Source organism: Notolepis coatsorum (assembly GCF_963971535.1).
Source record: "Notolepis coatsorum genome assembly, chromosome: 19".
NCBI lineage: Eukaryota > Metazoa > Chordata > Actinopteri > Aulopiformes > Paralepididae > Notolepis > Notolepis coatsorum.
The window spans coordinates 5,140,204-5,212,292 of record NC_140183.1 but is presented as its reverse complement, the minus strand read 5'-3'; the positions used below and the strand labels follow the sequence as shown (position 1 = coordinate 5,212,292).

Here is a 72,089-nt window from a genome sequence, read left to right as displayed (position 1 = left end):
CAAAGCCGGGAAGTTGCTGGCCATGTATATTAAACACAAGGAGTCATCATCCACTATTTCAGCTATCCAGGTACAGGGGGGAGCCCTCGTGACTAAGGCTAGTGATATTAACAATGCTTTTAAAGAATTCTACATGGGTCTTTACACTTCCTCTTCCAAGGCGACACAGCAGGAAATTCCTTTATTTTTTTGCGGGCTGGATCTCCCTACATTAGATGCGGGTCAACATGAGTATCTAGACGCCCCAATAACAGAGGATGAAATAGCAGAGGTTATTAGGAAATCGCCGTCCGGTAAAGCGGACGGCAAGATCATAGTTGCAACCTATTGTAGCACCCTGAATATGTTGCTATTATTCAGAAGTGCTGACTTGCCTTTTATCTCCCCTTGGTGCACCAAGATATATTAACTAGTTTCCATTGATATTCCCTCGAACAATGACGCAGGTTTCTCCTTCTCCTACCGGCTGGAATATGGATTATAAACAGTAAACTGGATCATATTCTTCCACCCAGTGCTTCCTGTGGGGCTAGTTGGCGGTACCAGCAGGGGGCGGCGGTGGCAGGCAGAGCGTACGAGAGAGACGGAGAAGGAAGCAAGTCAACTGAGACGGAAGTGGGAGGAACCAGCCTCTTCGGCGTTGAACGTGAACCCAGAAGGACGTGTGTCGTTGAGCCCCGTTGTGGATCACGCGGGTGAACGTATTGAACTTGAGTATATTACGGGTTATACTAGAAATGTGAACGTAGTAGCGTGTTGCATGTTTCCCCACTGAATAACCCTAGTGATACAACGAGTTATCCTAGAAGAAGAGCGGTATAACCAAGTGTTGGTTTATGTTAACGATATTCCCTCTAGTGAGGTGCCCCAGCCAGCGTGGCTTGAAGAGGACCGGTGTTTAGAGGCACCTTGCGTCATTATATGTTGCGGCTAGCAGGAGGGCTGTTTGGGACCCAAAGAGTAGCTTCAGTTAAGGTAGGGCTAGATTATTGCCGCGCGTCTACCCAGCACCGGCCATCAACAACCAGTCTTCGCCGGCGTTCGACGTCTGCTCTGCACCGGCTGTCTTCAGCCCAGCACGGGAGTTCTTCCCGTCCAGCAGAGGTCGCCATCACCCAGCACGCGCTCTCAGCCCGCTACTGCTCCCTCTGCTCCAGCCCCGCTTGCTAGCGCCCGTGACGAGAGCATTCGACGCCATCTTGCTACCCGGACAGTGGTGGCGCGGCGAGGCCGCCATCTTGGTTGAGTACATTAGAGCGTCAGTGCTCAGGATCTTATTGCACAGTACACAGTGTGATGCGGCCTGCGGGTGAAGCTAACGTTGCTAAATACAGTTCATAGGGGTACCCCATAAATATTATATGCCGGCATTAGTATAGGACTTTTGTTTTGGTAAAGTGGGCCCACCTTTTTGATTTCCTTTGAGTGTAATAACGTGTTGGTTCTTTAATAATAATTTCCAATCTAATTAACCCTTCCCCTGCGGGAAGGTTACTGACCAGTGGTGTCATAAGTAAAGCCTTAGAGAGGTATTATCCTTACCATATAATTAAAGCCTGAGAGGTATTATACATGGTACTAACCGAGACGTGGGTGATGAGTTAAGCACATTGGTGTGTCATATAGGTGCCTAACAGGTATTGAGTTACAGCTTGAGTAATAGTAAGATTCCATGCTAATTAAACATGCCATTAAATCATTGTAACTGAACCGTACAATTAACATAAAGAATTAGATGGGGTTCTGTGTGCGTGTCCATTCCTGTGCCCAGTATTAACTCTTTTGGTGTGGGTAACGTTAATACAATTAACCCATTCCTATTCAACCCTTTCCTTTCTACTGTAAGGTTTATAATGTCACTGAGGGAGGGTACTGCTTGCGGGGGGAACTAAGTTATTTATTTACAATTCAGTCACTAGGTGTGGGAGGGTTAAAGGAGTAATTGGGGGAAGTGAGAGCGAGTTGGGGAGTACTGCTGACCGCCCTGCTGCAGGGGAGGAAGACCAGAGTACCAGACCAGGTTGGTAAATCCCGGGCCCCATCCACTCCCACTGCCAGCCTCCAGTTGATGCTCCAGACCCAAAGATGGAGGTGCAGTCAGACGGAGCTCTACTGTGTCTCGCTACCCAGTGGCTGTGCACACCCGTTACCACGAAGCAGGGATAATCCACCCTGCTATCATGCGATCTGAAAACTCTGTTGTGATGTCAGCTGACTTCAAGTTGGTGGAGACTAGGCTTTACAGAAGAGGACAACTGATATGTCAGTAGCATGATATGGGAATACCAGGAGCCTGCTCTTTGTTAAAGTTACTGTCTATATGTTTGTTACATGCGCTCTCACGTAACTCAGTAGCCATTTATACACTTGATGATTATAATAGTTGTGTGTATGTATTTCTGTAGATACTACTGTAGCCTATCATGTCCCACAGCTGTAGAGGAATGTGAATCACTACTGTAACTGAGGGGTACAATTCCCTGACTGTATTGATAAGTATGGTATCATTAAACCACTACCGCTTTATGTACTTTAACTACTGGCCATACAGTACACGATATCTAAATATGATGAACACTTTCCCACAATGAAATCGGGTCCACACAAAGGTAATAATCAAATATTTAATATATAGCAAAAGGTACATATAATAGTTACTATTACATTTATGATTTGAATGCACTTGTAAGGCAAATGAGTACTCGTAGGCAAATCAACACTGAATGTCCAATCTCTGGTTACGCAGGAAGCAAGTATACAACCTGGCTCTTAGGGAATTATAACGATGGCACACTTAATGATTATAGCTGGATATACTGTAGGGGTCCTCCCGGTTGTAAGCCGGTAGGGGGGGTAGGAGAGCCGTCGGCGGTATCCCGTCTGGTCAACGATGTCTAGGGAGACCTCAAGTACAGAAGACAGTGCAGTAGAATCTTGATCCACAGATGAATACACCTTGGCTCTCTTGTAGGCTGTAGCTGTAGCTCCACAATGAAGAAGAAGCGAGGCGACCTCAGTCTGGTCTGAGCGCCGTCTCACCTTGACTCCTTTCGGGGTGGATCCAACACTCACCGGTGTTGGCGATTATCCGCTCCATAAATCAAAGTACCAAAGCAAATATATATTTCATGCCGCATAGGGCTCAGCAGTCGTCGGGTAGGTAATCCAATGTACAGGTCCACTCGGTCCTCGCCTAGAACTCCTCGGATGAAAGCACCACGTGTGGTCTGCCCAACCTGGCTAAGACTCTAGATAACACGAGGAAGCGACGGGGATGCTGCTCACTTTAGAACTCTAACCGCACGATGCACCATACATAATAGACTATTATTACTTAATAGAAATACGGTGCCAAACTCTGACAATTCAGCTATCAATTCGCACGAGGTCTCGATGCTATTCTAAGGCCAAACAGGCCATACTACACCGCACGCGGTATCGTGGGGTGAGGCTTCACGTTCTGTTACTTAGTTGGGTAGAAGGGTAAAGGACTAAGGGATAAGAGGACTTCTACATTTACTTGCGCCATATTTATATGCACGGTGAACAAATAGTGCCACTCTCCTTTCGGTAGCCGTATTCCTGCGCAGAGCCGGGGCTAGTAGGGACATGTTTCGTCGGTACCATTGAACTTGGCTCCAAGGGGCTTGTCTCCTGGCGCCAGGTCCTTGTCCAATAAGAGAATGAACTATTATGGGCTATAGTAGACTAAAGGGATATTCCGTGTATATGTACAAGGAATATACAAGGGATATCAAACGATATACAAATACTATTCAATATATATCCATAAATAAATATATATATTCGGTTTAATCTGATCCTTCACAACAACTACCCACTTTCAAAACCAGTCTCAAAGAGCACCTACGGGAGACTGTAATTCGAAACTGGCCCCTGTAAATGTCCTAACCCAACCCCCTCCAATGTACAGTAAATGTCCTAACCCAGTAATACACAAGACCCTCTTCTTGGGACCAAGTAATATATAAGGTTTCGTCGATAATTCAATATACACCACCCACTCTTTTTTAGACTCTTTTTGTAAATCTGGTATGTCATAAATGTATAGATGTAGCAGTACTGTCTATCTGTATGTCATGTATGTCATATATGTTATGATGAATTGAAAATAGGGGACCCTGATGTAAACAAGACGAAAGTCTTGTGTGTATTGAGCCGTACTGTATTGTACCCATTCTGCAATCTGTTCATTAATAAAATGTTCAATCAATTCAATCAAAATTTATATTCACCACTAGATGCATCCATATACATTGATAGACACCCTCTGAGCAATTTTACGTTGAATAGACGTTTAAAAGACGTCTAAATGGCCCATAGACGTCTAGGCTAAAGTCGGTCTAGAATGGGGTGAAAAGTGAAAGTTTGGTAGACGTCTATTCCAGACGTGTTTTCAACGTCTAAGCTTAGACGTGTTTTGAACGTCTATGTTTAGACGTTGTTTCAACGTCATGACATAGACGTCTAAAATCAGTCTAGAATGGGGTGAAAAGTGAAAGTTTGGTAGACGTCTATTCCAGACGTGTTTTTAACGTCTAAGCTTAGACGTGTTTTGAACGTCTATGTTTAGACGTTGTTTCAACGTCATGACAGACGTCTAAAATCAGTCTAGAATGGGGTGAAAAGTGAAAGTTTGGTAGACGTCTATTCCAGACGTGTTGTTAACGTCTAAGCTTAGACGTTTTTTGAACGTCTATGTTTAGACGTTGTTTCAACGTCATGACATAGACGTCTAAAATCAGTCTAGAATGGGGTGAAAAGTGAAAGTTTGGTAGAAGTCTATTCCAGACGTGTTTTTAACGTCTAAGCTTAGACGTTTTTTGAACGTCTATGTTTAGACGTTGTTTCAACGTCATGACATAGACGTCTAAAATCAGTCTAGAATGGGGTGAAAAGTGAAAGTTTGGTAGACGTCTATTCCAGACGTGTTTTTAACGTCTAAGCTTAGACGTTTTTTGAACGTCTATGTTTAGACGTTGTTTCAACGTCATGACATGGACGTCTACCAAACTTTACATTAAAGCATGAGCGTTGAAAATGCATTGTTTAAACATTAACACATCAATAACATGGAATAGTCAAAAGTTAGCCGTTTTTATAATTTCTTTTTATTTTAAAATACTAAAGGCTGGCCCAACACACATACATAGCAACTGAACATTTTGAAGATTAAAGATAGAGCTGATAGCGGATCTATTTGAGCTAAGGGGCGGCGCAGAGAGGGTTGCATCCTCCCAGTCTTCGGCACTTCGAGACAGCCGGAGAGGCGCAGAGGGGGTCGCATCCTCCCGGTCTTCAGCACGGGACGTCCAACACTCCTGGACAGCCACTGACAGGGAGACAGGACAGGCGTTAATACAACTCACGTGATTGTGATGGGCGGACATAGCAATAGATACAAGTGGTAAGCATTAGTAGGTTACAGCAGTAGGGATGACCCCCGGAAATATTGTGTCTATTACTAGGCTTGCTTAAATTGTGAAGAAATGAGAATATGAATTAAGATTTCTCTTTGCATCTTTGACAGTGAATAACACCATGCTAATAATGACCAAACATTAAAAACTGCCACTGATCTCGTTCAGTACCTTCTTGAGATCATGTGTACAAAAAAGTCTAAGGAAATTAATAAAGGGAATATGATTAAACCGAAGGTTCTGTAGATACAGTACTGAATTCTCCCATCCGGACCAATGCCATTAGAAATATTATAGAATAGGAGGCGTATAAATTACCTTATTATAGCCAATTCGCACATTTATATATATATATATATATATATATATATATATATATATATATATATATATATATATATATATATATATATATATATATATATATATATATATATATATATTACATATATTAGATACATAAATATACTGTAACAGGTTAAGCCTTTGAACATTAAGGCAACTAGGTAAATAAAATATTGCTCCACTTCTACAAGGACATTTGCATATTCTTGGTATCTAGGGACATCTATGGACCTCAGGGAACGTAATCACAGTGTCAGAAATATTGTGTCTATTACTAGGCTTGCTTAAATTGTGAAGAAAGGAGAATATTTTTCTTTGCATCTTTGACAGTGAATAACACCATGCTAATAATGACCAAACATTAAAAACTGCCACTGATCTCGTTCAGTACCTTCTTGAGATCATGTGTACAAAAAAAATCTAAGGAAATTAATAAAGGGAAGATGATTAAACCGAAGGTTCTGTAGATACAGTACTGAATTCTCCCATCCGGACCAATGCCATTCGAAATATTATTATAGAATAGGAGGCGTATAAATTACCTTATTATAGCCAATTCGCACATTTATATATATATTTACATAAATATACTGTAACAGGTTAAGCCTTTGAACATTAAGGCAACTTAAAGGAACACTCCCAACATTTTGGGAAATTAGCTTATTAAACATCTTCCCTGGAGTTAGACATGCATGCATTGCATTAGGCTTAGGGAACACCTGGACCGTTAGCCTAGCTTAGCTTCATCCGTGGAAGTAGGTGCTACATTAAGCCTAGTTCCCAACAGTCATGAAATACAATACCTCTCCTATCTCTCCTCTGCTCTCTGCCTCTAGACATTTTTTAAATTCCGTTATCCGTTCCAACATACACGGTAGAGGGCAGTCTCCTTAAAGGCCCTCTTGTCTCGTAGACCACCCCCTTTTAAATTAAAACGGGACATGACTGCATTTGTCATGAGTCTCTAAGAGAAAGTCATGACATTAATAATTCAAGCAATTCAACAAGTGACTAGTCAAAACAAATACAAATTGAAGGGAAAGGCTGTACTATGACTACAAGTGTATCACCAGTTTCATAAAACCCCTTCCTCCCATTGTTTTTTGTTGCATGATGATCATGAACACATTTATTATGCATTGTATTTTTTGTTTAAATGTCAACATCATCTGTCCATCCTCAGTACATTTACTATAGACCACCGTAACACTTCCGGGATTCTGAAATCAGGGAGGAGATTGCGGGGGGGTCAAATGAATGAATGTGGACGAGAGCCGTGATGTAAGTGGTTGCCGATACGGCTGTGGGGGTGCTAGAGACATGATCGAATAGACGTTTATGCGCCTCGCTCTCCTGAACACGGCGTGACCCATAACTAATCGATCAGAACTAAATCGGCAGAGAAAAAGCTCATTTTAAAGCACCTATTCCGCATGGACATGCGCAGAGTGCCCATGGAGTCTGGACGACGCGAGATGACGCTCGAATGAATGTGGACTGTTCCATCAGAGGGGGGAGCTTCGATGGTCATGTAAGTGGCTACAGACCGCTGCACTTAAATATAAACATTAGTCTACCTGTAGACTCAATGAGGTAATTGTAGATGTCGCCATAAGACACGTCTGGCCATTTAGTGGGATAATTTTCTCATTATCCTGTTCGGCTGAAAGGACATTGGCCACCGAAGCTCCGCCCTCTGATGGAACAGTCCACATTCATTCGTGCGTCATCTCGCGTCGTCCAGACTCCATGGGCACTCTGCGCATGTCCATGCGGAATAGGTGCTTTAAAATGGGCTTTTTCTCTGCCGATTTAGTTCTGATCGATTAGTTATGGGTCACGCCGTGTTCAGGAGAGCGAGGCGCATAAACGTCTATTCGATCATGTCTCTAGCACCCCCACAGCCGTATCGGCAACCACTTCCATCACGGCTCTCGTCCACATCCATTCATTTGACCCCCCCGCAATCTCCTCCCTGATTTCAATGTAACGCGGAAGTGTAGTGGTCTATCAATATAATATACGCGTCTGACTTCATCTGGTCTTTCCAAACATAAACACAGAAAGTGAGAATGCATGCCTGCCTGCCTCAACCTGCATCTTTGTACATGCATATAAATACCTGTCCATCATCTTGTTAGTGCAGTCGCGGACACTCTTTCGCCCGATCCCCGTCAATGTGGATATCTGAATAAGAAAAAACCAAATGACATGTATATTAATGTAACATCATGTACAATACAATTTAAATCCTTTGAACATATGAGTCAGTAATCCCTATCCTAGGAAAAGATTTAAAAGTCACCATTTCAACGCCTCCTCTGTCTGGCAGGGGTGTATGTCGACCCTCCCATCCGGATGAATTTCTTTGTGGAGTTTTTTTATATCATCCTTGATTTCCAGGAGGGTCTCCATCACTTTTCTCTGGAACCCTGATATAAATGACAATTATTAGTTAAATGTAGTGAAAACATTCCGTACTTCAAATAACCGCAAATATTGTGCAAAACAACTCAAACCGTTTGTGACTGAGGGCGTTTTAATGTATTCTCCCATACTTCACAAAGGAATAAACTCAAATTACATGCTAAGATTTTATCACTGTTAGTTGTTGAAACAACGGTCACCAGTGTCTAGGCATTTTTACCCAACTGTAAGAATGTTTACACAAGCAATAACTTATAATATGGTAAATTCTATTTATAATCTTAGTCTTTTCAGGCAGAGGAAATTTGTCTCTCCTGGGAGTGGGCCTTGTCTGGGGTACATCTGAAACAAGTACAGAATATTTCTGTGACAAGCTACAGAAGCTTCAATACACGGGTGCGTTTATGGGGGACGCTGATGTAAACAAGACAAAAGTCTTTCTCTGGTCTGCATGCCCTTAACAATTGTATGTATTGAGCTGTACTGTACCCATTCTGCAATATGTTAATAAAGTTTTAAATCAATCAATCAATAAATAGCATTTTTATGAAACTATTGTATATTTGTATGTCTCTAAATGTTTTGATGAATTGAAAATAGAAGACCCTTATGTAAAAAAGCCGAAGGTCTTTTTCTAGTCTTCATCCTCCAGTCCACTGTTGTTGTATTGAGCTGTACTGTATTGTACCCATTCTGCAATCGTTAATAACGTTTTCATTCATTCAATCATTCAGCCGGCAACAGAATAATTTTGATTGACAGTCGAGTCTGCCAATTACGTCACATCGCTTGCACCCGCCCTGCTGTTCTTAGCACCAATCGGCAAGCGCTATGCGTTTTTTACTTTCCTGAAAGTCCTCCATTGATTTTGATGAGAGCTCAGCTCAACGACAATTTTCATAGCACCACGACATTGTGTCGCACTGTACAGCCTTGGTTGTAGGCTAAAGTTTTACAATTTTTTTTATCCAATTTGTATTGATTAATTTAGGAGTGAAATGCGAATGAAGGTTGAAATCACTACTCACAACGTTGCTCCCAGATATTATTTTTCACTCGCAACGGCCAAATTAATAGGCAATTTGCGATCATCTCGTCGCAGTGTACAGCCCTGCAAACATTAGAGCTGCTACGTCAGCCATCAAATGTTACAGCTAACACTAGTTGCGTTAATCAACGCAACTAATACCAACAGCAGTGGAAACAAGAGATGGTGGGATGATGTCACAATTTACCAGCTCTGGTGTAGAACCAGTTCTCATCATTAGGGGCCAGCTCCTTGTGTTTAGCCAGCGTGACCAGGTCCACCCAGTCTGGCACCTTCAGCTTTCCTGACCTGGTGACAGAAGAAATGTATCATAACTGTGGAATATGCTTTTTTATATTCTTTTAATAGTGTGACTGTCACACCCTTGGAGGAAATTAATTAAGTCAACTCACTTTTTCAGGAAGGCCGCCAGGGCACGAACAAACTCCTGTTGGTTCACTTCTTTCACTGACGCCCGGCATCTGGACACATGCAACAGAGCGTTACATTTTAAATAGGGATTAACATAAGTATTTGACCTCTAGAGTCTAGACTAACGTACAAGTGTCTTCTCAATACAAGTATATTCGATTTAGTTACACAGGATATTGGCAGCAGGTCACAGCATAATTTAAGCTGCAGTTGCCATATCTGACATTGAAAATGGGGGACCCTGATGTAAACAAGACGCAAGTCTTTCTCTGGTCTGCATCCCCTTAACAATTGTGCCCCGAGTGAGAGGTTCGAAGGGTCAAAGTGGGTATCAAACAGGAGGGAAGACTGTCAAGTTTTAAACTGTGGATATACCAAACAGAGAAGGTAAAGACGACTTTGAACTGTTGAACAGTAATCCAAAGCTATTTTATTGCACTGTAAAATATAGATATATTTTAATCTATTCTATTCTACAATTTTATTGCACTGCACTATTGCACTATTTTACTCTGTCTATTTTATCTTACTCTTTTTATTGTTGTCTATTTAAAACTGAATCAAACCATAAACAAGGTGGCCTGTTGGGATGTTAGATCCTAATGTGATAAACTGTGATTTATGCCGTATGTCTTTTTTCTGTTGTGAAGCACTTTGAGCTGGTTTCTGTATGAAAGGTGCTATACAAATAAAGTATATTATTATTATTATTGAGCTGTACTGTACCCATTCTGCAATCTGTTAATAAAGTTTTCAATCAATCAATGACATGGTGTGAGCGACACATATTCCCGATTCATAAAAGGGACTAACGTTGTTAGCTAAACATGGGCTAAATAAGATAACTGTGAGGGGTACACTTGCAAGATCTCCTATTCCGTAGCCACTTGGTCGTTATTCCCATAGATATCTATAGAACTATGTATATCTATGGTTATTCCTACCGGCGAGATATGCGACAGTATGTTACACAGCTAGTGTCAGACTGGGGCTTACGTTAGCATATGCTAACATGATAGCCTAGCTTTGAGACTAGCGCGGTTAATACCATGAACATAAACAATCTGAGGCTAAATAATACAGCCTATGATGGCCACAACAATGCGCAGATTTTAATAAAATCGTGACAGTATTCCTAATTGTACACTATTCTACATAAGAGCAGCTAGCTAGCAGGCCTCAACGCGGTAGCATAGGGGCAGCCATCACTGAAATGATCGTAGTGTGTGTGCAACATGTAAGATCTAACCATTTTTTATAGAAATACAAGCGCGTACACTCGTATGAACCAACTACACATGCCATTAGATATATAGTAGTCAACCCGGTTACGTTTCGAGAGGGAATAGTTAATGGACTTGGCCACATTTTATTAAAATAATAGAGACACTGAGACAGACATTACCTTGCTTGTGGTGTGGACAGCGCGAACTTCGGCGAAGGGTGGAACAACGGGGTTTCCAACCCGTGTTGAAACGGGCAACTCTCGTGCGATTACGCGAGACTTCGGCGTTGGTTGCCCCCTCCCTCTCAGCACCACTCATTGATTGATTGATTGATTGATTGATTGATTGATTGATTGATTGATTGATTGATTGATTGATTGATTGATTGAAAAGTTTATTAACAGATTGCAGAATGGGTACACAGTACAACTCAATACACACAATTGTTAAGGGGATGCAGACCAGAGAAAGACTTTCATCTTGTTTACATCAGGGTCCCACATTTTCAATTCATCATAATTCATAACATAATATGATATGACATACATTTTTTTTATTTTACCTTTATTTTACCAGGTAGTCACTTGAGATCAAAGATCTCTTTTTCGAGCAAGACCTGGCCAAAATGGCAGCAAAACAAAAACAAACATACAAATACACAAAACACAGACAGAGACATAAAAGGCAAAGTGAATGGGATTGGGGGAGATTGGATTTATGACATACCAGATTTACAAATACAGTACTGTTTGTGATACAAAAAGAGTTAAAAAAAAGAAAAAAAAGAAGAGAGTATATACATTTGACGAAGAGACTGTACATTGTATAGGAGGTGGGGTGGGGGGGTTGGGTAGGTGGGGTGGGGGAGGCGGACTGTACATTGGAGGTGGTTGGGTGGGGCGGGGGTGGGTAGGCGCGGGGAGGGGGGGGGTAACTGTACATTGGATTATTGACGAAACCTTACTAGGTCCAAGAAGAGGGTCTTGTGTATTACTGGGTTAGGACATTTACTGTACATTGGAGGGGGTTGGGTTAGGATATTTACAGGGGCCAGTTTCGAATTGCAGTCTCCCGTAGGTGCTCCTTGAGAGTGGTTTTAAAAGTGGGTAGTGATTCACATTCCTTTACAGCTGTGGGTAGGGCGTTCCACATATTATGCACATATTCTTGAGGATACTACATATATGCAGTGAAAGGGTTAACATACTGTGTATTGTCGCAGTGAAAGGGTTAACCGTTTGGTAGTGTGGCAGTGAAAGGGTTAGCAATTGTGTGTATTGAGCTGTACTGTACTGTCCCCATTATGCAATCTGTTAATAAAAAATTTCAATCAAGGCTAGGCTAAATTCGGTCTAGAATGGGGTGAAAAGTGAAAGTTTGGTAGACGTCTATTCTAGACGTGTTTTGAACGTCTAAGCTTAGACGTGTTTTGAACGTCTAAGCTTAGACGTTGTTTCAACGTCGTGACATAGACGTCTAAAATCAGTCTAGAATGGGGTGAAAAGTGAAAGTTTGGTAGACGTCTATTCTAGACGTGTTTTGAGCGTCTAAGCTTAGACGTGTTTTGAACGTCTAAGCTTAGACGTTGTTTCAACGTCATGACATAGACGTCTAAAATCAGTCTAGAATGGGGTGAAAAGTGAATGTTTGGTAGACGTCTATTCTAGACGTGTTTTCAACGTTGTTTCAACGTCATGACATAGACGTCTAAAATCAGTCTAAAGTGGGGTGAAAAGTGAAAGTTTGGTAGACGTCTATTCTAGACGTGTTTTGAACGTCTAAGCTTAGACGTGTTTTGAACGTCTAAGCTTAGACGTTGTTTCAACGTCATGACATAGACGTCTAAAATCAGTCTAAAGTGGGGTGAAAAGTGAAAGTTTGGTAGACGTCTAAGCTTAGACGTTTAAACAATGTCTAAAATGGGGTGAAAAGTGAAAGTTAGGTAGACGTCTAAGCTTAGACAAGATTCTCCTGGGCTAAATGAGAGCTATGGATACACACACACACACACACACACACACACACACACACACACACACACACACACACACAAGAACGGTCAGACATGTTATTTAATCATGCAGGATTTTCAAAACCTCTCTCAAGGGACACCTACGGGAGACTGCAATTCAACACTGGCCCCTTTAAATATCCTAACCCAACCCCCTCCAATGTACAGTCATTTACCTAGTATGGTTTTGTCAATAGTCCAATGTACAATTTTGTTTGTTTGTACAGTGTCCCCCCCCCCCCCCCCTCAATGTACAGTTTTGCCAATGTACAGTCATTTACCTAGTATGGTTTTGTCAATAGTCCAATGTACAATTTTGTTTGTTTGTACAGTGTCTCCCCCCCCCCCCCTCAATGTACAGTTGTGCTTGTTTATACAGTGTGCCCCCCCCCCCAACCACCTCCAATGTAGATTACCCAGTATGGTTGTCAATATCCCAGTGTACCCACCCCCCCCCCACCCAACCTCCTCCAATGTACAGTTTCTACGTCAAATGTATATACTCCCTTTTCCTGACTCCTTCTGTATCACAAACAGTACTGTATTTGCAAATCTGGTATGTCATAAATGTATAGATGTAGCAGTACTGACTATCTGTATGTCATGTATGTCATATATGTCCTGATGAATTGAAAATGGGGGACCCTGATGTAAACAAGACGAAAGTCTTTCTCTGGTCTGCATCCCCTTAACAATTGTGTGTATTGAGCTGTAATGTATTGTACCCATTCTGCAATCTGTTAATAAAGTTTTCAATCAATCAATTCAATCAGTCAGGTTTCCCAGCAGTGCACTATCAGCGCCACCTGCTGATCAAATGGCAAGCCATCTGCACAGCAGACTCACGGGCTTTCCCCATTACAATCACCTCGCTAAATTCACGCCCCTCAGGACATCTGGGTCACTGAGATTCTGAGATTCTGTGCATATTGATAATATTTTCAGATATGAATGCATTGAAATAATATACTTAGTGCATAGTTTAAAATACGTCTTAGCTTAGACAAGATTATCCTGGTCTGAATGCGAGCGATGGATAGACGTCACATAAAATCTTCGAAAATATCGTGCTCATATATTTGTAGGTGCGTTTGCAGGATGCCTCTGTCCATATTGATAATATTTTCAGATGTGAATGCATTGAAATAATATACTTAGTACATAGTTTAAAATACGTCTCCAAAAAAACACGATTTGGCCCGGTTATACGAGAGCTATGAAAAACGCTTGGTTGAAAAGACGGCTTTTGCTCACTGGGCATATACATATACATCACAATAGCACTCTGAGACTTGGTTTCCAGATATCGAGTGCATTATAAATCGAATGTATTATTATTATTATTAATAGACTTAGGTGACGTCACTTTTTTTTAAAGACAAAAGCCCGACTGGTCCCTCCAACTCTCGCCGGGTGTGGTGGCGCGCACCTATAATCCAAGCTGCTGGGAGGCTGAGGCTGGCGGATCGTTTGAGCTCAGGAGTTCTGAGCTGCAGTGGACTATGACGACCGGGTGTCCGCGCTAAATTAGGTATCGATAAAAAAAATAAGTCCAGATCACCCGTGCCGTTTAGTAGTCGGACGAGCCTGTGAATAGACACTGTAGTCTGTAGGTCAGCCTGAGTAATACAGCGGGACGCAGTCTTTTCATGTTTTTTTTTTTATAATTTTTTTTATCAAACTTTCTACGTTCACACTGCATGCTTTGCTCAGTCTGACCCGCTCAGGTGGTTTCAATCACTCTCTTGATAATATATGAGTGACGTCACGTGAATAAATAGTGCCTTGGTCCATCCTAACTTAAATCTCCGTCAATGTAAAGACATACATTTGGTTATTTATTTTGACAAAAAGATTACAACAAAACAAGACAAAATGGCATGTACATGACTGCCTCCTACTGGATATATGGGGTAAATACAACCCCTTTTCTGAGCACTTTCCAAAGACGTCCAAAGTAGCACCAACAGATTACTGACATTGTCACTGAACGGTGCAAAACTGATACACAAATGCAAATGGTTGAATGAAAACGACCCACTTAACAGTTATTAAACTGTGTTTTTCTTTAAATTATTGCTGTTTAACAGTACTGTATATTTGCATATCTTGTCTGTCACAAATGGAACAGTACTGTAATACCTGTATGTCATAATTAGATTAGATTATTAGATTTGTATATCTGTATGTCATGAATGTCATTATGAATTGAAAATGGGGGACCCTGATGTAAACAAGACGAAAGTCTTTCTCTGGTCTGCATTCCCTTAACAATTGTGTGTATTGAGCCGTACTGTATTTTACCCATTCTGCAATCTGCATGTTAATGAAATGTTCAATCAATCAATGACATTCTTATTCGCCTGTCGGGGCCAATCAGGCCTACCCCGGAAGTAGGAACAGTTGCGGAACAGCTACAGGCGACCTGGAAGGCCGGCATATAACAGTTAAAGGGGAACTTCACCAAAAATAATGCTTATTTATTTTGCACATGCTCTCACACATCCAAAAACGTTTAACAGGTTTGCACACATTCATTTAGTTTTACATTTATTGAGAGTAAATTAGTTTAAATATGGTCACAAGTGATGTCATCTGGGACATTGCATCCTTGTGTTGTGTTTACATTTACATTTAGCTGCTACGCTTTTATCCAAAGCGACTTAGAAGTTCTGTACGACAAGTCATCAGGAAGGGCACAAATCAGGACGGGCACAAATCAGGACGGGCACAAATCAGGAAGGGCACAAATCAGGAAGGGCACAAATCAGGAAGGGCACAAATCTATTTGTTTTTCATCACTGAGAATAGGCGGCTTCTCCTTGAGGCGACCCTCTTCTTGGGACCAAGTAATATATAAGGTTTCGTCGATAATTCAATATACAGTTACCCCCCCCCCCACTCTTTTTTAGACTCTTTTTGTATCACAAACAGTACTGTATTTGTAAATCTGGTATGTCATAAATGTCTATATGTAGCAGTACTGTCTATCTGTATGTCATGTATGTCATATATGTTATGATGAATTGAAAATAGGGGACCCTGATGTAAACAAGACGAAAGTCTTGTGTGTATTGAGCCGTACTGTATTGTACCCATTCTGCAATCTGTTAATTAATACAAATTTCAATCAATTCAATCAATCAATCAAAATTTATATTCACCACTAGATGCCATCATATACATTGATAGACATATACATCACAATAGCACTCTGAGACTTGGTTTCCAGATATCGAGTGCATTATAAATCGAATGTATTATTATTATTAATAGACTTTGGTGACGTCACTTTCTTAAAAGACAAAAGCCCGACTGGTCCCTCCACCTCTCGCCGGGTGTGGTGGCGCGCGCCTATAATCCAAGCTGCTGGGAGGCTGAGGCTGGCGGATCGTTTGAGCTCAGGAGTTCTGAGCTGCAGTGGACTATGACGACCGGGTGTCCGCGCTAAGTTCGGTATCGATATGGTTCTCCTGGGGGAGCCCGGGACCACCAGGTCGCCTAAACGAAAAAAAATAAGTTCTCAGCGAAGGGCTTAGTAGTCGGACGAGCCTGTGAATAGACTCTGTAGCTCAGCCTGAGTAATACAGCGGGACGCAGTCTTTTCATGATTTTTTTTTATCAAACTTTTACGCCACACAGTTTCCACGTTCACACTGCATGCTTTGCTCAGTCTGACCCGCTCAGGTGGTTTTCAATCACTCTCTTGATAAGATATGATGTGAGTGATGACGTGAATAAATAGTGCCTTGGTCCATCCTAACTTAAATCTCCAAAAGACAAAATGGCATGTACATGACTGCCTCCTACTGGATATCTGGGGTAAATACAACCCCTTTTCTGAGCAAGACGTCCAAAGTAGGCATTGTTTGAATGAATGAATGAATGAAAACTTTATTTAACAGATTGCAGAATGGGTACAATACAGTACGGCTCAATACATACAATTGTTAAGGGGATGCAGACCTGAGAAAGACGTTTGTCTTGTTTCCATCAGGGTCCCCCATTTTCAATTCATATAGACATTTATGACATACACAACATACATGACATTTATGGCATAGGGACATATAGGTATTTAGTACTGATACATTTGTGACATAGGCGGTATTCAAATATACAGTACTGTTACCCCTAGATCCTGACAGAGTATATACATATGATGGGGAGGGGACTGTACATTAGGAGGGGGTGGGTGGGTGGGAGGGAAATATACATACGGCGGGGAGGGAATATATACATGCGGTGGGGAGGAGACTGTCTATTAGGAGGTGGTGGGGGTTTTGGGCATTTACGGTGGCCAGTTTCGAATTGCAGCCTCCCGTAGGTGCTCTTTAAGGGCGGTTTTGAATGTGGGCAGGGATTCACATTCCTTTACAGCTTTGGGTAGGGCGTTCCACATTGTTGTGGCATAATTGCGGAACGTGTTTAGTCCCTTGTTTGAGCCGAATCTGGGTTTAACATGATTTGTTGAGCTTCCTCTGGTGTAGTGGTTGTGGTATTCACCAACAGATTACTGACATTGTCACCAGGGGTGCAAAACTGATACACAAATGCAAATGGTTGAATGAAAACGACCCACTTAACAGTTATTAAACTGTGTTTTTCTTTAAATTGTTGCTGTTTAACAGTACTGTATATTTGCATATCTTGTCTGTCACAAATGGAACAGTACTGTATACCTGTATGTCATAATTAGATTAGATGATTAGATTTGACTGTATGTCATGAATGTCATTATGAATTGAAAATGGGGGACCCTGATGTAAACCAGACGCAAGTCTTTCTCTGGTCTGCATCCCCTTAACAATTGTGTGTATTGAGCCGTACTGTATTGTACCCATTCTGCAATCTGTTAATAAAATGTTCAATCAATCAATGTCATTCTTATTCACCTTTTGCCAGACCTGGAAGGCTGGCCTCTATAACAGTTAAAGGGGAACTTCACCAAAAATAATGCTTATTTATTTTGCATATGCTCTCACACATCCAAAAACGTTTAACAGGTTTGCACACATTCATTTAGTTTTACATTTATTGAGAGTAAATTAGTTTGAATATGGTCACAAGTGATGTCATCGGGGACATTGCATCCTTGTGTTGTGTTTACATTTACATTTAGCTGACGCTTTTATCCAAAGCGACTTAGAAGTTCTGTACGACAAGTCATCAGGAAGGGCACAACTCTATCAGCTGAGTAACAATGTTCATCAAATTAGTTTTTTTTTCCCCGTTTGTTTTTCATCACGCTATGTTTTGTTTGCAGCGTGTCATGGTGTTTATTATTGTTGTTGGCTGGCGGGGTGGGTCCGGGTCGTTGTAAACAGCGACTCCTACAGTTCGGTCGGGGCGCCTGCTCAGCGCGGATAGGATCTAAGGGGGGTAGTGTGATCCTTCCACACGTTACACCCTCTCAGTGAGGGTCCACGCTGCCAGGTGAAAAAGAAGCGGTTGATTGGCTAGACGTGTGTCGGAGGAAGCACGTGGTAGCCTCCACTCTCCCAGACCGACTGTGGGGGGTAAGTGCGCAGCGACCAGGAAGGGGATTGGGAATTGGCATAACGACTAACATTGGGATGGGAGAAAATCGGAGGAAAAAGGAGGGGGAAAAAGATAAAAAAAAAATAAAAAAACGTCACTTAGTTGTCAGGATATCACTGGTCATTATTACTATTCTGCATGTCCATGTCTGCTCAGAATAATAATAAACTGTGCCTCGCCACATGGAATGTAAATGGTCTTCTGGGTAATGTCATCAAGAGGAACAAGGTACTTTATAAATTGAAATCCTCCAGGTATGATATAATGTTTTTGCAGGAATGCCATTTGTCATTGGAAGAATCAAAGCGCCAGGGTCACGTGGGCCACGTGTTCTGCAGTGCCGCCGGTACCAGTCAAAGTAGGGGAGTCATTATACTAGTGAACAAACAGCTGCAATTTAAATGTCTGAGAGAGCTCAAAGATGAAGAAGGGAGGATTGTTATTATTTTGGCTGAGATTCAGGGGAAAGTATTTATCCTAGCCAATACATATGCTCCTAATGGGGATGTCCCAAGGTTTTTTACTGACCTGGAATGTAAATTAAATGACATGGGTGACTATCCAATCATATGGGCTGGGGACATGAATATTACTATGGATGCTGTTCTGGATAGGAGTACATGTCACCAACCACTGCTAGACCCCCCAGATCAACCTCCACAGTGGGAGGAATGTGTTCTGCCTTGGGGCTTGTGGATGCTTGGCTTATGCTAAATCCTAAGGGGAGGGACTATACCTTTTTTTCTTCGGTTCACGGTGTATTCTCAAGGCTTGATTCTTTTTTTTTATCTCTAAAGACCTGCTCCCATCTACATTGGCCTGTTCAATTGGCAACATTATAGTGTCAGATCATGCAAGGGTGACCCTTGAGCTGCTCCCCATTGACCGTGCAAAGAGGTCCTCTAGATTTAACTTGTCTCTACTGCAGGATATCGACTTTAAAGCCATGCTGAAAAATCAGATTGATATGTATATAGAGACAAATGTTCCGCGGGGGTTGCTTGGGAAGCTCTGAAGGCTTTTGTGAGGGGTCACATAATTCAATATGCATCATATAAGAAAAAGCAGAACGCCAAAAAAATTGGTGATTTAGAAAAAAGGCTGGGAGGGACAGCTTAAAACAAAAAAATATCACCAAATAACCTAAGGCTTGTAACTCAATTAAAGTATGAGTATAATTGTATCCTTTCGCAGAAGGTCGAGTTTGGATTGTTTAGGAAACTTTAGGGCCAGGCAGAATTACTTTGAATCAGGGGACAAAGCCGGGAAGTTGCTGGCCAGGTATATTAAACACAAGGAGTCATCATCCACTATTTCGGCTATCCAGGTACAGGGGGGAGCCCTCATGACTAAGGCTAGTGATATTAACAATGCTTTTAAAGAATTCTACATGGGTCTTTACACTTCCTCTTCCAAGGCGACACAGCAGGAAATTCCTTTATTTTTTAGCGGGCTGGATCTCCCTACATTAGATGCGGGTCAACATGAGTATCTAGACGCCCCAATAACAGAGGATGAAATAGCAGAGGTTATTAGGAAATCGCCGTCCGGTAAAGCGGACGGCAAGATCATAGTTGCAACCTATTGTAGCACCCTGAATATGTTGCTATTATTCAGAAGTGCTGACTTGCCTTTTATCTCCCCTTGGTCTCCCACCGGCTGTCTTCAGCCCAGCACGGGAGTTCTTCCCGTCCAGCAGAGGTCGCCATCACCCAGCACGCGCTCTCAGCCCGCTACTGCTCCCTCTGCTCCAGCCCCGCTTGCTAGCGCCCGTGACGAGAGCGTTCAACGCCATCTTGCTACCCGGACAGTGGTGGTGCGGCGAGGCCGCCATCTTGGTTGAGTACATTAGAGCGTCAGTGCTCAGGATCTTATTGCACAGTACACAGTGTGATGCGGCCTGCGGGTGAAGCTAACGTTGCTAAATACAGTTCATAGGGGTACCCCATAAACATTATATGCCGGCATTAGTATAGGACTTTTGTTTTGGTAAAGTGGGCCCACCTTTTTGATTTCCTTTGAGTGTAATAACGTGTTGGTTCTTTAATAATAATTTCCCATCTAATTAACCCTTCCCCTGCGGGAAGGTTACTGACCAGTGGTGTCATAAGTAAAGCCTTAGAGAGGTATTATCCTTACCATATAATTAAAGCCTGAGAGGTATTATACATGGTACTAACCGAGACGTGGGTGATGAGTTAAGCACATTGGTGTGTCATATAGGTATATCAAAGCAGGGTAGCCGGACCAGCACTCACAGGTTCAATGTTTTTTATTGGCAGCCTGAATCAAAGCAGACATGTTTCGGACAATGTCCTTCATCAGTGGTATGGCTAGCACTGGAAATGCATTCAAGGTGATGGTTAAATACACCTGGCAGGTAAATGACACGGCAGGAAATGACATCACAACGCAGGTGTGCCTATGCAATATGACTAAATGAATGACCTATCAAATAGAGTCCAATCATAATTTATACATATGTATAGATATATCTATATCTATCATCAATAAATATTTATAAACAATACAATACAAAACGAAACAAAACAAAATTACCAGAAACGTGATAACATAATAGCATGCCCTTTAATTTATAGGGCTAATTGAGCCACTTTACTTAATTTAATTAATTAATTTCAAATTATCCATAGGGCATCTTTGTGAATCATGCCTCTAGTTTGGCAACAAACAACATCTTTAATCAGACCAGAAATAACAATGTGGGAGTAAGGAGGTTAAAGGAAACAGGTTAAGACGTTTTCTTCATTCATACCTTTAGGTTCGATACAATTGAACAGGTGGATATAATAACATTCACGTTGCAGCAGCAGCTTGTGTCTGTCTCCACCTCGCGCTGGCCTGAGTACTAACTCTAGTCCCATATATTTGAGGTCGTTGACGGTATGCTTACACTTAGAGAAATGTCGAGCTACCGATGACTTGACATCTAAATTCCTCACAGCACATTTGTGTTCACTTATTCTTGATTTAAAGGCTCTCGTTGTTTTGCCCACATAGGAAAAATTACAAGGACATTTTAGCAAATACACCAGATTGGACGAATTACACGTAATCCGTCCTTTGACTGAGATATTTTTCCCAGTTTAATTAATAAAATGTTCAATCAAAATTTATATTCACCACTAGATGCATCCATATACATTGATAGACATATACATATACATCACAATAGCACTCTGAGACTTGGTTTCCAGATATCGAGTGCATTATAAATCGAATGCATTATTATTATTAATGGACTTTGGTGACGTCACTTTTTTAAAAGACAAAAGCCCGACTGGTCCCTCCAACTCTCGCCGGGTGTGGTGGCGCGCGCCTATAATCCAAGCTGCTGGGAGGCTGAGGCTGGCGGATCGTTTGAGCTCAGGAGTTCTGAGCTGCAGTGGACTATGACGACCGGGTGTCCGCGCTAAGTTCGGTATCGATAAAAAAAATAAGTCAGGCCTGCCTCGTGCCGTTTGGTAGTCGGACGAGCCTGTGAATAGACACTGTAGGTCAGCCTGAGTAATGTTTTTTTTTTTTTTTTTATCAAACTTTCTACGTTCACAGTACACTGCATGCTTTGCTCAGTCTGACCCGCTCATAGTGCCTACTATCCGTTAACATGGGAGCGGAACGTGAAGAGGCAGCCGCCCGCCCGTCCGTCCGTGTTCATTCGTCAGTGACTTGAGCCCGTGCCGTCACTCCGAGCGCGCGCGTCGTCGCCGGCTGCGTGAATATTAAAGGCAACCAACTTGTGTTCAGCTTTTCGTTCAGCGTTTCTCTGATTGGCCACACGGCCAATCAATCAATCCACTAGCACACGCCCTTGCGGCGCGGCAGAAGCGCTGGTCGAACCAGCGGTGTTCTGTTGTGTGACTGTACTACAGCGGTGTTCTGTTGTGTGACTGTACTAAACTCTTCCACCACATGACCGACATGTGTGCTCCCCGGCTCTCTGAACAGAGGAGGCGCCGCGCGCGCCGAGCAGATGACCACAAACACTCCGAGCGCGCGCGTCGTTAATAAGAGCGTTTCAATCAGTCGCAGCAGAACTCTGGCAAGTTGACATGATTTAGTAGTAACTCTTACACAATAACTCACCCAACCCGCAGACGCAGAGCCCTCTTCACTTCACACTGCGATTTATAAATCAATCAATTTATTTATTTATTAATCATTCAATGTGTAGAAGTTTTTTTTCTCTCTTCCCCATGCATTGGGGTATAAATAAGATAAGATATTCCTTTATTCATCCCCTTGGGGGAAATGCAGGCGTCATATAGCAGCACGGGGGGGGAGGGGAGGTACAGGTATGGTAATGGTAGAAGACATAAATATGGGCAATAGAACTATACTAGTGAAGAAATTGAATATACTATAATAGAAATACTTTATTTATCCCGAGGGAAGTTCAGGAAATAAAAAAAAATAAGCAGTGTAAACAATAATATTGTTATAACCAACCAATATAACCAACTTTGAATATGAGCAGGTGAAGCGTGTAATCACAGGTGCAGCAGATGAGGGTCTGTGTGGTTAAATAGCGCTGAAGCTAAGAGGATATCCCTCCAAGGTCTCTCTCCTCCCATTCAAGGTGAGGAGGGATAACTGCAAATAAACATCGTAATTGCTCAGCTGGGTGAGAATTTGCTTCTTCCGACTGACCGGCTTCATTATCATGCAGCTTATTAAATAATAAATAATAAATGTTAAGCTTATTTCAAAGGCATTTATTACATGGTATAGCAGTAGAGAGAACAGGAGATGAGAAACGGGAGATATGCAGCAAAGCATTCATACCTACTGTACTATCAACCTTCGCCATACTAAGCAACCAGGACCCCCCCCCCCCCCTAAAAATAATTATAGTTTTTAAATACTTAATTATATTCAATTTTTTTTCCTATCATTGTGTAAAGGGCCATTTTTCTTTGGTGATGAGGGAAGAGAAAGTCCAGGACCCAAATCCACGATAACCTGTTGTGTCTGAATATACCTGCATACAACCCCTCATATACTTGCTTGTACACCTGGCTGCACATAACCTTAGCTCTGTATGAAAGCATGCACAATAATGTTGTATATACCAGCATAATATACCTTGGGCCTCCTGAAAGGCGCTATATAAATTTAAGATATTATTTTTATTATTATATATATTTATTCTCACCGCATATATATATCCACACCTATCTGAACATACCTGCACATAGTCTTTTACTATATCGAGCCCATCTGTACATATCCTAATCTTACTAGTTATGCTGCTGGCCAGTATGACTACTACCATGCTGTCTTTATACCTGTATCACTGCACATATTAATACTACACCTCTGTACATACATTTGATTAGCACCATTACTCAGTAGAACTCATTTAGATATTTTGTACCCAGTTTAATCACCTGTACATTGTATATTGCTGTTGCACTTTACTGTTACATTTGCACTCTGGTTGGATGCCAAACTTATTTTCATTGTGCTGTACTTGTGCTGTATGATGACAATACATTTTAATCTAATCTAGTTGGTTTTAAATACCCCCCTTGAATTAGGGGGTGTTTCATGGTGTGGGACCAGGTGTTTCATGGCGTGGGACCAGGTATTTCCCAGGTGTTTCATGGCGTGGGACCAGGTATTTCCCAGGTGTTTCATGGTGTGGGAACAGGTAATTCTAATAATCATCATGAGATATTTGTGTTGTTCATAATGGGAGATCATTAACATCCATGTAAGAACCAATATCCACATTTAGCCAATCAAAATGATTCAAAACATCCAACTATATTTACTCCTTTTTTCACAGTTACCTGGTTATTTAAGTAAGTCTGCTTCTAGAGGTTAAATAGTTACCTGGTTATTTAGGTAAATCTGCTTCTAGAGGTTAAATAGTTACCTGGTTATTTAGGTACATCTGCTTCTAGAGGTTAAATAGTTACCTGGTTAGGTAAGTATGCTTCTAAACAGTTACCTGGTTATTTAGGTAAGTCTGCTTCTAAACAGTTACCTGGTTATTTAGGTAAGTTTGCTTCTAGAGGTTAAAGGTTGTCATTATTGTCAGGATGCAAACGGCCCCACATGGCGGCACAAGCTCAGAGCTGCACTCCTCATGGCAACAGTAATCCTAATACGCCATCTAGTGTTCTGTAAATGTATTACAAATCATAAATATATTCAACCATTCAAATGTTTTGTCTAGGAGTGATAAAGTATTAATTACATTACATTTACATTCAGTCATTTTAGCTGAGGCTTTTATCCAAAGAGACTTACCAGTTCTGTACAACAAAGGGTCCGTAAGATTGTTTGTCAAACAGTGTTGAACTTGGGGGCTACAGAGTGCATAGCAGCATCACAGTAGGTAGTAATAACATAGCAGTATCATAGTAGTTATATACTATATATATACATAATAATATAGGCACAGTAGGTTCCTTAGTAGCAGAGGGCGTAACAGTAAAAGACAGTACGAAGGTTAGAATTATATATTTTTTTCTTTCTTTCTTCATTTCATTGATTGAAGAAGTATGTTTTTAGTCAACAGCAGAGGAATGGGTGGGTTTCGGCAGTCGATCCTGACTGTGGTGGGAAGTTCATTCCACCGCTGTGGAGCGAGGACCGAGAATAGCCTGCTTCTCTTGGAAGACCCCCCAGGAGCTCAGACAGGAGTGGGTCTGAGGCGGGTTTAAATACTGGCATCCAGTAAAAAAAAAACTCAACTACACTCTTGCAAACTTAGAAAGTTCCAAACATTTATTTTACAAAAATAGACATAAATACAATCTCCAAGTATTAAATACATACATGTATATATTTTCTATACAAATATAATCTGTGTACTATGCTGTATAAAAGAAGTCCATCACACCACACACCACCAACGTCACCACTGGGCTTAAAACCACAGCCCAGCTACAATGTATTGGTGATTTCTACTAGAGTATGTTTTGTCTTATTGTAGTACGACCCAGGCTGACATGTTGGACCCAGGCTCAGTACAATATACCACGGCTGACATGTTGGACCCAGGCTCACCACAATATACCACGGCTGACATGTTGGACCCAGGCTCACCACAATATACCACGGCTGACATGTTGGACCCAGGCTCACCACAATATAGCACGGCTGACATGTTGGACCCAGGCCAGAATCCAGGCCATAAGGTTAGTCTGTGGTGGAGTGACGCAGAGGGCTGCCTGGCAGGCGGTCTGCACGGGGCGGTCAGGGCGGGGCGGTCTGCACGGGGCGGTCAGCGCGGGCGGTCACAGCACTAATCGGTACTTGCAGGCGAACATGATCCAGACGGCGCAGGCGTTCTCCGGGTAGACAAACACCCGGACGCGGACCGCCAGCCGCACCTGGTCTCCACGGCAACCGACGATCTCCTCACAGAACGGAGACCTGCAGAGATAACAACATCAACGTGATCAACAACAACCAAGTGGCCATATTCACACAGTGGCCATTTTGCTCTTATGTCATAAATCAAATCAAATTAAATTATTATTATTTGTATTATTTGACTATAGACCCTACTGTTGTGGTTGTCACACCAGGCAGGGAGGCTGTGTGCTGGAGAGCGTGAATGCAAGTCTTGTGGCTAGCTTCTGATTGATGGCGAGCTAGCACCCTTTTCCCATTACTGCCACACTGTAATTTCCTGTGGCATACGTTGCAAAAACACACACCTGGCTCTTTTAGTTTTTTGCACCATGAACTAAAAGGCTTGTTATCATACAAACAAGGGACTAAACACGTTTAGCAATTATGCCACAACAATGTGGAAGGCCCTACCCACAGCCGTAAAAATAATTTGAATCCTATTCCCTACCCACATTCAAAACCGCTCTCAAAGAGCACCTACGGGAGGCTGCCATTCTAAACTGGCCACCGTAAAAATGTCCAAACTGCCCGCCCCCCCCCAAACCCCTCCTAATGGACAGTCTCCTCCCCACTGTATGTATTTATTTTCTCCCACCCATCCATCCCCTCCTAATGTACACTCTCCTCCCCATCATATGTATATATTCTCCGTCAGGATCTATGGGTAACAGTACTGTATATTTGCATAATCATATATGTCACAAATGTAACAGTACTATATACCTGTATGTCATGTATGTGCCTATGTCATAAATGTCATGATGTCATGTATGTTGTGTATGTCATAAATGTCACTATGAATTGAAAATGGGGGACCCTGATGTAAACAAGACAAATGTCTTTCTCTGGTCTGCATCCCCTTAACAATTGTGTGTATTGAGCCGTACTGTATCAACGTGTGAGAAATAAGTTTTGTTTGGGTTTTGTCCGCTAAAGTAGGCCTAGGGCCCGTGTCGACCGGGGACGTTTTATGAGTTGTCAGCTCCTTTCTGCCATTCATTTCTATGCTACAGACGCGACAGGCGCGCTCCTTTTCCCAGCGCCGCGCCTCGCGTTTTAGCGCTCTCGGCGGCCAGCGTTTTTGAGCAGAGCGCTCCCAACGCCTAAAGTTGAAACTAGTTCAACTTTTGGAGAGGAGCGGCGCTCATCAAGGTAACTTTTTTCGACCGACCAATCAATGTGGCGAACCCTAACGCAAGGTCTCCCCCCTCACCTGAGGCAGGTGGCGAAGGCCCTAACCCTAACCCAAGGTCTCCCCCCTCACCTGAGGCAGGTGGCGAAGGCCCTAACCCAAGGTCTGCCCCTCACCTGAGGCAGGTGGCGAAGGCCCTCCGGGCGTTGCGGTGCAGGAAGTGGATGGGGAAGCCCTTGAAGGTGTGTCCGTCCGGTACGGCCCTCCTCACCGCGTCCTGGAACTCCTCGTTGCCGCAGGACACGCCCGTACAGCGGTCCAGCTCGTAGGACGCCAGCGCAGAGGACAGCAGGTAGGACAGGTGGTCGTCCCAGACTGTAGCCAGCTCCAGGTCCTGAAGGAGTAGAAGGTTCAGAGAGTAGAATGTTCAGAGTAGAAGGTTCAGAGTAGAAGGTTCAGAGAGTAGAAGGTTCAGAGTAGAAGGTTCAGAGTAGAAGGTTCAGAGAGTAGAAGGTTCAGAGTAGAAGGTTCAGAGTAGAAGGTTCAGAGAGTAGAAGGTTCAGAGTAGAAGGTTCAGAGTAGAAGGTTCAGAGAGTAGAAGGTTCAGAGTAGAAGGTTCAGAGTAGAAGGTTCAGAGTAGAAGGTTCAGAGTAGAAGGTTCAGAGTAGAAGGTTCAGAGTAGAAGGTTCAGAGTAGAAGGTTCAGAGAGTAGAAGGTTCAGAGTAGAAGGTTCAGAGTAGAAGGTTCAGAGTAGAAGGTTCAGAGTAGAAGGTTCAGAGTAGAAGGTTCAGAGAGTAGAAGGTTCAGAGAGTAGAAGGTTCAGAGTAGAAGGTTCAGAGAGTAGAAGGTTCAGAGTAGAAGGTTCAGAGTAGAAGGTTCAGAGTAGAAGGTTCAGAGTAGAAGGTTCAGAGTAGAAGGTTCAGAGAGTAGAAGGTTCAGAGTAGAAGGTTCAGAGTAGAAGGTTCAGAGAGTAGAAGGTTCAGAGAGTAGAAGGTTCAGAGTAGAAGGTTCAGAGTAGAAGGTTCAGAGTAGAAGGTTCAGAGTAGAAGGTTCAGAGAGTAGAAGGTTCAGAGTAGAAGGTTCAGAGAGTAGAAGGTTCAGAGTAGAAGGTTCAGAGTAGAAGGTTCAGAGTAGAAGGTTCAGAGTAGAAGGTTCAGAGTAGAAGGTTCAGAGTAGAAGGTTCAGAGTAGAAGGTTCAGAGTAGAAGGTTCAGAGTAGAAGGTTCAGAGAGTAGAAGGTTCAGAGTAGAAGGTTCAGAGTAGAAGGTTCAGAGTAGAAGGTTCAGAGAGTAGAAGGTTCAGAGAGTAGAAGGTTCAGAGTAGAAGGTTCAGAGTAGAAGGTTCAGAGTAGAAGGTTCAGAGAGTAGAAGGTTCAGAGTAGAAGGTTCAGAGAGTAGAAGGTTCAGAGTAGAAGGTTCAGAGTAGAAGGTTCAGAGTAGAAGGTTCAGAGTAGAAGGTTCAGAGAGTAGAAGGTTCAGAGTAGAAGGTTCAGAGTAGAAGGTTCAGAGTAGAAGGTTCAGAGTAGAAGGTTCAGAGTAGAAGGTTCAGAGTAGAAGGTTCAGAGTAGAAGGTTCAGAGTAGAAGGTTCAGAGTAGAAGGTTCAGAGTAGAAGGTTCAGAGTAGAAGGTTCAGAGTAGAAGGTTCAGAGTAGAAGGTTCAGAGTAGAAGGTTCAGAGAGTAGAAGGTTCAGAGTAGAAGGTTCAGAGTAGAAGGTTCAGAGTAGAAGGTTCAGAGTAGAAGGTTCAGATAGTAGAAGGTTCAGAGTAGAAGGTTCAGAGTAGAAGGTTCAGAGAGTAGAAGGTTCAGAGTAGAAGGTTCAGAGTAGAAGGTTCAGAGTAGAAGGTTCAGAGAGTAGAAGGTTCAGAGTAGAAGGTTCAGAGTAGAAGGTTCAGAGTAGAAGGTTCAGAGTAGAAGGTTCAGAGTAGAAGGTTCAGAGTAGAAGGTTCAGAGTAGAAGGTTCAGAGAGTAGAAGGTTCAGAGAGTAGAAGGTTCAGAGTAGAAGGTTCAGAGTAGAAGGTTCAGAGAGTAGAAGGTTCAGAGTAGAAGGTTCAGAGAGTAGAAGGTTCAGAGTAGAAGGTTCAGAGTAGAAGGTTCAGAGTAGAAGGTTCAGAGTAGAAGGTTCAGAGTAGAAGGTTCAGAGAGTAGAAGGTTCAGAGTAGAAGGTTCAGAGTAGAAGGTTCAGAGTAGAAGGTTCAGAGTAGAAGGTTCAGAGTAGAAGGTTCAGAGAGTAGAAGGTTCAGAGAGTAGAAGGTTCAGAGTAGAAGGTTCAGAGTAGAAGGTTCAGAGAGTAGAAGGTTCAGAGTAGAAGGTTCAGAGAGTAGAAGGTTCAGAGTAGAAGGTTCAGAGTAGAAGGTTCAGAGAGTAGAAGGTTCAGAGTAGAAGGTTCAGAGTAGAAGGTTCAGAGTAGAAGGTTCAGAGTAGAAGGTTCAGAGTAGAAGGTTCAGAGTAGAAGGTTCAGAGTAGAAGGTTCAGAGTAGAAGGTTCAGAGTAGAAGGTTCAGAGAGTAGAAGGTTCAGAGTAGAAGGTTCAGAGTAGAAGGTTCAGAGTAGAAGGTTCAGAGTAGAAGGTTCAGAGTAGAAGGTTCAGAGAGTAGAAGGTTCAGAGAGTAGAAGGTTCAGAGTAGAAGGTTCAGAGTAGAAGGTTCAGAGTAGAAGGTTCAGAGAGTAGAAGGTTCAGAGTAGAAGGTTCAGAGTAGAAGGTTCAGAGTAGAAGGTTCAGAGTAGAAGGTTCAGAGTAGAAGGTTCAGAGAGTAGAAGGTTCAGAGTAGAAGGTTCAGAGTAGAAGGTTCAGAGTAGAAGGTTCAGAGTAGAAGGTTCAGAGTAGAAGGTTCAGAGTAGAAGGTTCAGAGTAGAAGGTTCAGAGAGTAGAAGGTTCAGAGTAGAAGGTTCAGAGAGTAGAAGGTTCAGAGTAGAAGGTTCAGAGTAGAAGGTTCAGAGTAGAAGGTTCAGAGAGTAGAAGGTTCAGAGTAGAAGGTTCAGAGTAGAAGGTTCAGAGTAGAAGGTTCAGAGTAGAAGGTTCAGAGAGTAGAAGGTTCAGAGTAGAAGGTTCAGAGAGTAGAAGGTTCAGAGTAGAAGGTTCAGAGTAGAAGGTTCAGAGTAGAAGGTTCAGAGAGTAGAAGGTTCAGAGAGTAGAAGGTTCAGAGAGTAGAAGGTTCAGAGTAGAAGGTTCAGAGTAGAAGGTTCAGAGTAGAAGGTTCAGAGTAGAAGGTTCAGAGAGTAGAAGGTTCAGAGTAGAAGGTTCAGAGTAGAAGGTTCAGAGTAGAAGATTCAGAGTAGAAGGTTCAGAGAGTAGAAGGTTCAGAGTAGAAGGTTCAGAGTAGAAGGTTCAGAGTAGAAGGTTCAGAGAGTAGAAGGTTCAGAGTAGAAGGTTCAGAGTAGAAGGTTCAGAGAGTAGAAGGTTCAGAGTAGAAGGTTCAGAGTAGAAGGTTCAGAGAGTAGAAGGTTCAGAGTAGAAGGTTCAGAGTAGAAGGTTCAGAGTAGAAGGTTCAGAGAGTAGAAGGTTCAGAGTAGAAGGTTCAGAGTAGAAGGTTCAGAGAGTAGAAGGTTCAGAGTAGAAGGTTCAGAGTAGAAGGTTCAGAGTAGAAGGTTCAGAGAGTAGAAGGTTCAGAGTAGAAGGTTCAGAGAGTAGAAGGTTCAGAGAGTAGAAGGTTCAGAGTAGAAGGTTCAGAGAGTAGAAGGTTCAGAGAGTAGAAGGTTCAGAGTAGAAGGTTCAGAGTAGAAGGTTCAGAGTAGAAGGTTCAGAGTAGAAGGTTCAGAGAGTAGAAGGTTCAGAGTAGAAGGTTCAGAGTAGAAGGTTCAGAGTAGAAGGTTCAGAGAGTAGAAGGTTCAGAGTAGAAGGTTCAGAGTAGAAGGTTCAGAGAGTAGAAGGTTCAGAGTAGAAGGTTCAGAGTAGAAGGTTCAGAGTAGAAGGTTCAGAGTAGAAGGTTCAGAGAGTAGAAGGTTCAGAGTAGAAGGTTCAGAGTAGAAGGTTCAGAGAGTAGAAGGTTCAGAGTAGAAGGTTCAGAGTAGAAGGTTCAGAGAGTAGAAGGTTCAGAGTAGAAGGTTCAGAGTAGAAGGTTCAGAGTAGAAGGTTCAGAGAGTAGAAGGTTCAGAGAGTAGAAGGTTCAGAGTAGAAGGTTCAGAGAGTAGAAGGTTCAGAGTAGAAGGTTCAGAGTAGAAGGTTCAGAGTAGAAGGTTCAGAGTAGAAGGTTCAGAGTAGAAGGTTCAGAGTAGAAGGTTCAGAGTAGAAGGTTCAGAGTAGAAGGTTCAGAGAGTAGAAGGTTCAGAGTAGAAGGTTCAGAGTAGAAGGTTCAGAGAGTAGAAGGTTCAGAGTAGAAGGTTCAGAGTAGAAGGTTCAGAGTAGAAGGTTCAGAGAGTAGAAGGTTCAGAGAGTAGAAGGTTCAGAGTAGAAGGTTCAGAGTAGAAGGTTCAGAGTAGAAGGTTCAGTTCAGTCTGTTCCTGTGTTCATCCACTCAACCAACGCATGGCGGCCAATAACGAGCAATTAATGTGTTAATCTGGTTTCTGGCTTTGCTAGTGAATTAGGGCTGAGCCCAAACGTTCAAACGTTCTGACCTTCGTTCGTTACGTTGGCGTTGGAATCTTAATCAATGGGTTCAAACCTCCGCTTTTATTAAATAATAGTTTACACAGAAAATATATATCAGAATGTGATACATATATCAGAATATCACAGTACTATGTCATTTGAAAGTCACGCGCGAACACGGGTCACAACAGTGTAGTCGGGATGAGGAGGGGTCACCGTCATACATTATCAGGAAATTAATCAATCATGCGAAAAAGAGAGAGTTGAGTGAGTCACACTCACCTGTCTTATTTCATAATACAACGTTTGGATTAAACCAAGTGTATGCAGTGATGCTGAACTTCCCAGCGGAACACAAGTTAGTTAAAGGGGAGATGAAGCGTTGAACAATATGAGCCTAGTTTGTTTGTTGTGTACCTTGGGTAAGACAGGGTCCTATAATCAAATGTGAAATCCTGCTTATTTGTCTGAAAACTAAAATGTAATTTCCCCCGTTTTGGCCATTTTGATGGTGACGTCACGGTGATTGTTTGGGCTGGCTCAAAGAAAGTAGCACTGCGTCGCGTGAAATCACTGCGCCCCAGACAGCAGTGGTTCGGCAAAAAATAGTTCAGAGTATATCAACGGAAATGTCTAATTCAATTATTTTTTTTATTTCTCCACGTTGGTAAATACACCGGTCACAACATGTTTACAGGAACGTTTTGGAGTTGTATTTTGATTGTATTTGGAGTGTATTTCGTGACTGTTGGGAACTAGGCTAAATGTGTAACCTACTTCCAGTGAATGACGCTAAGCTAGGCTAACGGTGCGGCTGTTCCCTAAGCCTAATGCATGCACAGAGACGAAAAAGGGTATGTATCGTCTTGTCTAACTCCAGGGTAGATGGCAAATAAGCAAATTTCCCAAAATGTTGGGAGTGTTCCTTCAAGATAGCAGGAGCTGTCGGCCAACAAAGATGTTGTTTCAATGTATTCACAAAGGATTACCATCCAAATGATATTGAAGCATCCCGTGACCAGTAACTAACCGCAGCAATATGCGCTACGTTATGCGTAAATGTGCGCTATGTGCCTAAAGTCAAGACTCGACAGGACTGAACCAGAGCACAGGAGCACATTTTTTTGCATGATTAAAAATGAAGGTTCGAACGTCCGTTCGAAAAAACCCGGGCGAAGTTTGAATCCCCAAAACAGGCTTCAGGGACAGCTCTATAGTGAATAGTTCCATGTTCCAAGAAATATCGGTTGAACCTTCCTCACCCATGGAACCAACGGCTGAATTATAATTGGGTGGTGTTCCCCTTCGTCACACACAGCAGAGTAACCTTCAGGTCATCACACACAGCAGAGATACGTAGCAGTGGTGTAACGTTACCTTCCTGTGCTCAGACACCAGGCAGCGCATCTCCAGCTCCAGCTGGTTACTGGCAGCGGCAGGCTCCAGGGTGGGGGCGCAGAGCAGAGGCAGAGGGGGCAGAGAGGTGGTGGAGCCTGGGGTACACACGGACTGCAGTGCCTCCTCGCTCATGCCCTTCCAGCGAGACTGGTTCTGAAGGGTAAGAACCAGAAAAATTACAGCTTTTATCCAAGGGCACTTTACCCGTTCACACACCAACGGCGGAGGTGACCATGCTGCTCATCGAGAGCAGTTAGGGGTGGGGATGGCCGATATTATCGGCCGATATTGGCATTAAAATGTGATATTGGAAATTATCGGTTTTCAATTATTTATTTTTTTTACATTTATTTAACCTTTATTTACCCAGGCAAGCAAGTAAGAACAAATTATTAGGGATGGTTGATATTGGCTTTTTTACCGATATACCGATATTGTCCAACTCTTAATTTCCGATACCGATATCAACCGATACCGATATATGCAGGGTTTCCCCCCCCCCCCCCCCCCCCCCCAAAAAATGGAATAATTTCAGGTAATTAACATTACATATGTCTTGTTGTGGAATTAACATAACATTATGCATACTTTTGACAATAAATAAAATCAGAATTTGTTCTTACTTGCTTGCTTGGGTAAATAAAGGTTATAGAAATGTAAAAAAAAAATTTTTTTTAAATATATATATATTTTTTTTAAACCAATACCGATATTTTCCGATATCACATTTTTATGCCAATATCGGCCGATAATATCGGTAGGCCGATAATATCGGACATCTCTACAAATTATGATTTTATTTATTGTCAAAAGTATGCATAATGTTGTGTTAATTCCACGACAAGAGATATGTAATGTTAATTACCTGAAATTATTCCGTTTTTTGGGGGGGGAAACCCTGCATATATCGGTATCGGTTGATATCCGTTGATATCGGTATCGGAAATTAAGAGTTGGACAATATTGGTAGATCGGTATCGGTAAAAAAGCCAATATCGAACATCCCTAGTTAGGGGTTAAGTGTCTTGCTCAAGGACACTTCGACAGGCTGCCCGGGAGGAGCGGGAATCGAACCGGGATCACCAGATGACCACTCTACCTCCTGAGCCACGGTCGCCCCGTTACAGCCACTAGGTACGGCCATGTAAGAAGAGACACACATGCATTCTTCCTACCTGGAAGTCAAAGACACAGAGCTCCACAGAGTCAGAGGGCTGGCAGTTGGCCAGGAAGGACTGATGGTTGAAGACACAGCCCACGGTTCGGTAAGGGGAGGAGGGCTTGGGCTGGGGGGCCAGGGGAGGGGCGTCTGGGTCTATGGCCTGGTGCAGGTACCTGGGGACACAGAGAGACACATCTAGTCAGTCTCTTCGTCAATTGGTATAACAGCTATAAAACATTTACAAAGGAGCCCAGAGATGATGTTGTGGTTAAGATCCGTGGCCTGGGATCCTCTGTCTCCTCTCCTCTGTCTCCTCTCCTCTGTCTCCTCTCCTCTGTCTCCTCTCTCTCTCCTCTCCTCCGTCTCCTCTCCTCTGTCTCCTATCCTCTCCTCTGTCTCCTATCCTCTGTCTCTCTCTCAGCCTTCCTGCTGTCTCAATAAAGAACCTTGTCTCTGGACACGAGAGTGGGATTACACATCGACGTGTACTGTATTGCAATCTCTCTATATAAATAAACTTTACTTACTCTCAGAGTGGATTCTAGTTATCTTGAGGTTTTTCTAGTAGTGATGTGGCACACTGCTATTCCCTGGCTTCAGCTCCAACTCCATAGTGAAGTTCGCAGATGACACGGTGGTGGTGGGGCTGATCTCGGACAACGACGAGAAGGCCTACCGGGAGGAGGTTGAGGTACTGGAACGCTGGTGCCAGGACAACAGCCTGCTCCTGAACATTGGTAAAACCAAGGAGCTGATCGTGGATTATAGGAGAGGACAGCAGGAGACGCACACACCACTGATGATTAACGGGGCTACCGTGGACAGGGTGAGCAGCTTCAAGTACCTGGGGGTCCACATCTCAGAGGACCTGACATGGTCAACACACATAGACACAGTAGTAAAGAAGGCGAAACAGCGTCTCTACCACCTGAGACAGTTAAGGAAGTTCAGAGTATCGGGAAAGATACTCCAGTCCTTCTACTCAGGAGCTGTAGAGAGCATCCTGACCGGAAACATCACTGCCTGGTATGGAAACAGCACGGCACAGGACAAGAAGGCCCTACAGAGAGTGGTGCGCTCAGCCGAGCGTACCACGGGTATTGCACTACCCCCCCTGCAGGTTCTATACAACAAGAGGTGCAAATCCAGAGCCTGCAGGATAATGAAAGACCCTCACCACCCCAATAACAGCCTGTTTCAGCTGCTGAGGTCAGGCAGACGCTTGCGAACCCCAGCTACTAGGACAGAGCGGCTTAGGCTCAGCTTCTTCCCCCAGGCCATCAGAGCCATGAACAATGAACATTGAGTGCTCAGAACATTGAACTGTCCACACACAAGCACACATGAACACACACACGACACGCACACTGTGCACGCTCACACAGCTCACACACGAGCAGCCACTTAACACTTTAACATGAGCGGGCACACACTCATGTCGCACACACGCACACTTATGGCCAAAGGAAAGGACACTTTAAATGAGAATAACAGGAACAGTGTATTGCACTACCAAAGCTAACTAGCATGTCCCATATGCTCTGTAAATAACTATGTACAGATACCGAGATGTCACTCCATGTTACCTGCTACCTGTTACTGCACAATGTTGTTTCCTTCTTTTGATTCTATTATATGTACCACTGTATTGCACATCGTTGCGGGCAAGACCACCCGCATTTCATTGTATACCTGTATGCCGTGACAATTAAAACTCTTGACTTGACTTGACTTGACTTGACTTGTATGTCGACAAGGGGCGTTCTACTCTGACAATAAGGCTGTCTAGGAGATGTATAGTATATGTACATGCAGGGACCGAAACTAAAGCCTGCCGCCTGCCAGGGGCGCTCTGTTTTTACCTTTGGCGCTTGAGGTTACACCTTTCGTATCATCTTCGTATTGTTTTCTTATACGCATCGCCGCGTATCGCCGCGACGTCATGCGCCTCAAGTCACACTTTCGTTTTTTTTTCGTTTTTGTCACCAGAGCACACTGATGTAGTACACTGCCAAAGCAGTAGGTGGCAGTAGGTGGCAAACATGAAGGCAATTTCAACCAATCAGAACGAATGTGCCAATACACTTCCTGGAAGCTCCAGCAAAATGTCAATAAGGCAGGCGCCTATGCCGCGCCACCATCTTGCTCAATGCAGCAATTCTTTTTTCAGCAAAGCCTAATAAAAGTGCAATAAACAAAACGGATACATTCACTGTGTGTTCTGCCTGTCATTTGTTGATGAAACAAAACTAACATCAACACAAGTGACCACCAAGAGCGGATAGTTTAGGCTAAAAAACGATCGGTAGCATTGTAGCATTGTTAGCTGCATGCTAACGTCAATGGAGTATGCCATTATAACAATATAGCATTGTGGCTAGAAGCTAACGTTAGCTCACGCTACTTAGCCAGCATCAAAACTGATGATATCGCGAGCTATCAGTAGTTAGATAACATTAGAGACAACGCTGTGTGTATTAAACAAAGGTGAATAGATGACTGGGCCATTTTGTTTAATGCTTCTTAAGTTGAAAGAGGAACTCTGAGCTAACAGGGTCTGAATCCTGATAGCTCACGTTAGCCAGCTGCTCATGCCATCGGTAATGCTAGCAGAATGAATGGATGTAAACTTTATTTAACATATTGCATATGGGTACAATACAATACGGCTCAATACAAACAATTGTTAAGGGAATGCAGACTGTTGTAGCTTGGACTGGGGTCCTTATAACAATAACTTGACAACACATGGTAGCTGAAGCTATTTGGGACACGGAGCTCTGTCCCAAACACACACACACTGTTGTCACCGGAAGGGCACGCAGATGGTATCTACTGCGCATGGGCGTTTTCGCAACAACGGCTAGCGTGCTGACTACACGCTGTTTGTCGACTCGTTTTTTTGCGTATCTCCAAACGCAAACACAATTTTGCGTTTCAGCCGTATCCACAAAAAAAACGCCAAAAAACGCGTTTCTGTGTAGATAGGACATGAAACGTCGTCAAAAACGTATAAAAAAACGCCAGGAATACACTAGTCTAACCATAGCCTTAGAGGGCTGCCCGCCGTGTGGCGTGTAGACGTGTAGTTCATAATGATACTCTTGTGCGAGTACATATTATAGCAGCGCTCGTCTTTTTTTTCTCCGCCGCGAGATCGTTAAAAAACTACAAGTCCCACATTGCACTCAAGTCAACGGTCCAATCACAGTAGAGTGACGTGACTGGTTTCATGAGAAAAAAAGCAAATGACCAATCGGAAGCTCTTATTTGGCTTGTTTACTTCCTGAAACGCCACTATTGCCGTATGCGGGCAGTCTGCTCTAGCCAGCTACCGTTACTGTTTAAACAATGACCCAGTCAACTATTCACTTTTAGTTTAATACATGACGAGGCATTGTCTAACGGCATCTAGCTGGCTAGCTACTGATAGCTGCTGATATCAACAAATGCTCCAGCAATAGTCGACTCGAGTGCACAATACCTCCGTTCCCTCGTTAGCTAGCTTAGCTAGCTCACCATCTGTCCCAGTAAACTAAATTGTCTTAACGTTATCTACCGGGCTAGCAGTAGCTACAGATAGCTCCTGATATCAATGTCTTATAACATTGATTGAATGCGTATTCTAGCTGAGGGCATGTTGAATGTGATTTGACAAAAGAACGGTAACGTTATAAATAGGGTCCAGCTGCATCGCCGGAGAATCCTTGCATGCTGAATGTAGGGTCTAGCTGAATATAGGGTCTAGCTGCAGGGCCGGAGAATCCTTGCTGGAGCTGGAGGCTACTCAAGTATACACACAGACAGTGGAGCTGTTTGCAGATAGCAAGCATTTTGACTTATTGCGTGGTGGCGATGTCTCGCAGATAATACAACTACAAGTATGATTATATAATATATATTTTATTTAAAAAAAAAAATTTATATAAAATATATATATATATTTTTTTTAATCAAAAGAATTTTGGCAGGTAAGAAATATGTTTGGCGGGTAGACTCTTCCCATCTACCCGCCACTGGCCGGTGAGTCAAAAAGTTAATTTCGCTCCCTGTGTACATGTATGTCTGTATATATTTGCACCAAAACTGGGTAAATATGGTGATTGGCTACCACACAACATAAGTGTGCATATTCAACCCTCTAGTTTCAAGTTTCTTTAATAGTTGTCATACAGAAGTACAGAATACTTTTGTACAAAATGCTTCTTACTGTTGCGCTCCAGAGACTGTGCATGACAAGATAAGTATGAAATAAAAACATAGTAAAAATTAGAAGTAAAAAAAAAGAGGTCACAGTGTTCAGTTTAGACATATGTACAATGTTCGTAGACGTAGTTACCATACAATATACAATACTGTGCAGTGTACTAATATACAATACTATATAGTGCAAGGCATAAATGGACGAGGTGCAGTTTAGGTACAATTCACAGTAGGTGTACGAGTTGTAGTGCAAATCCTTTATCAATAAATATAAAGTGTAAGTGTGTTTGTGTGATCTAAAGTGTGGAGAGTGGGTGCTGCAGTGTGTTGTTTGTTTGAGTGAGTGTGTGCGTGTGGGTGTGTGTGCTGTGTGCATTTGATGGTTGTTGCATAGTGATTATTGTTCGTTTAGCGATTATTGTTCGTTTAGCAGCCTGATGGCCTGGGGATAGAAGCTCCTTCTGAGTCTTTCTGTGCTCGCCATAAGACTCCGGTATCGCTTGCCTGACGGCAGCAGTTCAAAGAGGCAGTTGTTCGGGTGGCTCGAGTCCTTAATAATTCTCTTAGCCTTCCCCTTGCACCGCTTGTTGTAAATGTTCTGGAGGGTGGGAAGCCCCCCTCTAATTGTGCGTTCGGCTGAACGTGTCACTCTTTGTAGTCTGCTACGGTCTTGTGCAGTGCTATTCCCAAACCAGGAGGTGATGTTGCCGGTCAGGATGCTCTCTATTGTACATGAGTAGAAGTTCCTAAGGATCTTCTGACTGACTTGGAACTTCCTTAGGCGCCTGAGGAAGTAGAGGCGTTGTCGTGCCTTCTTCACAACACTGTCAATGTGTGTGGTCCATGTCAAGTCCTCGGATATGTGGGCTCCGAGGTACTTGAAACTGTTCACTCTCTCAACTGGTGCCCCGTCGATGCTGAGGGGGCTGTAGTCCTTGACCCCCGACCTCCTGAAGTCCACAATCATCTCTTTTGTTTTGCTGACGTTCAGGGAGAGGCAGTTCTCCTGACACCACTGTGACAGGTTCTCTACCTCTTCCAGGTAGGCCCTTTCGTCGTTGGCAGAGATCAGGCCCACCACTACTGTGTCATCAGCAAATTTGATGATGGTGTTGTTGTTCCGCTGTGCTACGCAGTCATGTGTGTACAGGGAGTAGAGGAGGGGGCTCAGAACACAGCCCTGGGGGGCCCCTATGTTGAGCGTGATGGATGAGGAGGTGCAGTTGCCGGCTCTTACCACCTGGGGTCTGCCCGTCAGGAAGTCCAGGACCCACTGGCACAGGTCATAGTTCAAGCCCAGGTCCCTGAGCTTGGCTATGAGTTTGGAGGGGACTATGGTATTGAATGCTGAGCTGTAGTCGATGAACAGCATTCGCACATAGTTCCCCTGCCTCTTGTCCAGATGTGATGCTGCTGTGTGCAGCACATGGGCTATGGCGTCCTCCGTGGACCTGTTGGGGCGATATGCAAATTGCAGAGGGTCCAGGTTGATGGGGAGGGAGGAACAGATGTAGCCCTTCACTAGCTTCTCAAAGCACTTCATGGCTATGGAGGTGAGGGCTACAGGGCGGTAGTCGTTGAGGCAAGCGGGCGTAGATTTTTTGGGTACAGGGATGATGGTGGACTTCTTCAGACAGGTGGGGATGACGGCCTGTTCCAAGGACAGGTTGAAGATGTCAGTGAATACCGGGGCCAGTTGGTCGGCACAGACTTTTAGGACGCGGCCGGGGATGCCGTCCGGTCCTGCTGCCTTCCTGATATCCACTTTTTTAAAGATCCGTCTCACCTATGCGGGTACCTTAAAAAAAAGTACCCTTCCCAGGGTAGTCGGCCCTGTCGACATGCTCAGGGCTTCCCACTCTCCAGGACATTTACACCAGGCATCGCAGGGCCAAGGCTAAGAGAATAGACTCTAGTCACCCAAACAACTGCCTCTTTGCACTGCTGCGGTCAGGGAAGCGCTACCGGAGTCTCATGGCCGGTACAGAGAGACGCAAAAGGAGCTTCTATCCCCAGGCAAGCGCTACCGGAGTCTCATGGCCGGTACAGAGAGACTCAAAAGGAGCTTCTATCCCCAGGCAAGCGCTACCGGAGTCTCATGGCCGGTACAGAGAGACTCAGAAGGAGCTTCTATCCCCAGGCAAGCGCTACCGGAATCTCATGGCCGGTACAGAGAGACTCAGAAGGATGTAACACTAACCAATCCATCTACATTCATTGCACACACATCCACACGCTCACTTTAAACACCCACCTTAAATATTCACTTGAGACACTTCTTAACTACGACACCATATTTTATAAATGTATTACTAGAAGATTTGCACTACATCTCTACCCCATTCTTTGCATTTTGTACTTACATTTTCTATATTGTATATTGTGTATAGTGTTCCGTCTTTATTCTTTAACTTTTACTGTATGAAGCACAATCTCAGGGAGGCTCATACAGAACCAAGCATTTCACTGTAATGTACCTTATGTGTGACAAATAAAACACAACTAGGGATGCACCGATCCGATATTGGTATCGGCCGCCGATATCAGTAAAATAGCTGGATCGGGTTAGATAATCTGATTTTTTTTTAATAATAAATAAAATAAGAAATAACCATTCAGTACATTTATATCTATGTGTTAATTTGTTACATTTAGTTTCACTAAGTTAGGAAAGTAATGTTTTAAGTCAAGCCTGATGTTGCCTTGTTGCACAAAAGAATGATCCCAGTCTCTTCCACACAGTGACAGTGAGGCATACAGTTTATTAATTGAATGAATGAAGTTTATTTTCCGTCTTTGTTTACAACAAATCAAAAACACACTTGTGATCCTTTACAATTCTTAAAAACTAAATATATTAAAAAAAAAAATTTAAACGTGGATAATTTGTTTATATTTTTTTTAACTTTTAAACTTTTCACGTGCTCACCTGTGTGCCGTCAGGCTCTCCCAGAAGGTGATGGTCCCGTCGGTCCCGCGGGTCATGACCCAGGCGTGCGGGCCCCCCTTGCCCTTGGTGCCCACACACACGTAGGCGTCCAGGCCGAACCCCAGCAGCAGGCTGCACAGCAGGGTGGCGTGGTCCTCGCAGTCCCCCTGGAGAAACACCATCACAGTCCAGCGTCATCCCACATCGTGTTCTGTGAGCCGTGTTCAGTGTCCAGTGCAGGGGTGGCCAACCAGAGCCACAAAAATTACTGTGGTACCACAAGAGCCACACCACATACCAGCGTTTCTCAACCTTTTTTTTCAGTCACGGCACCCTTCATGTGTTTATAGGTCTCACCCTCTGGCCTCTGAAGTAGCTAATGTCTTTTTTATTTGGGCCTCACAGGGTTAAAAGTACCCTGTGAGACGCACGGTTGCAAAATTACAAAAAAACTTAAAAAAAAATATATGATTATTTAAAAAATGTTAAGCACATGTATAGTCAATTGGTCCTGTTGTTCAGCCTCACAAATGCCATTTGATAGTAAATGTGTTTATATGTCCCACCCTCTGGCCTCTGAAGTTGCTAATGTCTTTTTAATTCGGGCCTCACAGGGTTAACCTCTTAAGCCCCAGATATACAGTACAAATTTATATTTTCAGCATTACGTTTGTTTACCAATTATTTTAACTGTTATTAGTGAAATATAAGATTATAGAAATCTCAGGGCATTGAGTCGGAAACCGGCGCATATTGACAGGAGGAAGTGGCACAGCCAAGTGAGTGTAGTCTTTCGAAAAACTACCCTACCCAGCTCACACCAGCCCCTGTCAATCATCTGACTTCTGGATTAACTTTTTTATTTCTCTTATTTTTTGGGATTATCTCCCACACTCCTGAACGTTATTGCCATAAAACAGAACGCAGTTAGTGTCTCTACCTTTCTATGAACGTCTTGCAAAAAACGGTGTTGCAATACGATGAAAAACGGTGGAGAAATTTACATTATAAAAAAGATGGCAGAATTCAGTACTGTAGCTACAAAACCTTCTGTTTAATCATCTTCCCTTGATTCATTTGCTTAGATTTTTCAGGTCTGGTCAATTTTAGCATGGTGTTATTCACAGTCAAATAATAATTTTTTTTTTTTAATAGAATTTATATTCTCCTTTGGTTCAATTTACTCAAGCTTAGTAACAGACACACTATTTCTGACACTGATCCATATATGTCCCTAGATTCAGATACCAAGAACATGCAAATGGACCATTTAAAAAAAAATTGTAAATGTTTATTCTACGTCCTTGATGAGTGACAAAAAAAAAAAAATATATACTTTTTTATTTTAATTTTTTTTTATGGATGGGAGAGCCGCACATTGACGGGCAAAGAGCCGCATGCGGCTCGCAAGCCGCGGGTTGGCCACCCCTGGTCGTGTGTCTCGTGTGTCTCGTGTGTCTCGTGTTTAGTGGTTCAGTGGTTCAGTGGTTCAGTGTTCAGTGTTCAGTGTTTAGTGTTTAGTGGTTTAGTGTTTTAGTGTTTTAGTGTTTTAGTGTTTTAGTGTTTTAGTGTTTAGTGTTTAGTGTTTAGTGTTTAGTGTTTAGTGTTCTGTGTTCTGTGAGCCGTGTTCTGTGTTCTGTGAGCCGTGTTCTGTGTTCTGTGAGCCGTGTTCTGTGTTCTGTGAGCCGTGTTCTGTGTTCTGTGAGCCGTGTTCTGTGTTCTGTGAGCCGTTGGCTGTTGGCTGCAGGGAAGTCAGAATGATGGATCTTTCCCAGAAGCACTAATATGGATGGTGGCATCAGAACAGGCAGAGGACTGACGAGACTAAATTAATTTCCCCTGGAATGAAACTCATAAATCACAGCTGACAAGGGCCACTTTGTGAGAGCTGTGCCGTGTCTGTCAGCCGTCCCTGCAGAGAGGAGGAGAGAGGAGAGAGGAGAGAGGAGAGAAGAGAGGAGAGAGGAGAGAAGAGAGGAGGAGAGAGGAGAGAAGAGAGGAGAGAGGAGAGAAGAGAAGAGAGGAGAGAAGAGAGGAGAGAGGAGAGAGGAGAGGAGGAGAGAGGAGACGAGGAGAGAGGAGACAGGAGAGAGGAGAGAAGAGAGGAGAGAGGAGAGAGGAGAGAGGAGAGAGGAGAGGAGAGAGGAGAGAGGAGACAGGAGAGAGGAGAGAGGAGAGAAGAGAGGAGACGAGGAGGAGAGAGGAGAGGAGGAGAGAGGAGAGAAGAGAGGAGGAGAGAGGAGAGGAGGAGACAGGAGAGAAGAGAGGAGAGAAGAGAGAAGAGAGAAGAGAGGAGAGAGGAGAGGAGACGAGGAGAGAAGAGAGAGAGGAGAGAGGAGACGAGGAGACGAGGAGAGAAGAGAGGAGAGAAGAGAGAAGAGAGAAGAGAGGAGAGAGGAGAGGAGACGAGGAGACGAGGAGAGAAGAGAGAGGAGAGAAGAGAGAGGAGAGAAGAGAGGAGGAGAGAGGAGAGAAGAGAGGAGGAGAGAGGAGAGGAGGAGACAGGAGAGAAGAGAGAGGAGAGAAGAGAGAGGAGAGAAGAGAGGAGGAGAGAGGAGAGAAGAGAGGAGGAGAGAGGAGAGGAGGAGACAGGAGAGAAGAGAGGAGAGAAGAGAGAAGAGAGAAGAGAGGAGAGAGGAGAGGAGACGAGGAGAGAAGAGAGGAGAGAAGAGAGAAGAGAGAGGAGAGAAGAGAGGAGGAGAGAGGAGAGAGGAGAGAAGAGAGAGGAGAGAAGAGAGGAGGAGAGAGGAGACGAGGAGAGAGGAGAGAGGAGAGAAGAGAGAGGAGAGAAGACGAGGAGAGAGGAGAGAAGAGAGAGGAGAGAGAGGAGAGAGGAGAGGAGAGAGGAGACGAGGAGAGAAGAGAGGAGGAGACAGGAGAGAAGAGACGAGACGAGGAGACAGGAGAGAAGAGAGAAGAGAGGAGAGAAGAGAGGAGAGAGGAGAGAGAGAAGAGAGGAGAGAGGAGAGGAGGAGAGAGGAGACAGGAGAGAAGAGAGGAGAGAGGAGAGAGGAGAGAAGAGAGGAGAGAGGAGAGAGGAGAGAGGAGAGGAGAGAGAGGAGACAGGAGAGAAGAGAGGAGAGAGGAGAGAGGAGAGAGGAGAGAAGAGAGGAGACGAGGAGAGAAGAGAGAGGAGAGAGGAGAGAAGAGAGAAGAGAGGAGAGAAGAGAGAAGAGAGAGGAGAGAAGAGAGAAGAGAGAGGAGAGAAGAGAGGAGGAGAGAAGAGAGGAGAGGAGAAGAGAGGAGACAGGAGAGAAGAGAGGAGAGAGGAGAGAAGAGAGGAGAGAGGAGAGAGGAGAGAGGAGAGGAGAGAGAGGAGACAGGAGAGAGGAGAGAGGAGAGAGGAGAGAAGAGAGGAGAGAGGAGAGAAGAGAGAAGAGAGAGGAGAGAAGAGAGAAGAGAGAGGAGAGAGGAGAGAGGAGAGAAGAGAGGAGAGAGGAGAGAAGAGAGAAGAGAGGAGGAGAGAGGAGAGAGGAGAGAAGAGAGAGGAGAGAAGAGAGGAGGAGAGAAGAGAGGAGGAGAGAGGAGACGAGGAGAGAAGAGAGAGGAGAGAAGAGAGGAGAGAAGAGACGAGAAGACAGGAGAGAGGAGAGGAGAGAAGAGAGAGGAGAGAGGAGAGAAGAGAGGAGAGAGGAGAGAGGAGAGAGGAGAGAAGAGAGGAGACGAGGAGAGAGGAGACAGGAGAGAGGAGAGAGGAGAGAAGAGAGGAGAGAGGAGAGAGGAGAGAGGAGAGAGGAGAGAGGAGAGAGGAGAGAAGAGAGGAGAGAGGAGAGAGGAGAGAGGAGAGAGGAGAGAGGAGAGAGGAGAGAAGAGAGGAGAGAGGAGAGAGGAGAGAGGAGAGAGGAGAGAGGAGAGAGGAGAGAAGAGAGAAGAGAGGAGAGAGGAGAGAGGAGAGAGGAGAGAGGAGACAGGAGAGAGGAGAGAAGAGAGAAGAGAGAAGAGAGGAGAGAGGAGAGAGGAGAGAGGAGAGAAGAGAGAGGAGAGAGAGAGGAGACAAGGAGAGAAGAGAAGAGAGGAGAGGAGAGAGGAGAGAGGAGACAGGAGAGAAGAGAGGAGACAAGGAGAGAAGAGAAGAGAGGAGAGGAGGAGAGGAGACGAGGAGACGAGGAGACGAGGAGACAGGAGAGACGAGAGAGGAGACAGGAGACAGGAGACAGGAGAGAGGAGACAGGAGAGAGGAGACAGGAGAGAGGAGAGAAGAGAGAAGAGAGAAGAGAGGAGAGAGGAGAGAGGAGAGAGGAGAGAGGAGAGAGGAGAGAGGAGAGAAGAGAGGAGAGAGGAGAGAGGAGAGAGAGAGAGGAGAGAAGAGAGGAGACGAGGAGAGAAGAGAGGAGAGAGAAGAGAGGAGAGAGGAGAGAGGAGAGAGGAGAGAGGAGACAGGAGAGAGGAGAGAAGAGAGAAGAGAGAAGAGAGGAGAGAGGAGAGAGGAGAGAGGAGAGAGGAGAGAAGAGAGAGGAGAGAGGAGAGAGGAGAGAAGAGATGAGGAGAGAGGAGAGAAGAGATGAGGAGAGAGGAGAGAGGAGAGAGGAGAGAGGAGAGAAGAGAGAAGAGAGAGGAGAGAGGAGAGAGGAGAGAGGAGACAGGAGAGAAGAGAGAGGAGACAGGAGAGAGGAGAGAGGAGAGAGGAGAGAGGAGAGAGGAGAGAAGAGAGAGGAGAGAGGAGAGAGGAGAGAGGAGACAGGAGAGAAGAGAGGAGACAAGGAGAGAAGAGAAGAGAGGAGAGGAGGAGAGGAGACGAGGAGACGAGGAGACAGGAGAGACGAGAGAGGAGACAGGAGACAGGAGACAGGAGAGAGGAGACAGGAGACAGGAGACAGGTGAGAGGAGACAGGAGACGGGGAGAGAGGAGAGGAGACAGGAGATGAAGAGAGGAGAGGAGACAGGAGATGAAGAGAGGAGAGGAGACAGGAGATGAGGAGACAGGAGAGAGGAGAGAGGAGACAGTAGAGAGGAGACAGGAGAGAGGAGAGGAGACAGGAGACGAGGAGAGAGGAGAGAGGAGACAGGAGAGAGGAGAGAGGAGAGAGGAGACAGGAGAGAGGAGAGAAGAGAGAGGAGACAGGAGACAGGAGACAGGAGACAGGAGAGAGGAGAGGAGACAGGTGAGAGGAGACAGGAGACGGGGAGAGAGGAGAGGAGACAGGAGATGAAGAGAGGAGAGGAGACAGGAGATGAAGAGAGGAGAGGAGACAGGAGATGAGGAGACAGGAGAGAGGAGAGAGGAGACAGTAGAGAGGAGACAGGAGAGAGGAGAGGAGACAGGAGACGAGGAGAGAGGAGAGAGGAGACAGGAGAGAGGAGAGAGGAGAGAGGAGACAGGAGAGAGGAGAGAAGAGAGAGGAGAGAGGAGAGGAGACGAGGAGAGAAGAGAGGAGGAGACAGGAGAGAAGAGAGAGGAGACGAGGAGAGAGGAGACAGGAGACGAGGAGAGAGGAGACAGGAGAGAGGAGACGAGACAGGAGAGAGCGTTTACTCTGCGGTGGTCTGAGGGAAGCTCCCCCACATATCCAACATCAGGGCCCTATTCCCTGTACCTGGTTCAACTAAGTCGATCAAAAGTCCCATTATCCAGATTCAATTAACCCGATGTTTGAATCCAGGCTTTCCCTGTTCCTCGAACGCTGATTCAGTCTCGTTAATTCGAACCAGACTTGATACTCAGGATAATTGCGCGCGGCCGCCTCACCTGAAAAGACAGCAGGTGTCGATCGCAGAAATCCTGATTTTCTAATGGCATTGATTGATTGATTGATTGAAAACTTTATTAACAGATTGCAGAATGGGTACAATACAGTACGGCTCAATAGCCTTGCAGACAAGTTAAATGCATAATCTATAGGCTAATTTTAAGTCCCCCAATCAATCAGATTATATTTCTTTAAATGTGCCTGCTGGTAGTAGGCTTAATGGAATGAATGGAGCGAAAATTATTTGTTCAACTCTTTCAGAATAAGTAGATAAAAACAAGCCCAAAGAGTATCTAATTGATACGAACTAATAGATACTTATGAGGATATCTGTACTGTATGTGCTTAGGTATCATGTACTATATAAATACATGGTTCCCAAAGTTTTCAAGGCGCGACCCCCGAAATAACGTGTCAGAGAGGGAGTTGGAGGCTATACAGTTTCACTATTAATCAGGTTTTAATCTGTTTCGGACATCATCCATACATGCATTGAATTGATTAACCTTTGTTATACCAGTGACACCAGTCATGTTAATCACCCTCTTGTTCATCATCAGATAACAGTGCTTGAACAGATAAATGCATTTTCTCAAATTCATTCATCAAAAACGTCAAAAGCTTGCAATTGCTCATTCATTTTCTCAAGTCACGTCCACGTCATCAAATCCGTCAAACAGCGCATCTCCTCCTCAGACATTTTAATCCCAGTTACAATATCACAATAACGTGTGAGTGACTGATACAATTAAACAATCCACATATTCAGATTCGTCGTAATTCACATCCACAATCCACGCATAAAGACGCTTCAATTTATGCTTGAATGAAACACAATCCGGGCACTCCATTAAGCAAATACATAATTTAATTTTTTTTTTTTTTTATATTTTTTTATCTCATTCATTCCATAAGAACGTAGAATACACATGTACAGACTTTTTTTAATATGGCCCATTTGCATGTTCTTGGTATCTGATTCTAGGGACATCTATGGATCTCAGGGAATGTATTCCCAGTGTCAGAAATACTGTGTCTGTTACTAGGCTTGAGTAAAAAAAATGTATCTTTGACTGTGAATAACACCATGCTAAAATTTACCAGACCTGAAAAATCTAAGCAAATGAATAAATGGAAGATGATTAAACAGAAGGTTTTGTAGATGCAGTACTGAATTCTGCCATCCGGACACATGCCATTTGAAATATGATTATAGAATATCAGGCTTAAAATGGTTATGCGATTAAAATGCGATTAATTAGATTAATTAATTAATTACAAATCCTGTAATTAATTAGATACATTTTTTTTAATCGCCTGACAGCACTAGTTTCATTCATTAAAAATATCCCCGCGGGATTCACATTTGCAATGCTCCGTTATTAAAATAACCACATAGTGTGTGTCGCGACTCGCGAGCGCCGTATCCGTATAACTATGACGTGCATTATTTAGGACAAAGTAAGTCCATAGGCTGAATATGATTTATTATCAGCATTTTAGGTCTATTATTTTACATTTCAAAAGCCCCCTCTAGAAAAAACGAAGCACAAAAACATTATTCAGAATGGTATAATGGGATCTGTGAGGAGAGCTGGCATTTCTTTGCGAGGGCGTGGCCAGTTTATCAAGCTAACTGAACTAAACCCTGCGCTGGAGGCTCGAGCAGGTTCAAACGTTCTGATCTGTTGCCATAGTGTTTTAGACAATCGCACGTCGCAGGTCTAGCTTAAGTCAAGTTATCCTGAAAATTATCTGGCTAACTCAGTTACCCAGGTACGAGAAACAGGGCCCTCTGTCTGAGAGGAATAAGAACCGGTCAATCACCTCTGCAGGAAACAGGCCTCAGAATCATAAACTTGTGACTGACGTAATAATCCTATCATAATTTAAATAACAACAACAAATACAGGGTTCCTACAAATTTTTGTTGATCATATTTCATGGCTTTTCCATTACTACTACATTTAAATAGTGCATTTCCTGCACCTATTCTTGTCAACGTCTATATTCAAACACCGGTATTTGTTCATTTTTAAGACCCTCATTGGTAAGCTCCTTATACTACATCATTATTGGTAAGCTACCTCCTTAACCTCTTAACCTCTTAAGCCCGGAGCCCTATTTTCTGAAAATCCGCCTAAAATACATACCTAAGTAAATGGAATATTGCTCTACTTCTACAAGGTCCCTTTGCATGTTCTTGGTATCTACAGACATCTATGGACCTCAGTGAATGTATTCCCATTCTCAGAAATATTGTGTAAATTACTAGGCTTGCTTAAATTGTGATGAAACAAAGGAGAATATGAGTTATGATTTTTCTTTGCATCTTTGACAGTGAATAACACCATGCTATAAATGACCAGACATAAGAAACTGCCACTGAGCTCGTTCAGTACCTTCTTGAGATCACGCGTACAAAAAAAATCTAAGGAAATGAATAAAGGGAAGGTGATTAAACAGAAGGTTTTGTAGATACAGTACTGAATTCTGCCATCCATGAAATTTGAAATATTATTATAGAATATAGAATATGAGGCCTATAAATTACCTTATTATAGCCAACTTGCACACTATGGATCGGGCCAAATCTCCTCTTTCAAATGGCAGAGTTCACTTTGGATTTAGTATCACCAGGCGTGCATTTTACCAGGTAAAAAAGAACTGGATAAATAAAAATTTTAATTATGTAATCTTTCAGTGTAAGTAGCAGCAGTGTGTGTGTGTGTGTGTGTGTGTGTGTGTGTGTGTGTGTGTGTGTGTGTGTGTGTGTGTGTGTGTGTGTGTGTGTGTGTGTGTGTGTGTGTGTGTGTGTGTGTAAATCACTTAAGGTGCTTTTGTGCGTCTGCTCAGAGTACCAATTCACGCTAGATCAATCGGTACCAAATGTGGGCACCTTTACATGTTTAGTATAAGAGTGTAATATTACTAGACAAGAGGGAGCCTTTTCCACAAATATACCCAAACCTATACTGCATCCCTACTCCTCCTCTTCCTCTCCTCTTCCTCTCTTCTCCTCCTCCTCCTCCTCCTCTCTCCATCTCCATCTCCACCTCCTCCTCCTCCCCTCCTCCTCTCCACCTCCTCACCTCTCCTCCTCCTCCTCCTCCACGTCCTCCTCCCCTCCTCCTTTCCACCTCCTCTCCACCTCCTCCTCACCTCTCCACCTACTCCTCCTCCTCCTCCTCCTCCTCCTCTCCTCCTCCTCTCCTCCTCTCCTCCTCCTCCACGTCCTCCTCCCCTCCTCCTTTCCACCTCCTCTCCACCTCCTCCTCACCTCTCCACCTACTCCTCCACCTCCTCCTCCTCTCCACCTCCTCTCCTCTCCACCTCCTCCTCCCCTCCTCTCCTCCACCTCCTCCTCTCCTCACTACCTCTCCTCCTCCTCACCTCTCCACCTCCTCTCCTCTCCTCCACCTCCTCCTCCCCTCCTCCTCCCCTCCCCCTCACCTCTCCACCTCCTCCTCACCTCTCCACCTACTCCTCCTCCTCCTCCTCCTCCTCCTCTCCTCCTCCTCTCCTCCTCTCCTCCTCCTCCACGTCCTCCTCCCCTCCTCCTTTCCACCTCCTCTCCACCTCCTCCTCACCTCTCCACCTACTCCTCCACCTCCTCCTCCTCTCCACCTCCTCTCCTCTCCACCTCCTCCTCCCCTCCTCTCCTCCACCTCCTCCTCTCCTCACTACCTCTCCTCCTCCTCACCTCTCCACCTCCTCTCCTCTCCTCCACCTCCACCTCTCCTCCTCCTCACCTTGCCTCTGCAGAGGAAGGCCAGCAGGGTGCACCACTGCTCCTGCCGGCTCCCCCCCCCCACCATGGGGGCTCTCTCCTGGGCCAGCAGGCTGACGAAGCGGGCCGCCTGGCGGGGGCTCTCCAGGAGGCGGCCGGCGCGCAGGACGCGCACGTAGGAGCAGACGGGCCTGTTGACGCTGTTCTCATCCTGTACAACACAGAGATACAACACATAGATGAGACATACCTTCTACAATACATAGATATACAACACATAGATGAGACATACCTTCTACAATACATAGATATACAACACATAGATGAGACATACCTTCTACAATACACAGATATACAACACATAGATGAGACATACCTTCTACAATACACAGATATACAACACATAGATGAGACATACCTTCTACAATACACAGATATACAACACAGATGAGACATACCTTCTACAATACATAGATATACAACACATAGATGAGACATACCTTATACAATACATATATATACAACACAGATATAAAACACATAGATGAGACACATTATACAATACATAGATATACAACACATAGATGACATACCTTATACAATACATAGATATACAACACATAGATGAGACATACCTTATACAATACATAGATATACAACACATAGATGAGACATACCTTATACAATACATAGATATACAACACATAGATGAGACATACCTTATACAATACATAGATATACAACACAGATATACAACACATAGATGAGACATACCTTATACAATACATAGATATACAACACAGATGTACAACACATAGATGAGACATACCGTATACAATACATAGATATACAACACAGATATACAACACATAGATGAGACATACCTTATACAATACATAGATATACAACACAGATGTACAACACATAGATGAGACATACCGTATACAATACATAGATATACAACACAGATATACAACACATAGATGAGACATACCTTATACAATACATAGATATACAACACAGATATACAACACATAGATGAGACATACCTATACAATACATAGATATACAACACAGATGTACAACACATAGATGAGACATACCTTATACAATACATAGATATACAACACATAGATGAGACATACCTTATACAATACATAGATATACAACACAGATATACAACACATAGATGAGACATACCTTCTACAATACATAGATATACAACACATAGATGAGACATACCTTATACAATACATATATATACAACACAGATATAAAACACATAGATGAGACACATTATACAATACATAGATATACAACACATAGATGACATACCGTATACAATACATAGATATACAACACATAGATGAGACATACCTTATACAATACATAGATATACAACACATAGATGAGACATACCTTATACAATACATAGATATACAACACATAGATGAGACATACCTTATACAATACATAGATATACAACACAGATATACAACACAGATGAGACATACCTTATACAATACATAGATATACAACACAGATGTACAACACATAGATGAGACATACCGTATACAATACATAGATATACAACACATAGATGAGACATACCTTATACAATACATAGATATACAACACAGATGTACAACACATAGATGAGACATACCGTATACAATACATAGATATACAACACAGATATACAACACATAGATGAGACATACCTTATACAATACATAGATATACAACACAGATGTACAACACATAGATGAGACATACCGTATACAATACATAGATATACAACACAGATATACAACACATAGATGAGACATACCTTATACAATACATAGATATACAACACAGATGTACAACACATAGATGAGACATACCGTATACAATACATAGATATACAACACAGATATACAACACATAGATGAGACATACCTTATACAATACATAGATATACAACACAGATATACAACACATAGATGAGACATACCTATACAATACATAGATATACAACACAGATGTACAACACATAGATGAGACATACCGTATACAATACATAGATATACAACACAGATATACAACACATAGATGAGACATACCTTATACAATACATAGATGTACAACACATAGATGAGACATACATTATACAATACATAGATATACAACACATCGATGAGACATACCTTATACAATACACAGATATACAGCACATAGATGTACAACACAGATATACAACACAGATGTACAACACAGATATACAACACATAGATGTACAACACAGATATACAACACATAGATGTACAACACAGATATACAACACATCGATGAGACATACCTTATACAATACACAGATATACATATACAACACACAGATTTACAACACAGATATACACAGGGTGAAGGGTTGAGTGGATTAGGATCCACTGTACTGTACTGTCAAAAACCTGAAGGTTGCCAGTTTGAATCCCCAGAACGTGTGGATTTCTCAAATCACACCAGAACACAAGGAATGGAAGCGTGGCACCAACCTGTGCGAAGATCTTCACCAGCTTGTTCTGGTGTGAGGAGCGGATCTCCAGGAACTCCCTCCACCACTGCTTGGCGTAGACCAGGAACAGACGCTCCTTCTCTGCAGTCTTGTGTCGCTCCAGTGATCGCTGCACAGCAAGCGCACAATCATCACAATATATACCTGTACCTGTACCTAACCCTAATGATCACAATATATACCTGTACCTAACCCTAATGATCACAATATATACCTGTACCTAACACTAACCCTAATGATCATAATATATACCTGTACCTAACACTAACCCTAATGATCATAATATATACCTGTACCTAACACTAACCCTAATGATCACAATATATACCTGTACCTAACACTAACCCTAATGATCACAATATATACCTGTACCTAACACTAACCCTAATGATCACAATATATACCTGTACCTAACACTAACCCTAATGATCATAATATATACCTGTACCTAACACTAACCCTAATGATCACAATATATACCTGTACCTGTACCTAACCCTAATGATCACAATATATACCTGTACCTAACACTAACCCTAATGATCACAATATATACCTGTACCTGTACCTAACCCTAATGATCACAATATATACCTGTACCTGTACCTAACCCTAATGATCACAATATATACCTGTACATAACACTAACCCTAATGATCACAATATATACCTGTACCCAACACTAACCCTAATGATCACAATATATACCTGTACCTAACACTAACCCTAATGATCACAATATATACCTGTACCTAACCCTAATGATCACAATATATACCTGTACCTAACACTAACCCTAATGATCACAATATATACCTGTACCTAACACTAACCCTAATGATCACAATATTCAAGAATTGTTCTTCGATAGGGAGGCGGGTTATAATCTGAGGGGAGAACACAATTTAAAGGTGCTAAATGTACGCACTACCATGAGAAGACACTGCATCTCGATATGTGGAGTGAAACTGTGGAACAGTCTGAATGTGGTGCTAAAGCAATGTCCAAACATGAGACAATTCAAACTGATGTATAAGGAAATGATGTTCACAAGGTACAGGGATGAGGAAGGGACTTGATATTCACGGGTGTTTACATTTTTATTTTATTTCTTTCATGTTTTACATATATAGTTTGTTTTTTTGTTTTGCATATATATATATATATATATATATTATTTTTTTATGTTTTAAAATAGTACACTCATTTGAGTAGTGGAAAAGGGGTAGGATTAAATAATTGTATACTTCTTCCTACTCCTTTTCGAACATGTAGATTGAGTTGTGTTTTGCTTTTGTTATCGTTTGTTTGTAATAAAGATTTCAAATCAAAATCAAATATACCTGTACCTGTACCTAACCCTAACCCAGTCTTGTGCCGCTCCAGTGATCGCTGCACAGCAAGCGCACAATCATCACAATATATACCCAGGAAGAGCAAAGAGAACTTAAGACTATGTTCATTTCACCGCCATTATCTATGATGACGATATGCATGTATGTATGTTAGGGCTGGGCGATATGGCCAAAGATTTTATCACGAATCACGATAGAAATGTCATATCACACTCGATATCGATAATTATCTCGATATACGTGAAATTATTATTTGTCAAGTTTAAAGGCTCTTTTTGCGGCTGAATGACCGCTGAAGAAACCAGAAGGTTTCAGAATATTCTTTATTGTCAGAACATGACAAACTAGGCCTACTTGCCAAACCACAAATCTGAGGTAGAACATGAACACGAACTGTATAACAATACAACTTGTATGACTGGCATTAATAATGAAAATAAATAAATAAATAAAATCTCAATTCTGGTATTAACCCATTGGGTGCCACGCCCCCTTCCGGGAAGTGCATAGGCCTTGCCGCCCATTAACCCCATGTAAACGCTCACCTTGTTTGTAGAGCTAAACCTATATTTTATATTATAGCTATGGATCTAATAACGCCGTCGATTGTCAGTGGGTTTCTTCCAGTCAACATGCAAAAAACTGATTTTTTCATCTATACATTTCCGTTTTATACCGTGGTGAATATGAGTATAGTGGTAGTGCGCCTGCGCAGTAGAATCAGGAAGTGTCGGGGGCAGCGTGAGCCTCCCACGCGTTACTCCTCGCCACTGAGAGATCGAGCTGCGCAGGTGAAAAGATGCGACTGCTGTTACCTCAGGTACCGGAGGGGACTTGTGCTATGTATGACTTAGTCCACATTGCAGCCGGCTTGTGGGAGGCAAGAAACAGCGTCCGTGACAGGGGAGGGTTGAATTGGATGATACGAAAATTGGGATGGGAGAAAATATAGAAACTGGGAGAAAAAGTGGATAAAAAAAAAATGAGTATAGTGGTAGAGTGATCCTGTGTAATTCCAGGGAACTCCATCAAAACAGCCCTTTAGTCAAATCCACTTATCACGTTACCATTTTTCGCCTGATTATCTAATCATCCTGAAATCAACGCTAGAAATCACGTGCTGTGATCACTGCCAACGGGACACAAGCACACACACTAGGGGTGGAACGGTTCACAAAATTCACGGTTCAGTTCGTATTACGGTTTTGGTTTAACGGTTTTCGGTTCGGTTCGATATACGTTGTTTTTTTTATTTTATTTTTTAAATGTAAATACCATACATCAGTATAAGATGTATAGCCTAAAAATAATCCAACTTTTTAGTTATTCTCAAGGACGTAGTCATGCAAAAACTGAAAGAATGAGGCAGTTTGACATCAGGCACATTATTTTGACAGTGACCGGTTAGAGCTAGGAGAGATGTTGGTACAGCAAGAGGGGCATTGCTGATTTAAACATGCTTCTCATTTATTTGGTAAAAAAAAAAGTTTACAGCGGTTTGCCTTAAATACAAAGACCGAACTGGCACACAAAGACCAAACTGACTGAAAAATATAGGCAACATTTGTCAAAGTATTAACTTAGTGCAAACAAACAAAATAATTGTATTTTTTGTGGCCACATTATAGACAAAGGCCATCAACATAAAGTATTGATTGAAAATTGTATTAACAGATTGCAGAATGGGTACAATACAGTACAGCTCAATACACACAATTGTTAAGGGGATGCACAGAGTATGCATATGCTCAACAAGCACTAGACTTTATCAAAAAGGAAAAGTCACTGTTATTTAAAATAAATAAATCATGTGTACTAAATATACATTTACTTTTTAATTGCATGAAACATTATGAAGTATTCTCTTATGCCGCTTTTCACTGCATGGTACCTAATCAACTCGACTCGCTTTTGCTTTTTGAGAGTCTTGCTAGCCGTAATTGAAGTGACATCACACCAGGAAGTAAATAGTCAACAGTAACACATAGCGTTGGAACCTGGAGAAGCCCTGATGATATAATATAAACGAACAGCTAATAAACGTGAAGTTATCTTTGAACCTCTGTTGTCAAGCCTTCTCAATATACTAATTCCCCACTAATGGATCTTGTGTCGTGGACGTGAAGTCACTTCGCTGTGAGCATTTCCACGGTTAGCTTGCGGCTAACGTAACGTTAGCCTAGCTTGCTGCTAACGTTATAACCAACCAAACAAGCACACACACACAGACAGAGCAATCGCGGGAAAGAAAATATAGAATCAACGCAATATTGGTAATATAGAGTCCTTACCTGGTCTCTGGTGTACTGCAAAAAGAATAATCCAATTATCTGATCGCCATTCCAGATATCCACAGCGATCCTGTCTCCGACGTTATCTGGCATTGCACATGAACGGGCGGGCGCATAGTTTCAAATGGAGTGCAATAGCGGCCGCAAGGCGGTAGGCGGCGGTATTGACCGTCTGCGATCTCAGACACATTCAGTACAGCATGCACAGGCTGCCCCGATGAATTATGAATGGCAATAGCGATTAAAATAAATACCGAAACAGAAGCGTAGATCTACGTTTCCGGCACTCACCGGTCGGGCCACAGAAACGTAGTACTACGTGAACGGCACAGAAAGTGTTAATAATGAAAAATAAATTAAATAAATTAAATCTCAAGTCTGATTAGCACACTACTGTGTACAGACGGTTTCAAACTGTATTTCAAATTAGAAAGCAAACAAAATAAATGGACAAGAGAAAAAGAAATCTCAATTTGGAACAGTATTGTCATGTGGACAAGCAAAGCCATTACTTTAAGTCTGTCCACAAATCTGAGGTAGAACACGAACACGAACTGTATAACAATAAAACTGTCATTAATAATAAATACATTTAAAAAAGAAAACTATTGACCATGTTTCATATTTATATCGAGGAAAAATATAGCGCGATAATTATCGTTATTGTTTTATCGCCCAGCCCTAATGTATGTATACTCTTGTTTTTGTGGCACATCTTCTGGGGCCGCTACCCACACGGTTAGCAGTGTTGCTCTTTCCACAAATGCATGCTCCTTACAAGTTGCACCTCGTTGTAAAGGTGACTAATCAGCCTTTCCAACGATATAGAATACAATACCAATTGGTATTACTAAAGGGGAGGAATAATCGACCGAAATAACGTTTCCGAACCTTTTTTGAGGAGTTTACGTGTGTATCTATGTATGAAGAAACTAAAAACTGTTCAAACTCAATTCATTGATGGATTTTTTAGTGAGTGAGTGAGTGACAATGAATGAAACTGCATACACCAATGAATAGATGAATGAATAAACCGAAAAGTGAACAGACACAAATACAGTAATACAGAATTTAGACAGACGGATAACATACATACAGACATATTTATAGACAAAGATTTAAAATTAAAATTAAATTAAAAAAAAAATTTAAATTATGGAAAACTCTCAAACCTGTGTAGTGATGATGTCAGAGCTGAGAGTCTCCATCAGAGGGGGGTAGAGCTCCATAGAGACATTAAGAACACCGGCTGGCACTTTACACTCACTTCCTGGTGGGGGGGGGGGGAGAGACGTTAAGAACACCAGCTGACGTTACTATTAGTCAGAGCCTCTGCTACTAGCAGTCGAACAGCAGTAGGATGTCGAACAGTTCGACATTCTAAATAAAGAATTCATTCATTAATTCATTCATTCATTTGTGCGTCTCTGCCACCACCTCTAGTTTGTCCAGTTTGACTCCACTACGTTTGTGTCTTATATATATATATAATTTCCGTCCCGTTCTGTTCCTTTATATTTATATATGTTTTGTCTTGTATATTGTTTTGTCTCACTGTCAATGAAAAAGAAAAACAATAAAAATAAACCTGAAAAAAAAAACGATGATTTCAAATGTTACCTAACAAGAGCACACATGAAGGGACAGTCATCCTCCTACTCACCCACCCACCCACCCCCAGCAGCTCTACTCACCCACCCACCCCCAGCAGCTCTACTCACCCACCCACCCCCAGCAGCTCTACTCACCCACCCACCCCCAGCAGCTCTACTCACCCACCCACCCCCAGCAGCTCTACTCACCCACCCACCCCCAGCAGCTCTACTCACCCACCCCCAGCAGCTCTACCCACCCACCCCCAGCAGCTCTACTCACCCACCCACCCCCAGCAGCTCTACTCACCCACCCACCCCCAGCAGCTCTACTCACCCACCCACCCCCAGCAGCTCTACTCACCCACCCACCCCCAGCAGCTCTACTCACCCACCCACCCCCAGCAGCTCTACTCACCCACCCCCAGCAGCTCTACTCACCCACCCACCCCCAGCAGCTCTACTCACCCACCCACCCCCAGCAGCTCTACTCACCCACCCACCCCCAGCAGCTCTACTCACCCACCCACCCCCAGCAGCTCTACTCACCCACCCCCCGCAGCTCTACTCACCCACCCCCAGCAGCTCTACTCACCCACCCCCCGCAGGTCTACTCACCCACCCACCCCCAGCAGCTCTACTCACCCACCCACCCCCAGCAGCTCTACTCACCCACCCACCCCCAGCAGCTCTACCTGCGACCAGCAGCTCTACTCACCCACCCCCAGCAGCTCCAGGGCGACACAGGTCTTCCCGTTGGGCGCGCAGAGGCTGGTCCTCCAGTCCAGAAAGTGGGAGGACACCAAGGTCGTCTCACTGGAGGTGTCCGTCTTTATCAGCACCATGTGGACCGGATCACAGATGGACAGCATGGTGGTGGCGTCGGCCATCTTGCCGCCCTCTCCTAAAACACAGAGAGTGGAGGAGGAGCGTGTGAGGTGGAGTTTCAGCAGAGGTTACAGGCTGTTCGAATTCAATGATAATCACAATGGGCTCCTCCCGGCCAGGAGAGCTACTGCGCCATGTTGGAAGAGTATGGATGCTCCAACACTGAGAATGTGGATACAGGAGCTTTCAGACTGTATCGGCCTGGAAAGACTGACTTCCATCGCTACGGGCAAAGCAGAAAGACTGACTTACATCACTGAGGGCAAAGCAGAAAGACTGACTTACATCGCTGAGGGCAAAGCAGAAAGACTGACTTCCATCACTGAGGGCAAAGCAGAAAGACTGACTTACATCGCTGAGGGCAAAGCAGAAAGACTGACTTACATCGCTGAGGGCAAAGCAGAAAGACTGACTTCCATCGCTGAGGGCAAAGCAGAAAGACTGACTTCCATCGCTGAGGGCAAAGCAGAAAGACTGACTTCCATCGCTGAGGGCAAAGCTGAAAGACTTTGTTCAACTCTGGGAACCATATGTCTGTCATGAAAGGTGGAAGTGTGGGCGTTACTTAAAGGAAATTATAAGATTCTATTCCACTCTTAGTACATCATGTTTATATATATATACACTGTATATACAGGTGCAGCTCAATAAATTAGAATATCGTGGAAAAGTCCATTTATTTCGCCGCATTGATGCAGTAATTTGTGCAAAAGGAGCCCAAACTAAGTACCGAGTGAACAGGCTGACATTTCTATATTAAATATATATTGAATTGAATTGAAAACCTTTATTTATCCCCGAGGGGAGATTAAGATGTCCTTTACAGCATAAACAGCGTAACAGCAATTTAAAAACAGCAATTAAAAAAACAGTTTATACATAACATACACTTATTAGTATGTGTTAAAAACAAGATGGACAAGTACACAGGGATAAAAATAGCTAAAATAGGACTAAAAATAGCAAAAAAAAGTGGTGAAAAAGAAACAAGTCCAATCATGAATGTGTTGTTAAATAATTTAATTAATTGGTTACAGTCCACAACCCAGCTCCTCCAGTTCACAGCAGTTGGCCCGTCCGTCCTGGCCCTGCTTGGTTGTGGAGCCTGATTGCCACCGGCACAAAGGACTGCCCAAAGCGCTTTGTGGTATGTCGGGGGGGGATGAGTCTGTGGCTAAATGTGGATCGCATTGCGGTCAGCTCATCATAGAGGGGGTGGCAGGGGTTCTCAAGGATAGCATGCAGCTTCCTCCTCGTCCTCCCCTCTGCCACCACCTGCAGACGGTCCAGGTCCCACAGAGCTTGCTTTTTTTTACCAGTTTGTTTATTTTGTCTGTGTTGGTGTTGCCCCCCCCCCCCCCCCCCCCCCAGCATACCACAGCGAAAAAGAGGGCACTAGCCTCCACAGACTGGTAGAACATCTGCAGCATATATTTTTATTGGTCTTATGTAATATAAAAAATGTCTGAGATACTGAATTTGGGGTTTTCATGAGCTGCAAGGCATACTCATCTAAATCAAAACAAATAAAGGCTTGAAATATTTCACCTGTATATACTTTTAGTTTTTTTTTTAATAATCACTTTAATTTTTAAAGGGTCCCCTGTCTTATAAATAGCCTTTTCCAGTGTTTAGCATTGTTTTCTAGCAATGGGTGGTTGTATCAACAATGTCCGTGTCTCAGATTCTCATTTTGGTGGATTGCTCTAGTTCAGATGTCACGAGATCCTCCCCCACTGAACTAAGCCATTCTGATTTGACTGTTTTGCTGACGTGAATAAGGCACTGATCTGCATATCTCAGCCCCTGGTTGTAGTCACCGCCCACAATCAACAATTCGCTCAACAACGGAGCAGTGGGAATAATGCGGAAGCGGTTTCCCTGTTCCCGACTCTCCCTCTCTATCTCTATCTCTCCAACCTGCATTTTACACACAATCGTGAGTCGAGCCGCTGACGGAGCGATCTCTCCTCTCTCTCTCTCTCTCGCTCGCTCTCTCTCTCGTATGTATCACACTGTGTGGGTGACTGTCACTCAAAGCGCTTTGCGAGTATGGGGGCGGAGCCCAGCCCAAAACAGCTTGAAATCTTGAAGTGGAAAAATGCTGCTTTAGAGTACTTGATTAGAAATGCATTTAAAAAAATTTAAACCTGGGGCGAACCACATAGCGCGCTCAGCCGCGACACGGCCGACCTGGGTTCGACTCCCGAACCCGTCGTTATTTGCCGAATGTCTTCCCCCCACTCTGTCTCCCATTCCTCCTCTGTCTCTCTCTACTGGACTGCCCAGTAGAAATAAAGCGATAAAACGCCAAGAAATAAATCTTTAAAAAAAAAAAATTATTTAAACCTTACAGATGTACTCACAGGAATTGTGTAAAATTGCCCAAATAGTGAAAGGAATAGCAAAACATGGGACCTTTAATGTATTTACTGCAGGTTTGAATGTGTGTGAATGTGGATGTACTGTATGTTATCGTGACGTTGAGAGAAACCCACGCACCCACGCCGTCTCTGTGGACCTCCAGCAGGAAGCCCTCGTGTGTGTGTGTGTGTGTGTGTGTGTGTGTGTGTGTGTGTGTGTGTGTGTGTGTGTGTGTGTGTGTGTGTGTGTGTGTGTGTGTGTGTGTGTGTGTGTGTGTGTGTGCGTGCGTGTGCGTGTGCGTGTGTGTGTGTGTGTGTGTGTGTGTACCACGCACCCAGGCCGTCTCGGTGGACCTCCAGCAGGAAGCCCTCGCGCAGGTCCGGCTCGCAGGCACACGGCACCGGCTTGGAGCGGAACCTCTGGTTGCGGAAGTGCAGGTGGAGCGTGAAGGTGGAGCACACCTGGCCCGGCAGCGGCTCGGCCTCCTGCAGGTGCTCCAGAAAGGCCTTACCGCCCAACACCTGCAGGTAAAGGTGCCTCCGTGCCGGGTCCATGAGGGCTGTGAAGGAGGACGAGAGAAGATTGTCATCAGGGGAGATCTCAACCAGAGGGTAGGTAAACGCTGGTGCATTTATACATCGCTTTTATCCAAAGCGCTTTACAATTTGTTCCTCACATTTCACAAGTAGAAAAAAGTAGGGATGCTCGATATTGGCTTTTTTACCGATACCGATATTCCGATATTGTCCAACTCTTAATTTCCGATACCGATATCAACCGATACCGATATATGCAGGGTTTCCCCGCCAAAAAAACGGAATAATTTCAGGTAACTAATAATTTCACTGGATGCAATATTGTTATTGTTTTTTTTGGGTTTTTTTACCGATACCGATATTTTCCGATATCACATTTTACTGCCGATATCGGCCGATAATATCGGTCGGCCGATAATATCGGCCATCCCTAGAAAAAAAGGGTAGGGACCGCACTCGAGGAATATCGTTTGTTTTAATACGCACAAAACGTTTTCGACCGTCCGGCCTTCATCATCAGTGTGCATTCACTCACCGACGGCGGAGGCGACCACGATATCATACGATATGATACATTTATTTATATTGCGCCCCTCAACCAATAGTTACATCGGCCCGGGGCGCATCCCGGGAGAGACGGAGAAACAAAAAAAGACGGGAACAATACGAAAACAGAAATAAATACATGCAGTCCAACCAAGCAGATAAGAGAACAGAATACACCACACATAGGGCGGTTAGGTGGCCGAGCGGAGATTGCGTTCGTCACCAGCCCCGGAGCTGAGCTGGATTTGCCTGTTCGAATCCAGCTCACAGCTCCGGGGTTGTCACCAGCTTGGCTGGCCGTCTGCACTGATACAATTGGCTGTATCAGAGGGTGGGAGAAGCTGGCGGGGTGGGTCCGGGTCGTTGTAAACAGCGACTCCTACAGTTCGGTCGGGGCGCCTGCTAAGCGCGGATTGGACGTGAGGGGGATAGTGTGGTCCTCCCACACGCTACGCCCTCTCAATGAGAATCCGCGCTGCCAGGTGAAAAGAAGCGGTGATTGGCTGGACGTGTGTCGGAGGAAGCACGTGGTAGCCTCCACTCTCCCAGATGATCTGACTGTGGGGGGTAAGTGCGCAGCGACCAGGAAGGGACTGGGAATTGGCATACGACTAACATTGGGATGGGGAGAAAATCGGAGGAAAATGGAGGGGGAAAAAGACCAATAATAAAAAAAAAAAAATACACCACACATACTACAATACAAAAACTAGCTCATGGATTGTTTATGGCGAATAGGTGGGTTTTGAGCATGGCCTTAACACATTCAGAGCCACGCCCCTTTGACCATAATAGGGCTACCGTGCCAATAAGGAAGTCAATGGGAGGTCTGGGGGAAATTTGCGAAGGCTTAAACTATATCTTAAATTATGGCTATGGGTCTAAAACACCCCTCGCTTATCAATGACTTGCTTGCAGTCAACATGTACAAAAAAAAGATTGTTTTTTTCCATTGGTACATTTCCGTTGTATACCGTTTTGAATACTTTAGTGTGATAGTAAAGGGTTAACATTCTGTAGTGTGGCAGTGGAAGGGTTAACCGTTTGGTAGTGCGGCAGTGAAAGGGTTAATAAGCTAGTAGGACACATGGCATATTGCCTGTTTTTATCACAAGGGGCAAAGACTAATGTTTGGATTCAGCGAGCACAAGTGTCCGTCGAAAGACTAGGAAGCTTACTGCGTTGAAACTAGGGTTGGGTACTGAACTCTGTACTTTTAAGGGGACCGACTAGGGATGTCCGATATTATCGGCCGATATCGGCATTAAAATGTGATATCGGAAAATATCTGTATCGGTTTTCAAAACAAATTTATTTTTTTTTACATTTCTATAACCTTTATTTACCCAGGCAAGCAAGTAAGAACAAATTCTGATTTAATTTATTGTCAAAAGTATGCATAATGTTGTGTTAATTCCACGACAAGAGATATGTAATGTTAATTACCTGAAATTATTCCATTTTTTGGGGGGGGGAAACCCTGCATATATCGGTATCGGTTGATATCGGCATCGGAAATTAAGAGTTGGACAATATCGGTATATCGGTATCTGTAAAAAAGCCAATATCGAGCATCCCTAGTACCGACCGAATTGCATCGGTACTACCGAGTACCAATTCACGCTAGATCAACCAATTGTACTGTACTTGTGCCATATGATGACAATAAATTTGAATGTAATGTAATCTTGTGACAACGTAAGTGTATAAGAACACACGCACAGTAATCACAACGATTACAACGTGAGGGTCATTCGAATATATATCGATTACAATGTGGGGGGCGGCGGGTCATTAGAATATCGATTAGAACGTGAGGGGCGGCGGGTCATTAGAATATATATCGATTACAACGTGAGGGGCAGCAGTTCATCAATTTATGTACAACTTACTTTTCTTTAACTGGGTCGGCTCTTTGTCAACAAAGTGGGTGGCAGGTTTTGAAGGAGAACCCGGTTCTGGGTCTGCTGGCGCTTCCTACACAAAGCAAAACAGTGCGACTGTGAATGAGCAAAAGGTCAATAGGTCAATGTCAGTCAGTGTCCAGGGTCCACCACAAATAGATTCCCCAAACTGAATATTAAAGATATTCAAATGATTTATACCAGTACATAAGGCTCATTTGAGCAACAACTTTGCCATGTTTATGGTCTTAGAAATGTTTGGACATAATTAACTTTCCTTTTGGTATCGATGATGTATTTTGCCTTTAAAAAAAGGTAATGTACAACCAACCAAGAGGATATGCTAAGCTAGGCTAATGTAGTTAGTTTTGACATTAAACATGAGAAAATATTTCATTTGAAATACTGAAATTGACATTCCTGATATTTACGAAATGTGGTGTGCACAGACTGCACACGTCAAGAACTTCTTCAGTGGCGTCACCTGCCGTTCATTTCCCCCCTAATTGCCCTCATGTCTCCTTTGCGATCATGACACCACGTGTGCCAGTCTGAATAGTGTTTTATTTTTATTTGTATTTGATTTTTTCTCACTTTTTCTGTATTTTTTCCTCCCATCCCAATTTAGTCCTTATGCCAATTCCCTTCCTGGTCGTTGCGCACATTGCCCCACTGTCGGCCTGGGGAGGGTGTAGAACTACCACTTGGCTCCTCTGATACATGTGGAGTCAGCCAGCCGAGAGGACAGCGAGGACTCTCACTGGAGGAACGTAACGCGTGCGGAGGTTCGCGCTATTTCCCCCCGATCCCCTCCCTGCTGAACAGGCGCCCCCAGGACCGACCCGACCAGTAGGAACCGCAGTTTACAACAATCAGGACACACACCCACATACCCCGCCGGCCTCCCACCCGCTAACACTGCCAATTGTGTTAGTAAGGGACGACTGACCAAGCCGGAGGTACCGCTGACAGCTGGATTCGATCCCAGAGTCTCTGCGGTGGTAGGTAGGCGAGTGAGATTCTCCACTGCGCTACCCAGCCGCCCCCTTGAATAGTGTTTTAAGAGAGAGTGTCCGTCTAGCAGAAAGGGACAGAAACCTTGATGAACTGTAGATCCTTCATCACGTCGTCCACGATGCCCCTGCGCTGCAGAGCGTGTAGAATGTCCCTCTCGGAGAACGTGTGCCGCGCGGGACCCAGGTCCTCCCTCACGGTCTCAGCCAGCACCTCTCGGATCCTCCCGTGGATGTCCATCTGTAAACAACAACGACACAGTTACAGAGCGCAGTGGCCGAAGAGGGAGAACGGTAGGGCTGACCCCTATTAGTCGAAAGGAGCCGTAGTCGACTGGCCAACCTCTTAGTCGAATATAATAAAAATAAATATATATATATATTTTTTTTTTGTATCATTCTTTCCAAAAGAAAAGAGGCCTAGAAGCGCGGCTAACGCTAATGGCACGCATACCAGAGGCTAACTGCCTACGAAAACAGGCACAGAGGCACTGAAAGAGGATTTCACCCATCTAATGAACACACTAGACTAGACAAATATCAAGATGTATCCACCATCAGTGGACCAATTGCATGCTTTTGCAGAGGACAAGAAGCCTTCAGTCGACTCCTTCAGACATTAAGCACCGCCCACAGCCCAAATGGAATGATACAAAATGTAAACTTTTTTTTTTCAATATTAAAAATATTATACTTTTTTTTTTTTTTTTTTTTTAGTCGACCAATAGTCGACTAACAGCAAATGTTGGCCAATCATAGTCGACCATCCAAATCCTTAGTCGGGGACAGCCCTAGAGAACGGTGTTGGTAGGGTGGAGCGTGTCGTGTTGTTGGTGTGTCCTTGAGCAAGACACTGAAGCCCTAGCTGCTTGTGGCAGCGCACTGCTCCCAGGTGGTTATAGGAGGATCAAATGCTGATAAATAATGTCCCCTCTGGGACAATAAAGTACAAGTTATTATTATTATTATTATTATTATTATTATTATTATTATTATTATTATTATTATTATAAGGTTTTGATTGACAGATTGCAGAATGTGTACAATACAGTACGGCTCAATACACACAATTGTTAAGGGGATGCAGACCAGAGAAAGACTTTCATCTTCTTGTTTACATCAGGGTCCCCCATTTTCCAATTCATATACGACATACATGACATGACATACAGACAGTACTGTTACATCCAGACATTTATGACATACCAGATATACAAATATACAGTACTATTATTTATGAGTTATGAGTTTTGAGAAGATTTTCACAGATGTATCTGTAAACACAATGGTACTTGGTTATCTTGGGGTCTTCAAATAATAATTCCTACCCTGCTACAACCACACACACCCGACTCTCAGAGTAAACAAGCCTCCTATTACTGATCCAAACCAACGAAAGATGACATTGCCATTTAATTTAGCATGCATTGCCTGTTTTACTAGAATTCATAGCTAGCCATTCAAATAGGAAGCAGTTCATACTCAAATATCAGCTGGCTACCTAGTTAACGTTAGCTAACTATGAGGAGTAAGTTAAAGCAATTATAATGTATTCCAACGTCTGTTAGTTTACGTTAGGTTAACAAATGTTGGTCTCAGAACCACATTGATTGATTGATTGATTGATTGACATTTTTATTACCAGATTGCAGAATGGGTACAACACAGTACGGCTCAATACACACAATTGTTAAGGGGATGCAGACCAGAGAAAGACTTTCGTCTTGTTTACATCAGGGTCCCCCATTTTCAATTCATCATAACATATATGACATACAGATAGACAGTACTGCTACATCTATACATTTATGACATATCAGATTTACAAATACAGTACTGTTTGTGATACAAAAAGAGTCTAAAAAAGAGAGTATACCTAGTAGGCATGGGCGGTATGACGGTATTACGGTATACCGGGGTATTTAGAGATACCGACGGTATTGAAAATCAATACCGTCAAAATCACAGATCCATTTCAGTTTATATTACAGTGAAACGGAGTTTTAACAGTGGTTGGTTGTAGTGCACTGCACACACGCGCCAGCAGAGGGCGAGACCAGTTCTCGAGTCACTAGTGGAGCAAGGCAGCGAGCCGCAGAGCTGGTTGTCTATACACAGGAGGAGGAGGGGAAAACCCGCTTCACTGGAAATTAAATGAGAGTCGAGACACGCTTACCGTTGCTGCCTGGTGCTGCGGGCTAACTGGCTGTTCTGAGATCTAACTGTTGTGTATGTGTATCACAACGGTGGTCACGCTTTACGGTAATGTTGCGACAGTGCTGTGAAAATACTGTAAAGCGTTGTGGTAAAGTAGAGTGTGTGTTGTTGTGGACTGGTGGAGCAAGCAAATAAACGGTAAAACGTTACGTCACAGTCCGGTGCGTTTTTGAATACACAATACTAACGTTACTAGTACTAGGGTGCTGCGGGGCTCCTGGCTACCATTCTGAGAGTTAACGTTAGTATTACTAGGATGCTGCAGGCTTCTGTCTAGTGGCTACCATTCTGAGAGCTAATGATAGTAGCACTCGGATGCTGCGGGCTAACTGGCCATCTACGCGATTTGTTTACTTGGTAACACGGGTTGCCCCCCCCCCCCCCCCCCGCTGATGAAAATGAAAGTCATACCGTTCAATACCGTACACCGGGGTATTATGTAATCAAGGTATAACGGTATGAAAAAAGTGATACCGCCCAAGCCTAATACCTAGTTAACGTTAGCTAACTATGAGGAGTGAAGCAATTATAATGTATTCCAACATCTGTTCGTTTACGTTAGGTGAATAACCGTTAGTCTCAGGACCACAGCAACGTTAGATGGAGTTGTCAAATGTATATACTCTATTTTTTTGACTATTTTTGTATCACAAACCTTACTGTATTTGTAAATCTGATGTCATAAATGTATAGATGTATCAGTACTGTCTATCTGTATGTCCTGTATGTCATAAATGTCTATGAATTGAAAATGGGGGACCCTGATGATGTAAACAAGACGAAAGTCTTTGTACAACCATGGCAGTTTCAGAAACCACTTATGGAAGAAATGGTTTTTATCCCACATTAAAAAGTTAGTCGAAAATGCTCATTCTTGAGGACTTTGAAAATCAAATTACACAGTAAAAGTAGTTCATATTATTTGTACAAGTAGTCTAAGAAGTACTAAGTACAACCATCATGGCAGTTTCATAAACTACTCATGGAAGAAATGGTTTTTATCCCAAATCAAAGTTAGTCGAAAATGCTCATGCTTGTTCTATGGAGAGGACTTTGAAAATCAAATTACTCAAAAAGTACACAGTAAAAGTACTTCATATTATTTGAGCAAGTAGTCTTAAGAAGTATTAAGTACAAACATGGCAGTGTCATAAACTACTTATATGGAATAAATGTTTTTTATCCAACATCAAATGCTCCTTCTTCTCTGGGGGGAATTTTGCCATTCTCAAAAAGTACACAGTAAAAGTAGTTGATAGTATTTGTGCAACAAGTGTATGAAGCAATAAGTCCTAACAATATTCTCATAAATTACCCTGTTCCTCAATCGCAAATAATAGAAATTACCCACATGCCATCCTTTACTTTGAAATCCTCACCGGAAGTGTTCCTCGGTGGAATTGTCTGTGGCTTTAGTGGTCGAATATATAATACTGTTACTGCACATGATACGAAACGTCCTATTGATTCGATATTCAATAATATACTGCACATACGAAACGGCCTATTGATTGACTGTATTCGAAAGTAACTTCGGTTCATTACAACAGTTTCCCAGGGTTGTTTTAAATGCATTCACGTAAACCTGTAGAACTCATCGCGCACTCGAATAAAAACAGGAGCGGCTGGTTTGACCACGCAAAAGTGAAAGACGGCTGGCTTGACCGCAGTCACTCCCTTCTGCAATCTGTTAATACAATTTTCAATCAATCAATCAATCAATCCCTCACCTTGATCAGATGGTTGTGAATGATGTGCTTCAGCTCGGAGGCTTTCTCTGGAGGCAGCAGAGACATGATACACTCCCCTGCTGTGTGGAGACAGTGCAATATACGCTGTTGTTGTTACTATAGAAACTGTCATTAATGTCTGCCTATGGCTATGACGGCTGGCTTGTTGTTCATCATTTTAACTTAGAATCCTAAACGCGACTCCAGAGATCATCACCGCCGGGATGTTTCAAGTGTGGCGGAAAAGCCAGCGGGAACTGACGTCAGCCGGCGTCGACTCGAAGACACTCTGACGTCACGAGACCGCCGCCATCTTGGTATTGGGGGAAACAAACCAATAGTATGCAGCTGCAGAGCCGCAGAGCCAGCGGCGCTGTGCACTGTGCGGGCACAGCTGCGAGATCCGCGCGCGGCCAGATATCTTGAATGAATGCGTTTATTTATTTCGACCATAAATTGAAAATAAATAATAATACAAAAAACTAGACAATTCTGCAAGGGGAAATTGTGAAAGTGTACCAAAGCACCTCAAAGGCACTAAAAACCAAATCGCAAACATCTCAAAACAAACTGGTCAGACTACTGCTTGACCTTACTCCTAGAACCCACCTCACCCCTGCCCAATTTGACAACCTAGGATGGCTTAGAGTAGACGACATAGTACAGCAACTTGCAATGGGCCTGGTCTACAAGATACACTACACGACCAAGGTACCCATGTACATGTCAAAATACTTCCCAAAGGTCAGTGAATACCACATCACAACACCAGAGGGAGCTCCACAAATCATGTTAAACCCAGATTCGGCTCAAACAATGGACTAAACACGTTTCGCAATTATGCCACATCAATGTGGAACGCCCTACCCAAAGCTGTAAAGGAATGTGAATCACTACCCACTTTCAAAAACACTCTCAAAGAACACCTACGGGAGACTGCAATTCGAAACTGGCCCCTGTAAATGTCCTAACCCAGTTGTACAGTAAATGACCAAGTATGGCTTTGTCAGTATTCCAATGTACAGTGCACCCCCCCCCTACCTCCAATGTACAGCCCTCCCCCCCCCCCCCCCCACCCACCCCCAACCTCCTCCAATGTACAGTTTCTACGTCAAAGACACTATTTTTCTGGACACTTTTTGTATCACAAACAGTACTGTATTTGCAAATCTGGTATGTCATAAATGTATAGATGTAGCAGTACGGTCTATCTGTATGTCGTGTGTGTCATATCTATGTTATGATGAATTGAAAATGGGGGACCCTGATGTAAACAAGACGAAAGTCTTTCTCTGGTCTGCATCCCCTTAACAATTGTATGTATTGAGCTGTACTGTACTGTATCCATTCTGCAATCTGTTAATAAACTTTTCAATCAATCAATCAATCACCGCCGGCCAACGGGAGAGGGTCTGTATTCTTTCCACAGCAAAACGGTAGGCAGGTTGGTTGGTTGAGAAATGCAGGCTTCAATTTATGTGTTGTTTAGTCTATCTGTTCAGTACTGTTCAGTCCTGTTTCAAGATGCACAATGAGATCCGAGAGAATTGTTGAATAGATATAGAACACAAATGTTCTCTAGAATGTTTATTATGACATACTGTGACATCATAATGTTCTAGAATGTTCTATTATGACATCATACTGTGCCATCACAAATGTTATAGAATGTCCTATTATGACATCATACTGTGACATCACAAATGTTCTAGAATGTTCTATTATGACATCATACTGTGACATCACAAATGTTCTAGAATGGTCTATTATGACATCATACTGTGACATCACAACGGAACATGTTTGAGTTTATTTGAATAATATAAATATGTTTGGTAAGGCTGTCCCCGAAGCCTGGGTTGTCTCCGGCTTCAATCGCCGTCACCCTCAATCCTACGGCGACTTCTTCCACGGTCACCCTTTCTTTGGGCAGTATTTGACGGGGGCGGTGGAGTTCTGCCAGTCGGGACCGGGGCCGGAGCACGATGGCTGCGTCTGTCAGGTTTAACAGACGCACAGGCACCCTTCCATTTAGGGCGTGTGCCACCACGTTGGCCACCATTAGGCCGGGCGGTAGGTTGGCACTCGGAGTGCTCTCGAGCATTACGGGGCGTTGTATCTTCGCCGACGTCTCACAGCGGCCCTGGACGACCACTTCGCTGCGGGGGGGAATGACCACCGGGTCTCGGCCGGCCACTTTCACGTACCCCCTTCTCCCCGGGGCGGTGCACCCCTGTTCCTCGTGAGCAACGGCAGTGACGATGCGGCGCAGGGCGGCGCTCCCGGCGTTGGAGCGATGGCGACCAGTTGGGCGTATCCCCTCCATTCCGGCGAAGAGGTCATACACCCCGCTGAGTATGTTCATCCCCAGGAGGCCCGGGACGGCGTTTCCCACGGAACTGCAGTGGGGGTCGTCTTTTACTACCAACACACATTTTCCAGGGAACTTCATGCCTAGACACTCCACTTCAGCGAAGAGGCACCCCACCA

The 72,089-nt window shown here is 43.4% G+C and overlaps 1 protein-coding gene across 1 annotated transcript; it reads right to left on the bottom strand.

The window, feature by feature from the left end:
• Positions 1 to 25,296: 25,296 nt before the first annotated feature.
• cep76 (centrosomal protein 76) lies at positions 25,297 to 69,730 on the bottom strand. The gene is made up of 13 exons (XM_084335833.1): positions 69,600 to 69,730; positions 65,738 to 65,893; positions 64,628 to 64,712; positions 61,988 to 62,212; positions 59,120 to 59,305; positions 57,982 to 58,079; positions 53,144 to 53,272; positions 50,632 to 50,820; positions 41,193 to 41,359; positions 34,074 to 34,233; positions 32,878 to 33,051; positions 27,151 to 27,368; positions 25,297 to 25,860 (listed from the first exon to the last, which is right to left on the bottom strand). Exons 1-13 carry the CDS (start codon positions 69,663 to 69,665, stop codon positions 25,722 to 25,724), a joined length of 1,992 nt encoding a protein of 663 aa, XP_084191959.1. The 5' UTR covers positions 69,666 to 69,730; the 3' UTR covers positions 25,297 to 25,721.
• Between the last annotated feature and the right edge of the window lie 2,359 nt (positions 69,731 to 72,089).

What these genes read in the sequence shown, in the direction of transcription:
- cep76 (XM_084335833.1), bottom strand. Translation starts at nt 69,665, where the DNA reads ATGTCTCTGCTGCCTCCAGAGAAAGCCTCCGAGCTGAAGCACATCATT. An exon ending in AGGATCTACAGTTCATCAAG is followed by an intron (nt 64,713 to 65,737) that starts GTTTCTGTCCCT and finishes TGCTTTGTGTAG; the next exon opens with GAAGCGCCAGCAGACCCAGA. An exon ending in GGTCCACCGAGACGGCCTGG is followed by an intron (nt 59,306 to 61,987) that starts GTGCGTGGTACA and finishes TCTGTGTTTTAG; the next exon opens with GAGAGGGCGGCAAGATGGCC.